The sequence below is a fragment of the Nicotiana tabacum genome, chromosome 12 (assembly GCF_000715075.1).
Source record: "Nicotiana tabacum cultivar K326 chromosome 12, ASM71507v2, whole genome shotgun sequence".
NCBI lineage: Eukaryota > Viridiplantae > Streptophyta > Magnoliopsida > Solanales > Solanaceae > Nicotiana > Nicotiana tabacum.
The window spans coordinates 100,652,040-100,724,128 of NC_134091.1; the positions used below are offsets into that span (position 1 = coordinate 100,652,040).

Genomic DNA, 72,089 nt, shown 5'->3' on the forward strand with positions numbered 1-72,089 from the left:
AATTGATAGACTTGAAGACTTCTACCTGAAGACATAGAGGGATTAAACATTTCAACTTGAAGACCGGCGAGCTTGAAAACCGAGAGACTTAAAGACTTGGAGGACTTGAATACTTCAAACTGAAGGCGTAACAGCCAAGACGAATTCAACTTGACTTGGCATTAAAAACTTCAACTTGAGATTTGGCCTTCTACCAAAAGACTACATCCATCCATCAGAGATGCCAATTTGCTATTGAGACTTTCCCCCATTGAACCATCAATATTTGATAAGGCACAAAGTTCAACGAAAGAATACATGTAAACCCATTTTTTAAGTTCCAATATTATGGATTATATTCCATCATGCTTCATTCGAGTAACGATCGGGGCAATATGTATCTTTTGAACTCATGCGAATGAACTTAAAATGAAACTCTAAGCTACCTACGTACCTCAGTAAAGAGGATCAAGTTATACTGTAGTTCAGAATGGGTGAGTTGTTTTTCTTTTCTTTTTTTAATGTTTTAGACCGCCTCTTTCGAGATTTTTAACCTAGCAGACTCTTTTTCTGGGTTGTACACAGTTTATACTCTTGCAGGCCAGGGGTAACATGAAGTTTGTGCTCTTACGTTAAGGAGCGTAGCAATTTACAATTTAAGCTCGTATTTTGAGGAGCCTTGCAACCTGAAGATTTTGCTCAAATTTGAAGAGCTTCATGACATGCAGTTTAGGTTCGTGCGTCCAGGAGTGTTGCAACTTGAAGATTTAGCTCAAATTTGAAGAGCTTTGCAACTTGAAGTCTTTGCTCGACTTTGAAGAGCTTTCGATTTGAGTCTTTGCTTGAATTTGAAGAGCGTTACAATTTGAAGACTTTGCTCAAATTTGAAGAACTTTAATTGCTCGAATTTGAAGAGCTTTGCAACTTGAACACTTTGCTTGAATTTGAATGGCTTTATAATTTGAAGACTTTGCACGAATTTGAGGAGCTTTACGTCTTAAAGATTTAGTTCAAATTTGGAGAGTTTCGTGGCATACAATATAGGCTCATGTGCCAAGAAGCATTATAACCTGCAGTTTAGGCTCGTCTGTTGAGGAGCATTATAACTTGCAGTTTAGGCTCGTGCATTTAGTAGCATCATAACTTGCAGTTTAGGCTCGTGCATTGAGGAGCATTACAACATGAATGGACTCTTCAGCTTCATCTTCGGATGAATACTTGCCCCCATTCTCAGCCTCCTCTGCTTCTATTTCATCATGAGGCTCAAAGCCAGGAAACCTTTGATCTCCACTTGTAGCCATACTCAATTCCATATCATGTGCACGAGTTGCTAGTTCTTCAAATGTTTTGAGCTTTATGTCTTGTATGATATAGCGAAGACTCCAGTGTATGCCTTGAATGCACATTTCGATGCCAAAAGTTTCGCTAAGGTGATCTTTGCAGTTGAGGCTTAATCTCCTCCGGCAGTTGATGAAGTCAATAACTAGCTCATCCTTTCCTTGATGAGTGTTTATAATTCGATCATGCTTACGATGCACCTTGTGCTATAGAAACGATTGAGAAACTCTTGCTCCAACTGCTCCCAACTATCGATAGAACAAGGTTCGAGATTTGTGTACCAATCGAATGCATTACCTTTGAGAGAACGAACAAACTATTTGACAAGATGATCACCATAAGTCCCGGTGTTGTTTCATGTCTCGACAAAATGCGCCACATGTTGCTTGGGATTTCCTTTTCCATCAAATTGTTGAAGCTTTGGAGGTTGATATCCAGCAGGAATCTTCAAGTTATCAATCCGTTGTGTGTATGACTTTGCATATGCGAGGGAAGATTTAATCGGAGGATCGATTTTATCTTCAATTGTCCCTATGATGAAGTCCTTCAATTGGTCAACATGAATTAGACCTTCTGAAGAAACTTGGATCTCTTTGACCACGATCGTTTGCCTCGCAGAGGATTCTCCCTCATCTTTATCTTCGGAAAGCTCCACAGGTACTTGGATTGATTTTGCTAATACTAAGCTCTCGATCTCACTTTGCTAACTTTCCGAAGCAAGTATCTCGATCCTCCATATACTTGATCAACTTCTCAAGTGCTTTGGTCAAATTTGCAAGTTGTTCTTCCATGGTTGAATTGATAGATCTTGTTCTTGAACTTTGAAAAGAAGAGATGAGAGGTAGAGATCGTCCCACTGGGCGTGCCAGAATTTGTAGACAATAAATTGCGTCGAGAAAATAAAGTCAAGAATGAAAAATATTGCAACAATCGTAGTATTTTATTTCAAATATTTGAGTGTTACAATCTCTATGGTTCCTCTGATTCTACTTTTCCAATATAAATTCAAGGGCCTTTGAGCTTTATCTTGATTTGTTCTTTGTTCTTGAGCTTGAACTTGATTTGTTCTTCGTTCTTGAGCTTGAACTTGATTACTTGAACTTGGACTTGATTGCTTGAAGCTTGAAACTTGTGGAGGAATTTGCAGTGTTTGATCCACGAGCTCTTTCTTGCTTCTTGTTATCACTTATGGTATCTTTTCTGGGTTATGAAGACCCCTATTTATAGTTGTGGGATGAAAGAGTTAGATAAGAACAAACTCTTTCCGACCAATCAAATCGAAATGTGACAAGGCCGTATTTGATTGGCCAGAACATGTCACTTGCACACGTGGTGTGATTTCATTGGCCCTTTAATTTGACTTGGAATGCCTTATCATTTTGACACGTGACACAATCCTATTGGCTCTTCCATTTGACTTGGCGTGCCACGTCATTTGACGCGTAGCACCAAACTGGGCCTCTAGGAAGATGACGTCTTGGGCTTAATAAAGTGGGCTCATCATTTGTAGCCCAATAAATGGACTAGCCCAATGGATTAAGACTTATTTATTTGATCCATATATATTGGACTTATAATTAATCCAATTATATTATCCCAATAAATTTATTTGAACTAATATATCTTGAATTTAAAATATAGTCCCAATTATTTTACGGATTTAATTCCAATAAAATTTATATGCCTACAACCACGATTTTATCCCAACCAAATGTGGGATAAACTCATCTCAAATTTAATCCCAGGATTAATATCCATTATCCCTCGTACCAAACGAGCCTTTAAGTTTATGGCAACTGGCTCATTGCACTATGATGTGTGGCCAAAATGCTATATTTTAAGTATATTACTCGCCTTACATGTTGTTAGTTTAGTGGTTAATTGTGCGATGTTTGAGCTAAATTATATTATTTTATGTGTAGGAGTATCGGAAGACAAAGATGAGTGAAGGTTGTACAAAAAGAGGACGAAAATGAAAGAAAAGAGCACAAAAATACTAAGTACCCAAATCGTGCTACAAGCCAAGCATAGCCAGCTCTATAGCTAGCTTGACCGTGCTATAGGCCAGGCGTAGCCAGCTCCGTAGCCAGGCTGACCGCGCTATAAGCCTGGCCTCGCGAGGTCTATAGCATGGTGATCAAAAGTACGGGAATTAAAAGACTCCTGCCCGAATTTGGACTCAAGGGCTTCAACCCTAGCTTATAAATACTCCATAAACATGTCTAAGGAGAGGAGATTCGACCAAAAAGAGGACGTTTTGAGAGGGGATTCAACCCAAGGAGGCAAGAACATGCTAGAAGCAAGGCGGTGAATTCTTCTACGAGTTTTTGACTTTCTTCTTCTTATTTCCATTATCGGTTATGAATTCTAGTATTGTGATTTTGCATACTATTATGAATAGCTAATTTGTTATCTAGGTTTTTAATGGAACCTTTTGTAGGATGAATTGTTATTAGGTTTTTATATAATTAAGCCATTGGATTTCTCTATTTGTTCAACTACGTGTTTATTGTTGTTGATTGAATGACCATCAATTGACTGTACCTATTTAGTTTTGTTGCTTGAGAGAGAGTATATATTTAGGTAGTTGTTGAACAACATCACTCCTAACATTTGTGAGAGATCAATACGGAGGATTTAAAGGCGAAATTAGAGATAATGAAATCTTAGTACGATCTCGGTGAGCAGTGAATTAGTGCCAGCTAGCGTAGTTCGAGAGAATATGTCTAGTAAATTGTGATAGTTGCTCGAGAGAGAGTTACGATACCCAAAGTACTCATGATCGGTAGATAATACTCAGGTGAAATTATAGAAGACGTAGGGGGAAGGATTCTAACAATTGGGAAAATCATAACTCTAGACCTCCTTAATCTTTTCTCCAACGCGTAGTATTTTTAGTTGGTAATCTACTACTTTAGTTTGTTAGTTAATTAGATATAATAATCTTAATATTTATAATTTAGAAATGGTTCAAACTTGTCTTTTTAGTAATAGTGAACAGTTGTAGCTAAACCTTAGTTCTCTGTGGAATTCAATTTCGGACTTTTAAACCGTATAATATTTACAGCAAGAGCTTATCCTTTTTTAGGATTAGAGTTGGGCGTGATCACACTAACTTCTTAAGTTCTTTATTAGGCATCAAACTGGAGGAGGCGAAGAAAATGGCAAATGAAATGATCATGCCTTTCTCTTCCCCAGCCCGTTGGTGTATATACGCGATTTATTTTCATGGCTATTTATTTTGAGTTGAGTTGAGTTGTCCAAATCCAAATCCCGTTTTACCAAGAGTTGTTCCCTCTTTAAATTTTTTGTCTCGACAAATTAAAGAACTTGTATTAAGTTTGGGATTGCAAGATTGTAACTATTGCTTCAATCAATTTTTTGATTCTGATCATCAATAAAGGCAAATCTCTTCTGTATCAAAAGAAATTGGCGGAGTAAAATAGGTTCTCTACTTGCATATTTGAAACTAATATTTGCATATAAAGACCCACTATTTTTATTTTATTTTATGAAACGAGTACATAAATTCTCATAAAACTTCATTAGTTTATGACCTTAAAGAAGGAAATTGCAATTTATCGAGTTTGAAGAGCTCTCTAGAAACAATAGAAAGATCTTATAGGATCAATAGCTATATATGGGCATAAAATGGCGAATCAGAATGAGATATTTTATTTTCCTTTTTCTGTTATTACTTTTAATTAATCTCCCTTACAAATATAACAATTAATTTTGCTATTGATTTGTAATTAAAGACTACTAGTCTTAGGATACGCGCGTTGCGCGTATACCCAACTTCAATAAGTAAACTTTTTATAAAAATCACATAAATAGTATATTAAAATTATATCTGAATTACAAAATAAAAGTTTAAACTTTTGAAATTGATGAATATTAGTCCAATATGAATAACTCAATAAATAAAGAGATACTGTCTCATAGAATTCATCAATCATCATTCTATATATTCAGCTTAAACTCATTGCCATCTCTATAATTTTATCATCTAATTAATTTCACAAGTTATCATCATTTTTAATTTCAGTAAGAACACATAGTATTTGAAGATTTAATAGTTTTAAATTTTTTTTTTTTTTTGAAAAGATATGTTCAAGTTCAGTTTTTTGTGTGTGGTAATAGACACAAACATGTTCAACTAACTAACAAAAGACATTCTATTTTTCTTTAATCAATAAGAACTACTATATGAATTGTTTCTAACAGATTAAAAAAGAATATATTACTAAAGCAAAAGTAGAATCCAGCAGCTACATTATGAACTATAAATTTTAGTTGATTTTAAAATCTTAAATATTAAGAGAATAATTAAAGGATAACTTTGTGTAGTGTAAAATCTATTTTCAAAAGGAATTTTTATATAAGTAGCCGGACGGATTCACTATTTACTTTTCCTACCCGGTAGACATATATTATATATTCGCTGGCTATTATTAGTTAAGCGGTTGAATGAGCGGCTATTTAGGTTAATTCTTCATCTTTTAAGTTGAAAAGCCTAGCAACATTAAATTTAGTTAAATATCTTATTAGACATACTTTTATCATAATTATTCAAAGATTTGTCAATAACATGAAAAAAAAAATCAAAATTTTGTTTGTTTGAAATTTGGGAGTAAAGATTGGTCCTACAACTCCTAGAAAATAAAATGAATAATTGACAATTTAGAGCCTACAAAATAACTAATGTCGAACCATTATATCACGAATTAGATGAAATAAAAAACTACAATTAGCAGCCAATGGATTAAAGAACTAAAAAGATGAAAAAAATAATTTATGAGCCACATTTAATAAAAAAATCTAACAAAAGATTGATTATAACTTTAAATTTATCAAATTAATGATAAAAATGTTATTTCACTACAGAATAAGAAACTAATCATGTAAAAGAAGCATAAATAACTTATAAAATGCTTAATTTTAGTTGAACTGAGAAGTCTTGTATGCCAAGAGTTTCACATATAATACACTAATTTTTAACATACTTAACATCACGTATTCTAAATAGCCAGCTTAAAAGTTTCACTTTTAATATAGTTTGCGTCACACAATTATTCAAATAAATAAAGGATTTATATTAGTAAAATTTTGCCTAATTTTACGTTCTTAAATATTAAGAGTTTCTACATTGATCAAATAAGGATTGACTTAATGGCCATAATTTTAGTTGACTTCAAACTCCTAAACTTTAGGAAAATAATAAAATGACTATCTTGTCTAGTTTGAAATCAAATTTTAAAGGGTAAAAAATGCGAACGATATTTCGGGTTTTCGTGCTTTTAATATAGTATATAGATAGATAGATAAATGGTGATTTACTTCCATGTTGCAGGCGCATTGTCGAAAATATAACATGATTCTAAAATTCTAATGCACTTATGAAGCTATAACTACATAAGGAAGTCATTAAAGTCTTGTCTATGATCTCTAGTCGCAAAATCTTTGCACTACAGGATATTATTTTAATTTGTGCTGAATTTTAGGAATGAAGTAAAATCACCTAATAAAAGTGCTTAGAATTTTTAGATGATACGATAGACTTGTACAATTATGACATAGTGTAATATTATGGGAAAACGTTAAATTATAAAAGATCTTTTTAAAATTCTATAGTTTTAGTACGAATTAATTTTTTATGCTTTTTATAGTCTTATTGAAGCGCGCATGTCTAGTACATTGAAGTTTAATAAAAGTTTCAAAAAAGGAAAACAAAACACTAGACGCAATTAAGACAATTAAAAGTGACCATAAATAGAAAATTCTCGAAAGAGATTTTGAGAGGAAAATACATAAACATACCTAAAGATATTCTTCCTTTTGTGTATTTCTTTGTCCTATATATTGGCTATAAGCGCCTCCATACTTGATAACAAAGTGAAGTTTATACAATAAATCGTCACACCACACAAGATGGAAAAGGCTTCAAGGAAGTTGCTCTGCTTAGTCACTTTCTGGCTTTTTGTAACTGGTTTGTCCTCTCAATCATGTGCATGAAACTTCATAATCTTTTTGAATTTGTGGTTATAAATATGTTGTTATTTACTATATTGTGTGTAATTATTTGCAGGGTTTCATTTAATGAGTGGAATTGCAGAGGCAAGAGGTTCAGGTTCAGCTCAAGGACCACCATCGTGTAATTTTAATACAGACTGCCAATCATGGTGCACTTTTTGGCGTGCTGGCTCTGGAGCTTGTATTAATAACTCGTGCAAATGCGTTATAGTACCCTGCTGCAGGAAGACAGAATACTCAAACACAACTGAAAAGAAAATAAACTAGCAAGAAGAAAAGCAATGCTATTTTAGTGGCTTTATATTGATAGATATATTTGCGCATTGTAATGAGATAGATTTCAATAGTTCTTTCTAGTTTAATAATATTATAGTTCTATCATGACTCTCTCTCTCTCCCTCTCCCCCTATAGAACACTCAAACTTAAAAACAATGTGACGGCACTTGTGTTTACACCAAACCAAATTAATGCATGGCATGCTTATATCTCTTGCTTAACCGTTGTTAAGTGATAGATGTTCTCATTTTAATTTGTAATTGTTTCGTTTAATTAAAACAAAAAAGAATTGAATCATTGACTTTCGGTAGAAACCAGTGATTATCACGTACAATATGAAAATAGAGGTGGACATGCAGTATGAATATTGGGTAGCCTCTAGGCTATAAATATTCAACAGCCACGAACCTCATTCCATATCGGATACAGCAATAGGTTCCAATTCTATCTCTGCTGTGATAGCTTCCGGGAATTGAAGTTTATTGTTAGTTATGTATAGTCCCACATTGGAATGGGAGTAATATGTACTTCGTAAAATATAGCTATAAATAAGACCTCTTGTATTATATTGAAAATCTAATATCAATAATATATTTTTTCCCGTGCTTTCTCACATGGTATCAGAGCATTAGTGAGAAAAGATCGTTGTGCGTCATTCCAGCGTTAACCGGGAAGAAAGAACTTAGTCATCGTGTAATTTTTCCAGTGACCTAAGGCCTGTCTACGTGAAAGCCACTTTCTGTCGGTGTTGCGCTAAAACCAACACCACCACGAGGTAGATCACCCTCCGACGACCAACCTCTGAAAATTTATCCGGCAGAAAAGCTGCCACGCGCCGGCAACAACAACTTTTCCGGCGAGGGTTCCGTCCACTTTCCGGCCATTTTTTCGCGAAACTTCTTCAGGACAGTCTGCTCTCCTCACAATTTCGAGCTTACCCATCTAATTCAAATCAAATTCCAACCACTTTTATATTTTTCCGGCGTGAACAGTGACCTTTCCGGCTATTTTTTGAAAATATTTCTTCAGGACAGCTTGCTCGCAAGGGAATTCCGAGTCTATCCATCCTGGTTACGACAAATTCCGACAACTTTACAATTTCCGGTGAGCTACAGTATTTTCCGATATGAACAGTGTTCCGACGTAAAATAGTTTTCTGTTTTCTGCTGTAAACAGTGTTTTTCCAGCTATTTCTTCAGTTTTCCCACAGGAGTTACTTATTTCCACTATTTCAAGTTAACCCTACTACTACAAATTGTAGCGACACGGAAACCGATACTTTGAATAGTCGGATGGTTTCTTTAAGAGATTATATTGAGTTCCTTCAGTACAAAGCATGTAAGCAGACATCTCCTGAGATAACTTCTGTTGTTCAAACAGGTAATAGCGTGACTTGTTTCTCCCAATCTTCATCCTCTGAGTTTTGGGCCATTGATTCAAGTGCATCAGATCATATTTCTGGTAACAAATCTCTTTTCACTACTATTTCGTAATCTAATATCAATAATATATTTTTTCCCGTGCTTTCTCACATGGTATCAGAGCATTAGTGAGAAAAGATCGTTGTGCGTCATTCCAGCGTTAACCGGGAAGAAAGAACTTAGTCATCGTGCAATTTTTCCAGTGACCTAAGGTCTGTCTACGTGAAAGTCACTTTCTGTCGGTGTTGCGCTAAAACCAATACCACCACGAGGTAGATCACCCTCCGACGACCAACCCCTGAAAATTTATCCGGCAGAAAAGCTGCCACGCGCCGGCAACAACAACTTTTCCTGCGAGGGTTCCGTCCACTTTCCGGCCATTTTTTCGCGAAACTTCTTCAGGACAGTCTGCTCTCCTCACAATTTCGAGCTTACCCATCTAATTCAAATCAAATTCCAACCACTTTTATATTTTTCCGGCGTGAACAGTGACCTTTCCGGCTATTTTTTGAAAATATTTCTTCAGGACAGCTTGCTCGCAAGGGAATTCCGAGTCTATCCATCCTGGTTACGACAAATTCCGACAACTTTACAATTTCCGGTGAGCTACAGTATTTTCCGATATGAACAGTGTTCCGACGTAAAATAGTTTTCTGTTTTCTGCTGTAAACAGTGTTTTCCCAGCTATTTCTTCAGTTTTCCCACAGGAGTTACTTATTTTCACTATTTCAAGTTAACCCTACTACTACAAATTATAATGACACGGAAACCGATACTTTGAATAGTCGGATGGTTTCTTTAAGAGATTATATTGAGTTCCTTCAGTACAAAGCATGTAAGCAGACATCTCCTGAGATAACTTCTGTTGTTCAAACAGGTAATAGCGTGACTTGTTTCTCCCAATCTTCATCCTCTGAGTTTTGGGTCATTGATTCAGGTGCATCAGATCATATTTCTGGTAACAAATCTCTTTTCACTACTATTTCGTATTCTCAATCTCTTCCAAGTGTCACAATGGCCAATGGGTCTCAAACCATGGCAACTGAAATAGGTCAAGCAAGCCCACTTCCTTCCTTACTTTTAGATTCAGTCTTTTATGTTCCCAATAGTCCTTTTAATCTCATAGTTGTTAGTCGCTTAGCCAAATCACTTAAATGTGCTGTTTTATTTCTTGACGATCATGTTTTTATACAGGAATGCAGTACAGGGCGGATCATTGGTACCAGGCGTGAATCAAACGGACTTTATTACCTTATCCTTGCTAAATCACATGGACTCACATCTTGTCTTCCTTCAACAACTTGTCCTGTTACTGATTCACCAGATTTATTACATAAACGGTAAGGACATCCCAGTTTGTCAAAACTTCAGAAAACAGTATCTGGTTTATCTCACTTGTCAGCTCTAGAGTGTGAGTCATGATGTTTGGGATCCTAGTCGGGTCAGTTTCACCTTGGGATTCTGCTACTTTGTCAGTTTCATTGATGATTATTCTAGGTGCACTTGGATATTTTTGATAAAAAAATCGATCTGAGCTATTTTCTATTTTCCAGACCTTCCACGCTGAAATTCAAAATCAATTTGGGATTTCTATTCGCACATTTCGTAGTGATAATGCCCGAGAGTATTTGTCTTCCCCATTTCAGCAGTTTATGAAATCTCATGGGATTATTGATCAAATATCTTGTCCGTACACATCTCAACAAAATGGGGTAGCTTAAAGAAAGAATAGACATTTTATTGAAACTGCTCGTACCCTACTCATACAATCTCATGCTCCGTTGCGTTTTTGGGGTGATGCAGTTCTTACATCTTGCTATCTTATTAATCGTATATCATCTTCAGCTATCCATAACCAAGTTCCATTCTCTATCATGTTTCCCCACTTACCTTTGTTCTCTCTTCCACCCCGTATCTTTGAAAGCACTTGTTTTGTCCATAACCTTACTCCAGGAACAGATAAGTTAGCTCCTTGTGCTCTTAAGTACGTATTTCTGGGTTACTCGAGAACACAAAAGGGGTATCGATGCTACTCTCCTGACCTCCAGCGGTACCTTATGTCCGTAAATGTTACTTTCTTTAAAACCCAATCATACTTCACAGGTTTAGGTCATCATTTAGATATTTCTGAGATACTACCAATTTCATCTTTTGGAGATTCAGTTACTATCTCCCATTACTATTCGAGGATCGAGGCCACCAGCAGATTGTTGGGTACACAGATGTTGATTGGGCAGGACCACCTTTTGATAGATGTTCTACGTCTGGATATTGTGTTCTAGTAGGAGGTAATTTTGTCTCGTGGAAGAGCAAGAAACAGAATGTAGTTGCTCGATCTAGCGCCGAAGCCGAATATCGGGCCATGGCTATGGCAACGTGTGAGTTAGTTTGGGTTAAGCAGTTGCTCAAGGAGTTAAAGTTCGAAGAAATCAACAAGATGGAACTGGTGTGTGATAACCAAGCTGCTCTTCATATTGCGTCAAATCCGGTGTTCCATGAGAGGACTAAACACATTGAGATCGACTGTCACTTTGTCAGAGAAAAAAATACTTTCAGGAGATATTGTTACAAAGATTGTAGAGTCGAATGATCAACTAGCAGATTTTCACTAAGTCTCTTACTAGTTCTCGTATTAGTTACATGTGCAACAAGCTCGATACATATGATGTGTATGCACTGTCTTGAGGGGAAGTATTAGTTATGTGTAGTCCCACATTGGAATGGGTGTAATATGTACTTTGTAGACTATAACTATAAATAGGACCTCTTGTGTTATATTGAGAATCTAATATCAATAATATTTTTTCTCTCGTGATTTCTCACATTTATTTTGCATTGCGATGCTAGTGTGTATATAGTATGAAAGCAAGAGGAGAAAATCAAACTTCAACTCAAACCGTAGTAGCCATCAAAGTGTTGGCCATCTAAATCTGCTTCTTCTTTCAAGTGAGGGAGTAATTTTGAAAATCAGCTTTAGTTATGATCTGACTTCAACTTCTCTCATAAACTCACTTATTGCACTGATCACAGGGAGAGGATTCTCAATATGTGCAGCATGACCAGAATATGGAATTTCAACTATTTCCGGAACGTTTGTGGTGTCCGTGCTCTGGCACATTGTGTCCCGCATATTTTGAGCGATCCTTCTAAACTTAGCATCTTTCTCTCCAACAATGAACTGAAGAGGTACTCTGCAGCTCTTCAGATCTTTCCATAATGGCCTGTTATACATGAAGATGACAATTAGAAAGCGGAACTAGGGAAAGGAAAAAGAATTAGAAGGAAGATGCATCAACCTGTTTTGGTATATAAGGGTAACAGATGAAGAAGTAACTCAGGTTACTGAACTACAATTATTGACTAGCTAAAGGATCACATCATAACATGCCCTCAACCAGAGAGCTACTTAGAATAGCAAAATATCTAAATGGCTTGAAAAATTCAAAATCTAAAGATGCCAAGTGTCTCTAAAGTTTTGATGCCAACTCGGAGAAATATGAACATTTCAATCAAATTGATTAGAACAGACAGGGAAAAAAGAAAAATAAAGTAAATTTAAAGCGACTGCCTTATCTATGGATTCCCAGCACTTCCTATTCCTTATGAAAAATTCTAGCAGAAGTAAATCACTTCTCATAAAACAGCAAACTTTGCACTTTTCCCGACTGGAGAAGCTTTGACCAATAACTAAGAACCATATAAACATGCTATTTCTACCGGATGCTCAACTACTAAAAGTAGCTGAAGAGCTGCTAATGTTTAGCACTTCAGGCCCTTAGCTCTTCATCTTTTAAAGAAGAAAGAAAATATGAGAATTCTAAGGTCGCATCATGGTTAAAAGCAGGGACTAACACTACTGAGTGCTTGAGCACCCATTGTTTCCGTTCTTGACAGTATATATTTGTATAGGAAATTAGTAATCTGATAACAAATAGATCGTGTGAGCACCCAATCTCCAAAATTGCTCAACGGTGCATTGGTTTGGATGGCAGGTGCAAGACGCTGCAAAGCTCTACAACGCAAGACCAATCTTGAAAATGAAATTTTTTTCCTTTCTATTCTATTTATTAGTTTTTCCTTTTTGAACTTTCTGTTTTCCTTTTTAACTTCTTCCTTGCTGAACCTCATATTCCCTATAATAGAACATGACTATTCTTCCATTCTTTTTTCTTGTTTGCGTTTTCTTTCCCTTTTATTTTTCCTTTCCCACCCGACCCAACTGCCCCAAAACATAACACAACTCCTCTCCTTTCACAACTACTTCAGGAATTCGTCGTCTTCTTCTCCCTCTTGATAGTAAGCAGTTGTTTAGAAGCTCGGCGCAAAGCAGTGGAGCACCCATGATCATAAAATCCTGGGTTCATCATTGTTTAAAAGGATAAAGAAGCAAATCTACAAAACAAATTGAAAAGACCAAAGATTTCTCATTAACTTACGGCTGTCTCCCAACACTCAGATCTGATAACACTCTCCCGAGAGTCTTTAAATCACAATGCTGCAATCGGCTCGCAAGTGTTTTAGTGAAATGTGGATGAGTTCTTAAACTGCAGGATATAAACATATTTAACATGTTAGCAATTGGTATTGCAAAAACATCTCATGCAGCGATGAGCAAGAGAAGATGCAAACTCCTATGAAGAGAATCTCATCAAATACCTATTCCATAGATCTCCAGAATACCAAACATCTAAAAAAGGCTCAAGGCCAGAAGAATCAAGAAAGCAGGCTGCAAAATCATCCTTGGCCCTACGGACTTTTCTTGCCTCTTCTTCTATCAATCCCGGACTTCCAGATATTATAACAGCTCCAGCAACCTTCTATCAAGCAAATTGCACAATTATATTAACTGAGAAATTTTTTTGCACATACCATAGAAAATAATTTTTATAGTATACCTTGTCATTGTATTTTAGAGCCATGTAGAGTGAAATCCTTGCTCCCATAGAATATCCAACAAGAATAACTTTTTGACACTGTAGACTGTCAAACAACTGCTGCAATATATTTGCAAAGGCCATAATTGACAACCTTGGTTCCTCTGAACCATAATCCTGGCCGAGCAACTTTGATCTTCCATGTCCAGGTAGGTCCACTGCAATGCATCTAGCTGAGCCTGATATAGCCTTCATAATAGAGATCCAATCCCCTCCAGTTCCAAGGAAGCCATGAAGAAACACTACTACATTACTCTGCATCGCTCAGATTATGCATAAAAGTATATTATTTGGTACTTCAAGTTTACAAGATGGGAAATAGAAAAATTCACCATGTTAAATGACTAGAGTACTTTACAACCATAATTGCTAGAAGTAAACTTGTAGTATATGCAACCAAGCAGGAAAAATAAGATAACACCTGGTACCCCGTTGTCAAACTTTTTTCTTTTTCCCAAAGCTAGGTTCAGCATATTGGATTGCAGGAAACTTCTTCAACTAGCTATTAGCAATACCAGAAAACATAAATTTGACTACTTACATCATCGTTCTTTCCAATCTCTTGCACGTTAAGGCAGACAGAGGTGCCTTCAAGATCAGCCACAAATTCATATGTATGAACTTCTCTGAAAGTACAATCGTGAACAACTGCATTTTGGTTGAATTGAAAATGCTGCAGGAGCTGTCCAGCATCAGTAACAGATGCCTCTACAGCACCATTGCAAGGATTACAGCCAATCACTAAAGGCTTTCTGCTAACATCTTCCCTAAGCCATTGATAAGTTCCAAGACCGTGGGCTGTGCAAGAGTTCTCTTCCTTGTTAAGCATTCTATTTGTATCTAACTTCAGCAGGTCAACATACCGTGAGAACTGAACCAGAGCTGACAAACCCAAGGAACTTTCAAATGTGGCACTGATAACAGCCATCTTTCCCTGCTGGTGGGCCCATCGTGCAAGCAATGCTGCATTTTCAAAACCCCCAACAACGCTTGGTTTGATAACCTGACATAATTCCGAAACTGCTTTTATTTGTAGTAACTAAGCAAAATCCAATTAACCTAGTTACAGTAACTGCAAAGCCTACTTTAATCAAGATCCCAATTTTGACAACAATTGGACTTTGCCTTTGAAACTTCTGCAGATGCCGCAATCGGGAAGTTCAATCCGTTATTGTCAGTTTTCACGCCAAACGATGATCTCTTTTAAATCGTAGATAGTGGATACAAGAGTAGGTATATAAGACAAAGCAGAGGATTCACTTCATTAAAAAGTAGATCGATTTTTTTTCATTCGTGAAGAGGTGCATAACTTGCCCAGATCTTCTTCCATATTGGTATGGAACAATAGTATCGTTGGGGTAGATACACAAATCACCTTAAATCTAAGAAGCCGAGTTGGTGGGTTGGTCCGGGTGAAGAGAAAAAAAAACGAATTGAACTAAAAATCTTTTCTGGAGATATCCATTTTCTTGGAGAGACAGATAAGATATCCCGACATACCAGCGTTTTGATACCACCAGGAACAGGAAAAAGAAATTTCAAGGAATCCCAAAAAGTGAAAATTTGGATCTGACTGTAGCTGTAGTCATGATTCTTATTTGTGATTTTTGTGTGGGGGTGGGGGCACCCTGCTTTCTGCCCTGTGCAAGTAAATGGGTTACAAAAAACTTGGAAGATTCACCTCATAGATTACTTTGCACCAACAAGATCGAAGTTTTGATGCAGATAATTATAAGATGGACTCATATATATACAAATCTATTAGGGAAGACTTCCTTTTTCTAATAAGTATCTAATAGGGAAGAATTCCGTTATTTTTTTAAGGGGAGCCTTGGCATAACTGGTAAAATTGCAGCCATGTGATCAAGAGGTCACGGGTTCGAGCCGTGGAAACAGCCTCTTGCAGAAATGCACGATAAGGCTGCGTACAATAGACTCTTGTGGTCCGGCCTTTCTCCGGACCCCGCGCATAGCGGGAGCTTAGCACCGGGCTGCTCTTTTTTTTTTTTTTTAATCTAATAGGGAAGGATTCTAAATATAATACCTATGTGCAACAATTAAAAACATGCCACATTCTATATAATGATAGACCATAATACTTTGTAGACTTACAAAAGCAACTATCATTGGGTGAGTGTACTTTGAGAGCACTTTAAGGTGATTTTTTCTAATACTGTTGATAGTTTCATCTAGAGCTACTGATAAGCCAGTCTCCTCGCAGAACTTGATTATATCATCTTCATCATTAACAGGCTCCTGTAATAACCAAAACTTAATATAAGTATCTAATATTATAGGAACTGAGAACTAATGTCAAAGAGATGAATACCTAACATTTAGGCAAACTATGTTGCCGAATTGTTAAACAGTAAAACAATGGCCAAGGGACAGAACACAAGCAATTTGCTCTTTTCCTAAACTATCATACCCTGAAATTAGGTATCCACTAAAATTGAACTTTTTGCAACTTAAAAATTAGAATGCTGCCTCTTAGTTACGGTAATTTAACTCCTCAGGATGTTACTTCTTGAACTTCTTTACAAGTCATGTCTCATTATTACTTTTTGCAACTATAATAATTTTAATTTTATATTCAAGACTAAAATCTCTTATTATACCTCTTCATTAGTGTAACATAGTAACTCTAAGTGATCACTTTATTGCTCTATTTGCATGGTGTAAAAACATAAAGTTCATAAAATTTGAGTGTTTTGATATGCAAGAAAAGCAACATATTTTGATGTAAGGACCACTATATGTTAGAGAATTTTGGCACGATATTAGTTTGAGTCCACAACATCAAAGGAAGGAAAGATCAATGGCTTCTGAAGAAGTACAGACGGGCAAAATTCGTATGATCTTTACTCTCTCCATCTTGAAAGTGTTCTTTGTGGTTCTGACCCTACTTAGATAAATAGGCATTACGTTCCTCAGCCGCTGGGGAAATTATGACTAGATTACAAACAATTAATAAGTGTTTTGGTGCATTACCTCAATATACTGCAGGCCACTATCTTTTACAGAAAGGCCAAATTTAACAGCTTCATCATAGTTCCAACTTCGATTTGCATCAGCACGCAGTTCAATCTCCCAACCAACTTTCTTCCTTATCTCCTTTATAATTGCAATGTCCACGGTGGGATCTGCTTGGCGTGCTACCTGCATGGAAGAAAAGTAGTTTTTAAACCTTTTCACAAATTGGAAGCATAAAGCTTTCTCTGAAAGTTATAATTACTATGAAGCTCCAGGTTTTGTAAATGATATACCAACCTTTAGCTTTATAGCAGTAAATCCTTCTTTGACAAGTGTTGTTGCAACAAGAGCCATTTCATTAGGACCACCATTAGACTCAAGAAGTGCACAAACTTTGACATCTAAAGACCTCCCAGTTGATTCTTCTGTTTGTTGACAGAGTACATTCAACAGACTTGAACCTTCTCTAGCTGCAATAGCATTGAGTACAGCCATCTCCAGGCCAAATCTCACACTTGGGAAGATTGAACTGGGCTAGAAATGAAGTGAAAACATAATTCACAAATAGTAAATTTGGAGATATACGGTGAGTAATATTTTATATCAACCTTATCAGCTGTAGCATTTCTAGTCATATCTACTACTATCCCTCAAAATAAAGATGCATCAACCTACCTGGATACCTAAGCTGTGCCACAACCAACGAGAAAATGAACCCTTCAGCAAAGGAAGGAAATGTTCTATAGTAACTCCTTCTACAACATGAATAAGGAACTGAAGCTGCTCTTCCACATCAAGTAGGTTTTCTTTGTGGATCTCAAGAGGTGCAACCTGTTTAAATATAGTAGATGATAACCACGAAATTTTTAGCTTTTCAGAGTTCTGTCTAGGAATTGGAGAGAGGAAGGCAAAGGGAGCAAGAGAGGGAGAGGGAGGGACAAAGCAATACATTGTCAATAACTTAAATGCATATTCTTGGATATTTGGTATATCAAGAAATTCCGGGTTACAAGTTGAAAATTGTATATGGTTTTCAATTTCTCACAAGTGAAAAAAGTACAACAAACAGCAAAATGCCATGCTTTAGTAAGTTTCAACTGAGAAACAGACTAAGTTGCCTACTACTTTAGATAAGAATCTTCAATCAATGTTTCTGGAGCAATATACAAGGAAAAGCTCATAAATTTAACATATCAGATTCTGTTAATTTTACCATATTTCACTCTCTCCTGACCTTAATTATGTATGGCAGATGAGTTGCCGATTAATGACTCACGAATTATGCCTGTTCTGATTAAATCATGTATTATTTGCATCTGTCTACAAAAGGAATGATCAACTGAGCCTTCAACTACAGAACAGCTGCACCGTCTAGCAAATATTCTTCTGTATCAATTGGAGTATCATAGTATGAAAAAGAAAAACTATCCTCAAGGAATGAAAGCAAGCATTAGCAGTCACCTTCAGCTAAATATATCTCACTTCATCGTGTCCTGTTGCAAGATGACCGGCTCTCACAGTTTTAGAGCAGCTAATTTATGACATGCTCAAGACATTGTTATTGACTTTGGATTGCATGAACCCCTGCTCTACGGTAAAAGCTGATCTAACTTCTATTAATTTGCATGTATGATATCAAAGGATTATTAGATAATAAGACTAATGATACTTATGATTTCATCAAAAAAGACTAATGATACTTATGAGATTACAATGCATCCAATATCTCTTGTAGAATCCCATCATGAGAAATTAATATTTAGAGGTCAATTTTTCCATGACCAACTTCATTAGATTGACACAAATCAATCATCCGTATGCAATGATAAATTCATATGCAAAGAAACAGTAAGATGATTTTACAATCCCCGACGGAAAAGCGTTCACTTAACAACAACGCAGGGAGAATTGAAAATAAGGACTTTGTCATCACCAACAACAATTCAAGGTTTCAACCTCAATTTTATACCATATATATCATGAGGTTTTACATTTAGTTATATGCACTCTAAGCAGGTATGTCCCTATCACAAAACCAAGCCAATGACTTATTGTCCCCTTTGGCCAACCCTCACATATTTGTCCCTTGGGCTACACCATCACCAAGTCTAATAGCGCAGGTACCATGTGAACTTGTGTTCTATCTTATATAGACATTTTTCTCTCCCTTTCAGATGTGGGGTTTGCCTAAGTTGTCATGGGTAGCCCTACTTAGGAAGCTCGTCAGCCTATATGTCTGCCAGTCCTTCTGGACAAGCCCTTATCAGCACGTCCTTTGTCAGAAGGCGTCACATATACCCCCTTTAGGAACTTAGCGTCCTCGCTGAGGTTTGCCGCACCATCATACAGGAGTCCGACTCTAATATTTTATGCATCATAGCCAAGCCCATGGCACGTATATTCTCTATGGCCTAGCAGAGCTCACAGATTTGTCCCTTGGGCTATGCCATCATTGAGTCCAAAAGTGCATGTACCATGTGAACTCCTGCTCTTTATATAACACTTTATTTTTCTCTCCCTTTTTGATGTGGGATTTGCCTATGATATGTGCAAGCCTTCTTCAGAAGCTTGCCGGTCATTCTTCTTGACCCGCCCTCAACAAGCTGCCCTCCATTAGGGGCATCACAATCACATAGATTCAGCTATATTATGTTTCTGATATGGGTGCAGTACAGGTACTTGCTTTTATTTCAATTTATTTTATTTTTTGCTAATGTTTTTAGTGTATTTAGGAGCTCCACTCAAAGTACTCATACATAATCAATATTGCTCTGTCAAAGCAAATAAAGTATCCATGTATCATAGCTAATCACTATATATGAATTTCTTTTTAAAACAAATGCTAGAACCATGCATCAAACAGCTGCTTCGTTGTTGGATTCTCTACCAAACATGTGCAGCCTCCCCAAGGAGGGTAAGTATCAAGAAATGGTGGTGAATTACCTCTCCATAACCAGTATTACCATCTTCAAGAAACAAACTTATTATGAAGCCTTCTCGGTGGTAGGTGGATATGTGACTTGCAGATGATGAAGTAGGAGGAGAGGACAGCTGAATTCTACCAGAAAACAGTATGAAAAGTCATGTCAATTTTTCAGGACTCCAGATAGAACTCTCTGTGCAGTATATAAATGCTAACCTATATTTTGAGTACTGCATTTTACCAACTTTGCTGGGTATCAACCCATCATTCATGGAATTCAAAACATGAAGTTTCGAAAGGCTGTTGAAAGCATGATCCACACCTTGCTGTAAAAAATTTCTCAACATACTGAAAGAGGAAAATGTCTTACCTGAGAATGTTTCATTAGTCAAATTAAAAAGCCATTGGATTTCAACATGGCTACCTATGAAAGGCAGCATTGGCATCAATGGTGCTATCAACCTCTATGACAAAATCTTCCTTGTCCATTTGAGATGCTAACAGAGCATCTTGCAGTTCCATTTTACTCTGTACTTTCAAATGCTTCACACTGCAAACGAAGTATAACAAATTAAGATGGAACCAAGTTTAGCTAATAACTATGGGCAGTGACAAGGCAATATCAACTCAAAACGAATATTTGTATCAAACTATTCGAAGAAACTTGTCTCAGTGTATTAAGACTAATTTCCTACTAAAGAATTAACATTTAAGAGAATGCATTGATAACTTTGGGATACAAAATACACATAATTATGGGTGTGAGATACAATCCACATTATAGTATGAAATGATATAACATGGCACCCTAACATGCTAACTAACTCTGTCATAATTTTACTATTCTTCCCGGAAACTCTTCTAGCAGTACCATATTTATTTCCGCTGACCATTCTGGTGGCATCATGCCTTTTTCTGATGACCGTAGTAATCATTTCGGCAAAACAGAGCCTCTTTATGGTGATTGTTTAACGGCACGTCTCTTTTGGATGACCATTCTAGTGGCATAACACCTCTTTTCTGGCAGCACCTGACCACTTTTTTCAATGAGTGTTTCACCGGCACGCTATCTTTTCCAGCCATTCTTAGGCAGAAACTTTTCCTCAAGATGCCTGCCACTAGAACTTTCTCATCGATATTTTGGTGATAATAACATCTTCCATTACTTTTTCAAGTAACCATTCCCTTGACTATTTAGTTTATATGCTTCAAACAAATTCATTTGGTTTTGGCACTGTCAGTTTGAGCTGGCACGTTAGAATGTTATGTGTTAGTGTTATAATGTTAAAGTTAGAATATTAGAAGAGAAGTACTTAAGTTGGATATTGTCCCATATTAGACAAAAATCATGTGTATCATGTTTGACAACTATAAATAGGGGTGTCCAGTATACATCAACATCTTCTTTCAATTTCAATAATTAATTTGTCACAACCTGGAATTCATGCATCCATCTTTACAGATGTACTATCGGTATTATATATGACATTTTTAAATACAAATTTTACTACAAAATGTTTGTACTCCATGGCTAAGGTTTAGCCAGCATCATGAAGGACGGACATGAGGAATAAAAAAGTGAAACTGTTGTCAATCTATTAGGAGAGAAGTTCCATCAAAAGTGTCCTGCAATGCCATAGAAGCTGTGAACTTAACAGGTTATTATAGGGTTGCTGCTTCAGTAGGAAGTTTTCTCTGTGAAGAATTATTCATATAAACATCTCAAGTCCATTGATTTGTAAATAAGAAAAGAAAAAAGTATCATAAGAAGGGGCAGATATCTTGATGCAACACTATTTTCAATGCTAGAAGCTTTAGAGCTGCATGCTTTCATTAAGCTTCCTCACACCCTAAGACACGTATTGGTTAGGGAAATCAAGTTGAAGTGGAGCAATAGGCTCCTCGTCACCCTTGAAAGGGGAATTGTGGCAGATATTTCAAAAGCAATGGATAATGGGGAAAGATATTATAGATATATTGATGCTCTAGAAGATAAAAATGGTAGGTCCCAAAATCCCAGTAGGAGAGAAGGGGAGTAGTTTGAGTGAATCATTAAATAAATGTGCTTAAGAAAGTTGAGTTACACACATGCCATACTCAAGAATGAAGCACTGGAAGGCATAAGGTTGGAACACCAAGATGGGACAACATACGCTGTGGAAGAGTAGTAACCACGGAAGATAGTAAGGAGAAAAGATTATTGTACAGGGAAAGACATGTCAAGGGTGTTTGTACATGTTGTCCACGATATTCTGGCACATTGTCTGATACCTCATAGGATAACTGGTATGCTTATCAGGAACGGATAGGTCAATGCTGGCAGCAGCAGTGAAAAAGTACAGGAAAGAAATGCAAACAGTATTACAATGGTAAATCATAAATTATCAGCAATGTACACAAATGCAAACATAAAAATAAAAATGCAGACACATCCTTTAAACATCTGACATTTCTTACCCATGTGCAATGCATAGGTTGTGAATTGAAACATCATGAGATGTGTAGAAATACTGGTCTAAAATGCTTCTTGCAGTCATATTTGCAAGAGGAAGAAGACTGAATATGGCGCCACCATGGTTGTTAACGACAACTATAGTCATGGGCTTCCGCAACATCCTTCAAACATGAAAATATTTGTATCATTTGGTGAATAGAACTTTATGTAATTTTCCATTCATAAAAAAGCAGACAGGATCTTTAACTTGATAACTTATCATCTGAATCATATGTTGTAATCGAAGTCAAAACCATATATAGCCCATCCGTCTACCCTGTGAAAAGTTCAAGCTTTATCTCATAGGATCTGTACTAGGACCAAAATTATCGAGTACCTACCGTAAAAAGCATTTGTTAAGAATGAATAGAGCAAAGTTATAAGTCATGAATACAGTATTTAAGGAGCACACATAAGTGGCAGGAAGTTGGGATTAAACTAACTATCCCAACAAGAATTCCAGCTAAGATATTGAAGAGCCAATCACTTTGAACTGTATTTTATAGGCAGGAACCCAACTACGAGGCAGAGGAGCAAAAACACAACAAATATGAAAGCAAAAAGTTATTTCAGCAGCAGCTATATTAACAACATATCCAGTGTATTCCAACAAATGGGGAGGGCAAGTGGGAGGAGGGTAGTATGTATGCAGACCTTATCCCTACCTTGTGAAGGTAGATAGGTTGTTTCTGGTAGACCCTCGACTCAATAAAAGTAAAATCACAGAAGTTATGACAAAGAACTACGGAAAGAGAAGCAGTAACAACCACCAGCAAAATAATATAACCGAAGCAAAAGAAACATCAGATAGTAATAGAGATCTAAAAATAGGGAATACGAGGATAACACTAGTACTACAACTATTGAAAAGAAGTACAGGTTTGAAAAAAGAATACGCTCGACTACTTACTAACCTACTACCTTAATCCTCGACCTCCACATCCTCCTATCTAGGGTCATGTACTCGATAAGCTAAAAATGTGTCATGTCCTACCTGATCACCTCTTCCCAATACTTCAGCCTACCTCTACCTCTCCTTGGACCCGTCATAGACAACCTCTCACACCCCTTGGGATATCCGCGCATCTCCTCTTCACATGCCCGAAACATCTCACCCTCGCTTCCCACATTTTGTTCACCACACGGGTCACTCCCACCCTGTCCCAAATATCTTTATTTCTAATCCTGTCCCTCCTATTATGCCCACGCATCTATCTCAGCATCCTCCTTTACGCTACTTTTATCTTTTGAATATCAGAGGTCTTGACATGCCAACACTCCACCTCATACAATATAATCGGTCTAACCACCACTCTGTAGAACTTACGTTTAAGTCTTGGCGGCACATTCTTGTCGCACAAGATGCCAGATGCGAACCTCCATTTCATCCACCCCGCTCCAATACGATGTGTGACATCATCATTAATCTCCCCATTACCTTGGATTATAAACCCAAGATACTTGAAACTTCCTCTATTGGGGATGGCTTGTGTATCCAGTCTCACTTCAATGTCGGCCTCCCGAGTCACGTCACTAAACTTGCACTCCAAATATTTTGTTTTAGTCTTGCTCAGCCTCAAACCTTTAGACTCCAGGGTCTGCCTCCAAACCTCCAGAGATCCAGCCTAGCTTTAACACCACGTCGCGTCTCGTCAATCAGTACTTTGTCATATGCAAATAACATGCACCAAGGTAGCTCCCCTTGAATGTATCGCGTCAACTCACCCATCAACAGAGCAGCAGCTAATACTAACGAGAGAGCAAAATAGAGAAAACTAGCAATGTAACACACACACACACACACACATATAAGAGAGAGAGAGAGAGCAATGTTTAATCATAAAACCAAATGGCAAATATAAAAAGCAAAAAATGGATTAACGGTAATGAAAAGAAAACTAAAAAGCCTAAGCAATAGTATTAGATAGTAATGTAAATAATATGAATTAGTCCTAATCCCACATAGAATAGGAGTATGATATGTATTGTATAAATAGGGCTCATTGTATTATAATTAAACAGAATATCAATAATAGATTTTTCTCCCGTGCATTCTCACATGGTATCAGAGCATTAGTGAGAAACTTAACGCTGTGCATCATTCCAGCGACTTCCGGGAAGAAAGACCTCGTCGCCGTGCAATTCTCCGGCGACTTAAGAGCTTGTCTGTAACAAAAATCACTTTATGTTGGTGTTGTTGAAAAACCAACACCACCACAAGACTTCTCAGGCTCAGGCGACCAAACCCTAGTCACCTCACAGGAAAATACATTCCCACGCGTCCTCACGTGCCGGAAAAGGGAGAAATTTACCGGCGAGATCTTACCCACATGTCGGTGCGTGAGGCCTGGTCCGGCCAGATTTTGAAAAGGTTTTTGTTGAACAGTCTGATCGCCTAGTAATTTCGAGCCTACCCATACCTTTTTCTTTTTATTTCAATCACTTTGAGATTTTTCCAGCAACTACACAGACTTTCCGGCGGCTACAGTGATTTTTCCGACGATGCTTCTTTTGGATACTCGGGAGATTATTCCGAGTCTTTTCATTCAAGTTTCATCAAATTCCGATAACCTTTTTTTTTTTCGGTGAGTGAACAGTGTTTTCTCAACAAAAAAAAAAGGGTGTTCTGATTTGGCATTCCAAGGTTAACGATACAACTTTTAATCAAGAATTTGAGAAATTGGTTGTAGAAAAATGGGATCAAATACTATGAATAGTTGGATGGTTTCTCTACCGGATTATATTGAGTTCCTTCAGTACAAAGCATTTAAACATACATATTCAGAGATAGCTTCTGTTGTTCAAACAAGTAATAGTGTGACTTGTGTCTCCCAATCTTCATCCTCCGAGTCTTGGGTCATTGATTCAGGTGCATCTGATCACATTTTTGGTAACAAATTTCTTTTTACTATTATTTCATGCTCTCAATCTCTTCCAACAGTCACAATGGCCAACGGGTCTCAAACAATGGCAACTGGAATAGGTCAAGCAAGTTCACTTCCTTCCTTACCTTTAGATTCAGTTCTTTATGTTCCCGGTAGTACAGGGCAGATCATTGGTATCAGACGTGAATCAGATGGACTTTATTACCTTATCCTTGCAAAATCACATGGACTCACGTCGTGTCTTCATTTAACTTGTCCTGTTACTGATTCACCAGATTTATTACGTAAACGGTTGGGACATCCCCGTTTGTCAAAACTTCAGAAAATGGTACCTGGTTTATCTCACTTTATCCACTCTAGAGTGTGAGTCATGTCAGCTCGGTAAGCATACCCGCTCTCATTTCCCTCAGTGTCTTGATAATCGAGTAGAGTCACCTTTTACTTTAGTCCATTCAGATGTTTGGGGTCCTAGTCGGGTCAAATCTACCTTGGGATTCTGTTACTTTGTCAGTTTCATTGATGATTATTCCAGGCGCACTTGGATATTTTTGATGAAAAATCGATCTGAGTTGTTTTCTATTTTCCAGACCTTCCACGCTGAAATTCAAAATCAATTTGGGGTTTCTATCTACACATTTCGTAGTGATAATGCTCTAGAGTATTTATCTTCCCTATTTCAGCAGTTTATGAACATTCATGGGATTATTCATCAAACATTTTGTCCGTATACATCCCAACAAAATGGGGCAGCTGAAAGCAAGAATAGACATCTTATTGAAATTGCTCGTACCCTACTCATACAATCTCGTGTTCCGTTGCGTTTTTGGGGATGCAGTTCTTACATCTTGCTATCTTATTAATCGTATGTCATCTTCAGCTATCCATAATCAAATTCCATTTTATGTCCTGTTTCCCCACTTACCTTTGTTCTCTCTTCCGCCTCGTGTCTTTAGGAGCACGTGTTTTGTTCATAACCTTACTCCAGGAAAAGATAAATTAGCTCCTCGTGCTCTTAAGTGTGTGTTTCTGGGTTACTCGAGAACGCAAAAAGGATATCGATGTTATTCTCCTGACCTCCAGCGGTACCTTATGTGTGTTGATGTTACCTTCTTTGAAATCAATCATACTTCACAGGTCCAGGTAATCACATAGATATTTCTGAGGTGCTACCAGTTTCATCTTTTGGAGATTCAGTCACTATCTCCCATTCATCTTCCTCTATAACTCCACTCCACCACCTACAGCTCCAGTTGCAGCTCCACCACCTATAGCTCCAGTTCCACCACCTAGTCCAGTTCAACCTTCTACAGTTCCACAACTCCTGACTTGTTATCGTCGTCCGCACCCAGCATCAGGCCCAGTTGATTCACGTCCTGCACCTGACCCTGCTAATACTACGGACTTGTCTCCTCTAAGTCAACCGATTGCACTACGGAAAGGTATACGGTCCACTCGTAATCTTAATCCCCATTATGTCGGTTTAAGTTACCATCGTCTGTCATCACCCCATTGTGCATTTGTATCATCTTTGTCCTCTGTTTCCATCTCTAAGTCTACAGGTGAAGCACTGTCTCATTCAGGGTAGCGATAGGCTATGATTGACGAGATGTCTGCTTTACATACGAGTAGTACTTGGGAGCTTGTTCCTCTTCCTTCGGGTAAATCGATTGTTGGTTGTCCTTGGGTGTATGCAGTCAAAGTTGGTCCAGATGGCCAGGTTGATCGACTTAAGGCTCGTCTTGTTTCCAAAGGGTATACTCAGATATTTGGGCTCGATTAAAGTGTTAATTTCTCTACCGTGGCTAAAATAGCATCAGTCCGCCTTTTTCTATCCATGGTAGTTGTTCGCCATTGGCCTCTCTATCAGTTGGACATTAAGAATGTTTTTCGTCACGGTGACCTTGAGGATGAGGTTTATAAGGAGCAACCACCTGTTTTTGTTGCTCAGGGAGAGTATAGTGGCCATGTATGTCGGTTGCGCCGGTCCCTCTATGGTCTAAAGCAGTCTCCTCGAGCCTGGTTTGGTAAGTTCAGCACAGTTATTCAGGAGTTTGGCATGACTCGTAGTGAAGCCGATCACTCTGTGTTTTATCGACATTCTGCTTCGAATCTCAGTATTTATCTGGTGATTTATGTTGATGATATTGTTATTACCGGCAATGATCAGGATGGTATTACTAAGTTGAAGCAACATCTCTTTCAGCACTTTCAGACTAAGGATCTAGGCAGATTAAAGTATTTTCTAGGTATTGAGGTCGCTCAGTCTAGCTCGGGTATTGTAATCTCACAACGGAAGTATGCCTTAGACGTTCTTGGGGAGATGTATCCGAATTCTAAACTTCTATCAGGACAGGGGGAGTCGCTTAGCGATCCTACAAGATATAGGCGGTTGGTTGGTAAATTAAATTACCTCACAGTTACTAGATCTGACATTTCCTTTCTTGTAAGTGTGGTAAGTCAGCTCCTGGATTCTCCCCGTGATAGTCATTGGGATGCAGTTGTCCGCATTATTCGATACATAAAATCAGCTCCACGCAAAGGATTATTGTTTGAAGATCAAGGCCATGAGCATATTGTTGGGCACTCAAATGCTGACTGGGCAGGATCACCTTCTGATAGACGTTCTATATCTGGATATTGTGTTTTAGTAGGAGGTAATCGTGTCTTGGAAGAGCAAGAAATAGAATGTGGTTACTCGGTCTAGTGCAGAAGCAGATCGAGCAATGGTTGTGGCAACATGTGAGCTAGTTTGGATCAAACATTTGCTTAATGAGTTGAAATTTGGTGAGATCAACAAGATGGAATCAAGATGCCCTTCATATTGCATCAAATCCGGTGTTCCATGAGAGAACTAAACACATTGAGATTGACTGTCACTTCGTCAGAGAAAAGATACTCTTAGGAGATATTGCTACAAAGTTTGTGAAGTCGAATGATCAGCTTGCAGACATTTTTACCAAGTCCCTTACTGGTCCTCGTATTAGTTACATATGTAACAAGCTCGGTACATATGATTTGTATGCACCGGCTTGGGGAGGAATGTTAGATAGTAATGTAAATAATATGAATTAGTCCTAGTCCCACATAGAATAGGAATATGTATTGTATAAATAGGGCTCATTGTATTATAATTAAACAGAATATCAATAATAGATTTTTCTCCCGTGCATTCTCACAAATAGTAATAGCATGAATTCTAAGCTCTTGCACACAAAGGAATGGTTTCATGAACATAGGTGGTTCTTATCAGATTTCCCATCAGGACTACTACGACTAGATCATCGCCGAGGCGCCCCTGAACATGCCAGGTTGGTTGAGAAACCCAAGGACAAAGCCAGGGACAGAGAAACAGGAAAGGATAGTTCCTGAGCTTACTGGTAATTCCACATCATAACTTCTCTTTCCCATGAAAATATATGCCCCAAATTGAATCAGCTCTAACAAAGCAGCACTTGAAGGATGTCAAAAATGGAAAGAGATAGGAAAAACAAAAATACTCACTGCTTTGTCAACAGGGATAGCCCATTTGTATCATGCAGGAAAGAAACATCTCCAACTACGCAAAGTACCTAAAAAGAAGCACAATGTTAAATTCCACACGCAATCATATGTGCATAACATACAAAACAACACAAGAAAATCTTTCCAAAACAAAGGTGAAACACAGAGAAAGGAAAATAATTACGCTTCACATTAATAATTTTGAAGATTGAAACTAAGTGATATTCTAATTGCTATAATCCTACAAGTTTCAGAAACTAATGGTTTCAGGAGCAGTCATTAAAAAAAAAAGGAAGAACAGTCTTTGCCAGTGGAGTGAGATATTCTAAAAGGGCAGCCCGGTGTACGAAGCATCTCGCGTTCATGCAGGGACCGGGAAAGGGTCGTACCGCATGGGAGTGGTGATGTAGGCAGCCTAGTCTGAAACAAGCGTGTTAGTGGATGATTCCACGGCTCGAACTCATGACCTATAGGTCACACAGAGACAACTTTACCATTCTCCAAGGCTACCCCTTCGGATTGAGATATTCAAACTTATGTTAATTTTCATTGGTGCCAGCCCATTATATCTTACATCACACCTCATCCAGCAAGGGAAAATATTTCCTCCAGGATTGTTCTCAGTACATCCCTTCTTGTCTATATTTTTATTAATGTGGTGCTTATGCTTTCCTGAGCCGAGGGTCTATTGGAAACAGCCTGTCTATCCTCACAAGGTAGGGGTAAGGTCTGCGTACACACTACCCTCCCCAGACCCCACGGTGTGGGATAATACTGGGTATGTTGTTGTTGTTGATTGTTCTCAGTACAAAATGCGAGGGAATAGATCAGCACAGGAATTGCAGAGAGGCGGTTTTTCTTTTGATCGATGAAGCGCAGAGAGAAGCAGTTAGGAGAAAGAAAGCAGAAACACCAACTTTAATGACCACATGCAGTAATGAAGGCAAAAGCTAACACAATGACAGTTCTCTTTACACCCAAAACATTCTCAGTAAGGAACATGAGTATTCTATAATTAGATTTCACTGAATGCAGTGATTTACATCATATACTGTTGTTCCCATTAAATATAACCTACTCACTCTTTTGTTGCATCCAACTGCAAAACCAACAGCTGTGCTGAGCAGACCATCAATACCACTAGCTCCTCTATTAGCGGCAACCTGAATCCAGTGGCATGGTAATCCTGAGCTGAATATGGCTGCATCCTGGGTACACTCTGCCGAGTTACATGCATACATGTCAGCATCACGTATTGGCATGCTGTTACCCAAAAATACAGCATACTCGCAGTGAATGGCTTCCAGAATCATTTGTGCAACATAAGGCTCAGTCAACGAGTACTCAGAATTTATTAGAGACGATATATCCCAGGCTGCCTATTAAACAGGATGGAAAGTCAAGAAAATACTCAAGGCTGTGACAAGAAAGAGTTATGAGGGCAGGACGAATATTAAACATAAGCAATATTCATGGTATAACAGGAACCAGAAACTATAATAATTGCTAGCCGGCCTAACAAGCAATAAACTTGCACTTCTCCCCCTCAAGATGCTTTTAAAAAATAATCATATCATAATTGAGGATTTTATGCAGCAAACATCATATTATTGCATTTTAATAAAATTCCAGGTAACACATAATAGGATGAAGTGTTATTGACTTATTTGCTCATAGCTTTGTCCGATGCTTTGCAATGCCATGCAGGCAATATGTAAAAATGTGAAATCTGGAAAATCAGATGCATTATTAACATTGATAAATAGGTAGATGTACATCTCTATGAAGATATTTTCATATTTGAAATCACATGTGCTTGCCCACGACCACAGACACTCACTCACACACGCAGAGCGAGAGAGAGAAATTCATGGAAATATGTCATCAATAGGAGAAATAGACATATGAAGATTCATGAATTGAAGTATGGAAGATGACGCAGAGTCAACAAAATTACATACCACAGTGTTCAATGCTCGTAGGAAACCTTTCCATTTGCTGCAAACATGTGGTGAACAAGCTGTAATCAAATAATCGGCAAACTGAGAAATTGCACACTGGATCCTATGCGTCACAATATGTGAAGGATCATGACGACTTGGATGATTGTCAACCATAATATATGAACAAGGAAAGCAGCTCTCTAGCAGTTGGGCAACACGCTTGCTTGTTATGCGACTTCCAATCTGTTATATGCACTAACTCAATTAAGTTCCTTGTTTAGCAATCAGTAACTAAACACATGTACCATGAAGCATAGTTTTATGTATTTCTAATCTAACAGAATATATTGCTCCTACTCGTTGAAATCTAGCTTTAGCAATACTACATTCATCTCTGGTGCATCTAGAAGCTTATGTAGGATATAGCCAAGCCGTTTTAGACGATATTCTCTCATTTTATTCTTTGTGAGCTACTTGGTGCGCACTATCAGTTGTGATCATCTCTAATCTCGTCCAATATCTTTTAGCTACATATCCATGTTAACACCCGCATAAAACACTCATCTTGTTGATATGATGGCATTAGATGTCCAACATTCAATTGCGCACATGTTGGTAGTTCTAACAACTATTTTATAAACTTGCCTTTAACTATTAAGTTCTTTCGATCGCATAGCACCCCATAGAACTCTTCTATTTCAGTCATCTTATTTCAATTCTAGATGAGACATCTTCATCTATCATACGATTCTCCTAGACAATAGTATAGATATCTTAATTGTGAGACACCACAATCTCGTCTAGTCTCACTTCTTCTTCCTTCTTCTTGTGATGGATAAATTTGCTGGTATATATTTTTACTTCTATTTATCCGAATTATAGAATGATTCTCCATGATTCCAACTTAGGTTAACTCTAGCTAGCTTCATCAATTAATATAATAAGGTCTGCAAATAGCATGCACCATGAAACCTCATATTGTATACTATTGGTTACTCACTCATAACAAAGAGAACCAGTTACCACTAAAGGAAAATTCCTGGTTCAAACCCACAGCTATACAAAATTCCACTCTATCTCCTCTAATGGTTCTCACACATGTTCTATTCATTTGTATATATATCCTTTAAGGCATTTATATTTGATATGAATTCATTTCTTCTCAAGGACGACAAGAGGACTTCTCTTTGCACCCTGGCATATGCTTTCTCTATACTAAAAAATATCATGTCGAAAGCCTTCTCTTCCTATGTACGTCCATTAATTTTCTTAGCAAAAAAATCACTCTTGTTGCAGATTTACTAGGCATAAACAAATAATATGCATGATCTTTCACTGTTTCAAAAACTTTCATCATATGACTCAATAAGTTTATTGCTGAGATAGTTGTACAACTTTAAATATATCATTTGTTCTTATATATCGAAAGCAACGAAGTCTTTCTTCACTCATTTGATTACACTATTGAACAGCTTAGTTAGCCATGCTAGTCCAACCAGAAGGTTCCACATCATTTTCAGTACCATTGTAGAAATTAAGACAAGACATCCGTCATTTAAAAAGGATAGACACTTTGAAAGATCGAAAATCAGTAATTTTGCAGGAACCAGGAAAAGAATTCTCCAATGAGTCATTCCTATTTCCAATCAAAAAATAAGTTGCTTCAACCTGCCCAGATTTTGTCGGATGGAACAGGCGGTATTTTTCCTATCCTACCATCTATATGTTTTTACATTGTTAGACACTGGCATGAAATGGAAAAAAAGTGAACCTAATGATCTCTCTGCGAAGGAGTCGAGAACCAGTGATAGAAACAGGTTCAACTCAAACATAATGCATACAGCTAGATCAAAAAACCTATCCAAGCATATACCTGGATTATCACATCAGCCTTCATCCAATCCCTGACGGAGTCTGAAAGCAGCATATGATCTAGATGATCGATAAATAGAATTCTATCTTCAAATTCAGGATATGGAACAAAATATTTCCTCAGTCGGAGACCTGATAGAATGTCAACTACAACAGGCCATGAAAGGTGTTTAGCAAGTAGCAGAGCAGCCCATATATCATCCTCCCGGTGAATAGCACCAAGCAATAAAAGGCCTCTATTTGCCTTTTCTATCACTTCCAGAGCTTCCGCCATAGGGGTACCATAATTGCATCTATAAGATTGTTGAACTTGGATATAGCTAGTAAAAGGTACACTAGTAGACATCCAAGAGTCTAACCCTCTCAAACAACTAGGGTTCCACGTTCTTGGACTATTTTCCAGCGGTTCTCGAAAGGGACAGTTGATATGAACTGGACCACTTGGTGAAGTGGTTGCAATATGAACAGCAGAGTCAATGGAGGTAAGTACCATCCTTGCAGAAATATCATCAGTGGGAGTAGTAAGATTGAAGAAGTGCCTCACAAATGGACCAAAATGATTGACCTGATTGATGGCTTGGTTTGCTCCAACATCATGCAGCTCCGGAGGACGGTCTGCCGTAAGTAACAGGAGCGGAACAAATTCTTGACTGGCTTCCACAACCTGTCCATTTCCGTGGAACAGTTAAACAAAGAAAAGACATCACGTAACTAAAATAAAATGTTTCCTTCAAGAAGAAAGGGAACCTCTAAAGAGGATTAAACTTTTGCTCAAACATAAGTGGATGATTGAAAGAGGAATTTAAATTGATGTATAACTAGGAAATAGAAATTTCTCAGGCTGAAATTAAATCTACCCTAGTGCAATATAATATCTAAACTGATACATGCATGTTGGCACAGATATAGTTCAAAGAAGTAGCATACTGGCTAACGGTTGCAGCAGGTATTAAACATCACGTCAATCAGGCTGGCCAGGTTATACAACTTAATTGCGGAATATAGAAATCAAAAATTAACTTTTGCATTTAACATGTAAATAAAGAGGAAACAGAATAGCTTTGTACACTGCTGGAATGAATATGAATATTACGTGTTAGTACTCACAGCAGGATGAAGATTTGAAACTGCTGTGCCTGATGATGTGATGACAACTGCAGGTTTATGAGAACTTCTGGCATAACCAACAGCATGAAATGCAAGTGAGCGCTCATCGATGCATGCAATACAACTTGTAGCAGGATGAGTAGAAGCAGCAATAGCAAGAGGAGATGACCGTGAGCCTGGAGCTACACAAAAATACTAGATGCGGAAGAATCAGATACTTGTATTTCAATTAAATCATATTTATAAAGTTGAAAATAGTCTCACCGTCAGACCAAGTCGAGTGCATTCTTCAATTAGTAGTGACGCCCACAAGATATTTATGTTTGCGCAATCTTGCAAGCGGCAACTAAATTGTGTGTTGTCATTCTGTTGATGCTGAAAACAAGTAATGATTCAGAGTAGTATCTCCAAAGTTTTCAATCGAACATGTTTAAAACAAATGAGAATACATTGTTTCATATAAAAAAGCAACTAGAATGAAAGCCACATTTTCTAGAGAAGGAAAGGAAAAATATTCCTAAAGCAAACATTCAGAATAATTCATGACAACTCTCGTGACGCTGAAAAAAGTAGAAAACATAAGATAATACCAGAAAAGCTCCATGAACATTATCTAGCCAAGGAACAACTAAAAATTAAAGAAGCAAGAGGCTCACTAATAATGGCTGACAACTAAAAGATAGAGCCTTTTGGGGTTTAAATAGTTTATCAGCAACGAGCATTTCGATGAGTCAAAGCTACCTCAACGAAGGACGAGCCGTTGGCCTTGAAATGAAAGGGACAAATACGGAAGTAACCAGAATGGGTAGAAGAGTGATACACAAGGACAATGGCAAATCATCTTACCTTCAAACTTGAAAATCACAAGATATAAAAGATGGAGGGTGCTGAAGATGCTTTCTTACTGGTAAAATTATTTGGTTCACCACAAGATTGAGAAAAATATTGAATCAAAAGATTCCAAAAGCTAGCTGTCTCGACAACTCAAAGCTAGCTGTCTTTTGTTCCTTTTGTTGTAAACCTGTTCCAAGGTTACCTTATCCAAGATATACTGGCACATGAACACTAAATCACCAAATTAGCTAAAAAGTAGCGGCAGCATCACACGTATCATGGACATTTATCTTCCAGAATCTTCATCCTTGAAGTTTATGTTTAGCCATCTTCTCTGAAATTCTCCCTCGGCCCAATAGTACTATGAAACTATTTATCATTATATGAATAAACAATACTTACCTAACCAGACAAGACAAGAACATTGTATTCTCCAAACATCTCGGCCATAAATCTAAAGAAACTCATCATTCCAAATCATTTCCAAGTTACTAAAAATGCATGCACATGAAACTCATATCAACAACATCTTTAGCACGGGAATAGAAACAGAGCATGCTGTGCAATTTTGTATTCATGCAAAAGGCTCTAACTCGTAATATTCATAGATTAGCATACCATGTTGTTGGAAATGGCTAAAGTGGGTGACATTCTGGCGAAGAACTGACTGGAATAGTATGAAGCATCTTTCTGCATGCAGCAAAGGCAATGAGAGAAAATAAGTTAATAAATGAATAAAGCATATCTCATCAGTGATAAGAACATTATTGTTTGTTCTCTTCTTTTGTCTATTTCAAACAAATATGGGGAAGAAAGATCATTTCTTGTTGCATGCAGAATAATTAATGACACTTCAACCACGAGATCATAAAAAGCATCCAAGGAAGTGTAATACCAGGATAAAGGGGATACCAGTTCCAAAGTGCATGGCCCAGGGTATTTCTCGAACAGTTTCTGAAGATTCGCATATACCTATAAAAGGAATTTTTCAGTGGTGTTTCAAAGCAAAAACATGAGTGGAAGTGTTAACACTCATTATCAACAGAGTCAAGTCCTACAATAACCATCAATCTCAGAATCTCTTGTTATCAAATTTAAAGTCTACAAGTACCAAGAATTTATCTAGAAGATGGAGAACAGTGCTTTATTGGAAAAGCTGTAAAACAGTGTTCAGGCTTGCTCTTTATCAAGGAAGAGTTTTCCAATGTGAAACTTTTTGGTGTGCTTGGGCTGAAATTTGGAATAAAGGGGAGCAGTGAGAGGAAAGCAAAAAGAAAGATTTTGCATTGTTTGACACAGGAGAAGTTGGAAGGCATTAGTTCAGGAAGTTATGTGGGTTCAGACTTCCCCTCATTTTTGCAAGCCTTCTAGAATAAGTTTTCCCTTTTCAACCCTTACAAAAGGGAAGTACAAAAATGAAATTGTTGCAATTTCTCAAATGGGGTCAAATGGGATACGGAAAATTGTCGGATCTCCCATCATTTCTACTCTCTCCCTTCAAGGCAACACCCTTTTGTCATAGTGCAACTTTAAAACATAGTATTACCATTTGAGCATCTTCTCCCTCCCTTTTATGGACTTCTCGAAGAGTCGCACCAATGTGATTGCTGCAGCATCTTTCTTCTTCAGAACAAAGGTTATGTTCAGCCTGAAGAAATTGAAACTCGGAATATCAGTTGCCCATGGCATGATGGCGTATAAAATGACAATTGTTGTTGTACTCTTAGGTTTTCGGAAAAGCAGATGTGACCAACATAATATTTATTGTTAACAACTCTCTATAACAAGAGCAATAGGGGTCAAATTTAAACAAATAGATTATTATATGGGCATATATCCTTATTATGATACCTCGTATACAACAAGAAAGGTTGTGATATCGCCAATATTATATGAACGTGAATGGCGGGCCTAAAAATCTAAAAATGCACTAGTAAGACGAATTTACAGAAATATAAAATTTGGACAAGATTAGATGATTACGTTAGAAAGAGAGTACACGTAGCACAAACAAAGGATAAAATGAGAGAAGGTTCCCTGATATGGTCTAGACATTTTTTAGGTAGACCTCCAAATGCACCAGTTCGTAGGTGTGACATTAGGATGACTGAAGTTCTAAAGAGGGACGAATTAGATCTAAAATCACATGTAGGGAAGTTAACTTAATAGACCTATAGCCTCTCAAAATCAATGCACATTTAGTTGAGAAGAGAACACAAGGGAAGCAAAGGATCCATATAGGCAATACCAACTAATAGGGATGGTGCACTTCGGGAAGGACATTGGAGTGGCACAGAGATGGCAATGACATCCCAGGGAAAAGGAAAACTCTCATGCTGCAGAATAACTCAAAGAATCACAGACATGGAAATAGAAGATTACCTGCAAAAGTGATGACTCATACGCTTGAAGAGCCTCCTCGAAGGTACAGATACAAGAATGCCATGCCACCATTGTAGATAAGATAGAAGCACCTTCAAACTCTTCTAGTTCAATCTACAGTGATAAATTTCTCAAATTAACAATGCCTTAATTTGATGAGAAACTAAAACTGAAGCACAAGAGTAAGTCCATCACATTATTCGAGATGTTTAGTTCAAAACATACGGAACATTTGAGAAAATTAGAGAAAATATTCGAGGCTAAACCATGGCCATGCAAAAAGACTCATTTTTACCTGGGGTATGAAGAAGTAGAATGATCCAACTTCGTGCTTCATGGAAGAAGATATTGTATCAAAACTTAGGTCCAAGAAGCCATAAGCCGCCACTGGTGTTGATTCAACAGCACAACATCTGCAAAAGTACCAGTGTAGTATTAGACTTGATTCTCTTATAGACATAAAACTCACTGTTCCTTCATGTGATTGTAGAAGTGTGGAACCAGGACATTTGTAATTCATCCTCTGTCTTAAGGGCTATCAGAATCACATGCAGTTTTCTGCTGATAGACAGAAAGACGAGATCAAACAGCAACCACGCACTTCATTGGGGATACAAGTCAAGAATTGATCCCTTACAATGATATTCAAAACCATTACCTAAGCACCTCAAAGTTAACATCACACAAATGTTGAATCAAAATTCTCATAATTCTGGAATTGCAACGACAATTTGGGAGCTTAAGCAAGTAAAATGCAATAACCACCTAACATGGAGAGTTGGATATCAATTACGACCTTTATATACAATTTAGATTCAATACGATGGCAAGAACTCCAAGTACTGCTCTCTCCTTTCTCTATCAATGTCTATCTCTTATGGCATTTCATCCAAAAAGGTAGTTTGTTAAAACAAAGAACAACTATGAAGGATACTACTTAATTTTTTCCTTATCAAAAAAAAAAAAGAACGACTATGAAGGATCATATTAATGTTGTGTTATGTGGGAAAAGCAAGCCTTTTATGCATGCCAGGATCATTGTTAACTCACTCTAGTTATGTTGTGTTCAATTCCTCGGAGCAAATGCAGGCCCACACTTATCCACAATGCTCAGATTATGGGATTCCCTTGGCCTCTATTCAATGCTCCATAGCGCTCACCATCTTGATAACAGAAAAAACTGCATATATAAGTATAATAAATGCTCTCCCATATCTAGGTGTAGTACATCTTTTCGCATTTATCCTGAAGACACTATTGTGTGCAATCTTCAGAGCAAATACAGGGTCACACTTATCCTTCATGCTAGATTACAATCACCCAGTAATTTCGTGTCTACAGTTATCCAGCAGCAGCATTTGCAAATCATCAATATTCCGTGTCTAAATTAATCCAACAGAAGCACTCCAAAATCATCTATTTCACTATTAAGCAACCTCATGTGTCAAACTACCTCCAATGAAGCTTCTTTTCAGAGAAAGAGATTCACCTTTAGGAAAGATCGTTGATGCTTTACTGTTGAGACAATATAAATCTTTGCCACCAACGCAGAGTTGACTGAGAGCATCCCATTTTCCCTGATAGAATTCGAAGCTTATAGCTTCAAAACGTTTATACAGTAAAACTGTTTCTTATCAATGAACATTTGAACTAGTCCAGGTCCCCACGGTTGAATCAATTATTACACAAAACAGTGTATAAGTTTCCAGAAATGGATGATTGGCTTCAATGCTTGTAGAGGAACATTCCTCTGACCAACATACTCTAATATCTCTTCCACCTAGTTTCTTGACAACCAGGAAAATTAAATTTCTCATATAGGGACATGTCTCCTCAATCTTCTATAGCTTATTCTCCTTATATATATTCCATACAAGAATTCCTCAAACAGAGAGGATATAATACCTTTCTCCATTAAAACTCCCATAAGTCTAATTCGACCGGAAGATGTACTTGTTATTGTCCATTATATTTCTTCAAAATTAATTTTATAATATCACCAACTCTTTTACTTCGTTTTTTTTTTTTTGATAACCGAGAAATCACTGAGGGCCAGTGTGGCATGGTTAGAAACTCGGCATATAATGGGCCCACCCCTCTGCCATTCTCCACTTAAATACCGTGTTTTATCTGCAACAGTGTTTGAACCCATAAAGTGCCCCTATATAGTATCACCAACTCTTTAAGGAACACATAACAAGATGGAACCTTGAGTTGCTCCGTTTCCACCAGTAATTGATTTTTATTTAGTTTAAGTTCATCAAGCTGGATTTATATAAAATTCATTCACTGGTAGGATGCAAACGGAACATAAAATAATCAATTATGTTAGAGGTGAAATTGAAGCAAGTGAAGGTGATCTAAAATTACCTTCCAAATTCACCGTACTCTTGAGAAGCAGAAAAGCCCTTAAAGTTGATTGCTGCACCAATTCCAAATATCCCACGAGTGTGACCCAATACAAGTGACTTAAATGTCTGGTTTTCCCTCTCCTTGGAAAGGAAAAATTGTGGAAATACCCCTGATGACTCGGGTTGACAGCAAAACCAATTCAAAGATTTTGTACTGGGAGGAACAGCAACCTGCATATCAGCAATCATCCTCACGCTAATCAAGAAAAAGGATACGCACTATAGAAAAAAAGTACATTGCAACATGAATGCACTCATTTAACAGTTGCCACGTTTGATTGCCAATATGTGGAATCAGTTCCAATCCTATGTGATCCCATGACGGTAAATGTTCCTAGCAAACTATGATCAACTGCTAGTTACAGATGCTGAAGTTTTATCAGATAAACATGCATATAATGCATCCATACACATTTTATAAAAAGTTTGATACGAACTCAGCTGATATGCATATTACATAAATCAGAAATTTAATATGTTCCTTTTCTTGTTGGACCATTTCTCGATTTTTGTGTGTCATCCTTGCACAATGGCTATGCTAATCTTCTCTACATTTCTCGATTTGGTTTGTAAAGCTCTATGATTACCATATATCATACAAACTATAAAGCAATAAGATCAGATTATCCCTCATATCTGTTTAAAGTTCCTTCATAGGTGCACATTGCATAAATTAAGGTGATTTTTTAAAATCTCTAGACAAAGTTGAATCGCATCAAATGAATATATACTAAGTAAATATAGGAGGCTTTTTATTTTCGAAGTAGTACCCGGAATCTAAACATGCCACTAGAACAACAAGGAGGCTTGGCCTTCAGCTCCTCGACAGCCTCCTTAATCTTTTCCAATCCTTGTTCTAAAGTCAATGCTGGAGACAAAGTGCGAGTAATGCAAGTCGAAACCAACAATGCAGCATCCTCTGCTTCCAACACTCTGTTTTCTTGCATTGAACAACGAACTACCTATTCACACATTTAAAAAATACCAAAAAAACTAATAAAACGAAGAAAAAGAAATCCATTAGAAAAAGGATTTACTGACTGTGTAAAGAATTTTTTTTTTACCCTATTAGTGAATTTGATAGTAGGTTATTTACCATTTTTACCATATTATCAATTAATGTTTATCAAGATATTAACTTATAATTGCCTAAAAATTGTAAATATTTTTTTACACCGTGCATAGAACTTAAACTCGAAAAGGGATTTAAGTTATATACACTTGCAGTGTAAAGACAAGTTTTTTACACTATGGGATCATTTGGTAGGGTGTATAAGAATAGTAATGAATATGGTGTATTAGTAATGTTGGGATTAGTAATGCTTGATTATTTATGGTGAGATTATTTCTTATCGACTATTTGGTTTGGAGTATTAAAAATAACATGCATTGCTATATATAAGAATAGTACTGAATAAGGTGTATATACACGGGTTGAAAAATACTACCAAACAAAGGCACTAATAATACCAAAGCTAATACATGAATTATTTTCCCTAATACATTCAACCAAACGACCCCTATAAGTGAATTTTAACCTTTGATAGCAAGTTACTTATAATTTTTACCAGATTATCATTAATATTTATCAAGAGATTTGCTTATACCTAATAAGTTATCAGTGACCTGATTGTATAATTTTTCTTTCTTTTTTTTTTATAAGGTAAAGGTTTTATTAGTTGTATAAATATTTTTACTGCACAGAACTAAACTCTAAGAAAACAATTACTGCAAAATTGTAAAACCTGAAAATTGAGGGTTTTAGGACGGCAATGCAGTGTGAAGCGCCGGGAAATGTGTATAGATAAATGGCTGTAATTGGTGAATTTGATGATTGTACGGCGATTTGGGAGAGATAGTGAACAAGGAAATGTATGAATTCCGGTTAAGCTGTGAGATTTCATTACCGCCCGTTAGAAAATCGTTTGAGATTTTTGAAAGTGAAGAGGATAAGGTGAGCAGTAAGAGAAGATAGAATTAGCCGTTTGGTAAATTTACAAGTAGTTTTGGGGGTCGAATTGGCGGGAGGCTTTTGATTTGGGCTTTATTGTTTGGGCTTTCTCTTAGCCCACTAACCTTCCCAAGAGGACTAATAATGGCTGATTTACGCAAATGTCCCTTTTGTAAGCCTCTGTTTAGATTTGTCCCTTTTTTAAAACTTGTGCAAAGATAGCCCTAGTAAAATTATTCCTTCCGAGAAATGTTATATTTGCGTCCAATATTTGCTAGTATAACTCTTAGTTTGCTCACAAAACATAGTCTGATGAGAAAATTTTAGATCGTGGTCTAATATTTTCTCATAAAATTTTCAATTTACTAAAAAGGATCTTTAGACCGTGATTTAAAAAGCCCATCAATTGCACAAAAAAAAAGAGCTATTTACTAAATAATTGATAATAAAAAAGGCAGTCGGTGAAAATTTCTGAATAATTAATCATTTACAAAGTCATCTTTGATTATTCTTTTCTTAAAGTTATAGGTGAACTAAGACTGACTGACATCAAGCTTCGGTTTTTTCAATATCCAGCTTAATTTAAAACAACCAAATATCATTTTTTAATGTTAAAAGGGACATCAAGGACACAAAAAATAGGTTGGTTTCTGAAGTATGAAGCAGAGTGTTGCTTGATTTGTAACAAATATTACAACCTGTTATATTAGTACTCTATTAGACATACACTAAATTTATGGAGCCATCTCCGTACACATTCCAATTACAGCTGGTCCTTTAATTTGTAATATCAAACCGCACATTATAATTAGTTTCTCCGTTACCGTCCCTACATTACTAATTCTTGTATTACAATCTTATCTCACGTTTGCATTCAGGGGCCTAGGCAGAATTTTTTTTAACCGGTGTCGATATTTAAGAAAGTGAATAAATAAACACATCTACGTTTTTTATTTAGTATCCTCACTAAAATAATTTCAAAATACCTCGTTTTTTATAAAGGCATCAAATAATTACTCAAAAGCTCATCGTTTACTTGATTTTGCAAATTGGTCTTAAGCAACTTCGATACACGAAAAAAAAACATGACAATTAACAATGGAACTAGCATCCTAGAAGTTAATATAAGTTAATGTTTTGGCATATAGGGTACGAAATTTTATAAGAGGCACTTGACCAAGCGAGCTGAGGAACGGATTTATACCCTCGACCTAAAAGAAGAAAAAGAGGCACTTGACCAGGCGAGCTGAGGAACTACTTGTTTTAGGCAATGTCATTTCTTTTTATATACGTTATGTTATTTTTGCACATTAATTACATTTACATATTTAGTAAAGTTTTCCGACGAAGCCAAGGTGCATCCGTCCCTGTTTGCATTATAACTCTTGTATTATTTATTACTAATAAATGCATAACTTGTCTGCCTGACAAATGACCCATAGATTTTGATGTTATTCATTAAGGAGTGCCAAAATTTCACAAATAGGATCACAAACAGCCATTTCTCTTACACGAGAATATTAATTAAATTTTTTGTCGTATCAACTTTAAATTATGTCTTTTTCCATACATTAGTTACTTAAATCACGAAGGCACTTTAATTAGGTAGGTTAGTAAATGCATTAAAATTTCGTGACCCTTAGAAGGACCGAAAGAGTATCCATTTTCTGGTGTCTCACCACGACTATACAATTTGTATAAATAATAATAAAAAAAAAAGGGGGGGCAGTAATTCATTTATGGATCAAGTTGTACACTACAACACATGTTGCTAATTAATAGGTTCACCAAAGCTTAAAAGGCTAGGGAGTATTTCTCATCATAAAGACGGGCGAGTCTTGTGGCATATGGAATTGTTGATATCTTGTAGACTTTAAGTTACATATGCATAAAGATTTTTATATTAGTAATATTATGTAAACGACGATAGCAAATTAGTTACACTATTTTTATCATATCAATTGCACGTATAACATTTACATATAATTACTTTATGACTGACCTAATTGTTTATATTAAATAGTTTTATACTATCTGTTAAATATAAGTTTCAATGATGAAAAATAACATATTACTATGGTGCAGTATCACGATGGATAAAATAAAGGACTCAAAAAGCTCTATCATTCAAGTATGGAAGAAGTAAAAGAATTAAGGAAAAGATCTGTCAACGGAAGAAAGTAAGGAAGAAGAATGATGGAAACTCCAGAAGCAAAGGAAAGGAAAAGTATCAAAGATTAGAGACAAAAAAGGAAGAAGTAGCGAAAATCCTAAAGAAGAATCAATCAATGATTTGATAGTAGATTGACGGAGGATATTATAGGAAGGTCCCAAATTAAAGAAAAACGAGATTGCGAAGCTCTGCACTGGAGATTCCTCTATCAAAGGCAGACCGTTAAAGTCCGGAATCAAGGGATCCAACTTTGATTACTCAAATAACAGAAAGTTCTGCTTAGCGGAAGAAAAGTCTATCAAGGCCACAAGTCAAGGAAAATCAACGGAAGCTTCACCTTATTCTTGGAAAGAATCAGTCAGCGATTCTTTCAAGGGTCAACTCCCTTGGTTCTGTAATCTCTCAAGATTCACGTCAATCAAGAGTAAAGAAGGCCTCACGAAGTATATATACATCTGTACCAGGCTTGAAGCAGACATACTTTGAACGAACCACTATCACTCTTTTTGTTCTACTCCAAACAAGCATTGTAGTTCTCTTTAGATCTGTTGTGTAATTAGTGAGAGAAGAAAAAGAGATAATTGTTGGTGAGGCATTGTATCAAGAAGAGAGAAGTGACATAGTGACTAAGCTGTTGGTGCAAAGCTACATCAACTCTCTTGTAATCGAGAAGCTTCAAATACTGAAAGAGAGCAACCTTGCAACCCAAGGGGACTGGACGTAGGATTCGCATTGAATCCGAACCAGTCTTTAATTCCTGCATTTACTTTCTGCATCTTATATTCTACTAGCACAACTGTTAGTTTATTGCATCTAGTTGACTAATTAAAAAACCAGTCAACTAACAGAGATTAAGTATTAAAAATATACAATTCACCCCCTCCCCCTCTTGTACTTTCAATTGGTATCAGAGCAGGTCTCACACTTTTTATCGTTTGCTTAACAGCTAGTGAGAAAAGATCATGTCAAACCAAGTAACAATTGGAGCACTCTTTCAAGAAGTTACATCGCAAGTAAGGCCACCATACTTCAATGGACAACATTTCTCCTACTGAAAAGTACGCCTGGAAATTTATGCAAAATCTTATGATGTCAAAGTATGGCATGCCATAAAAAAGGGGAACTATCCACTGCCAGTAGGAACTCAACCACCCGTAGATCCTGAAGATATAGATGAATATACATACGAGCAAATGACTGTTGTTCAAGTTAATGCTAAGGCACGAAACTTGCTCTATAATGCTATAAGTAGAGAAGAGTATGAGAAAATTTCAACTTGTGATACCGCCAAAGAAATATGGGACAAACTGGAAGTTACTTATGAAGGAACCAGTAAAGTGAAAGAAACTCGGATAAACATGTTGGTTCATGATTATGAACTCTTCTAGATGAAATAAGGGGAATCTATTGAGGAAATATTTGCAAGATTTAGCAAAATCATTGGCGATCTGAAAGCCTTTGGTAAACCCTACTCAAGTGATGATCAAGTTCGAAAAATCCTAAAGAGTTTGCCTACCACATGGCAGACAAAAGTAGTTGCACTCTAATCTCAAGATCTAAACAAACTTTTATATGATAAACTACGAGGAGATCTTATAGCATTTGAGGAAAACCATCTCAAGAAAACAAATCAGGAAGAAAAGAAGAAAATAGTTGCCTTCAAAACTACAACTGATGAGAAGATATAGAAATACAAAAAGGGTAAGGATGTCATCCAGACGAACTAGGCAATATAATGAACAAAACAAAAATGATGGGAAATGCTTTGAATGCGGAAGGTATGGCCATGTTCAAGCTGAATGCCCTAAACTTACAAGAAAAGTCTCCAGAGGATTCAACAAAAACAAATCTTTCGGAAGCTGGAGTGATGAAGACAGCTCAGAACATGAGGAAATAACAAACATGTGCTTCATGACTATTTTTAGAAAATAATAAGAACAAATATTCTGGCTGCTAGACTAATGAAGACACATCAAATGATGAAAGCAAATAAGATACATAAAACTATTTCATGGCACGAGGTGAAACAAGTGAGGTAAGATCCTATGACTGTGATAATGTAATGAATTGCAGGATATTCTTGATCTCATCCTAAAGGAGTCTCAAAAGATGTTGAATGAATTGAAAAGACTCAATAGGGAAAAGAAGCAGTGGGAACTTAAACTTGAAGTATGTGAAATCAGAAGAGATGTACTTCAAGATGAGGTTCAGGAATTGCAAATGCAACTGAATGGCATGCGCAAATCCACCAGTCACAACTCGGTTAAGTCTAACCAGGTGACTTACAAGTCAACTGAAAAAGAACCGGCTAGAACTGAGTCCACAAGTACTAACACAAGTGGTAGATCAAAAACTAGATCAACCACTGTGTGTCATTACTGTAACAAAGTTGGACAAAAATATTCCTTTTGTAGATTTCGTAAGTCTAATGTTTCAGGATAGATTTGGAAGCCCAAAAATATGACAAAAATCTGTTCAAAGAAGTTACAAAAATAAATGAAGGAAGTGTCAAATTTAGTGATGATTCAAAAGAAAAAATAGTTGGCACTGACACAGCTCCATTCAACAACAATTGTGATATTACTGAAGTATACCTTGTAGATGGACTCAACTATAATCTCTTGAATATAAGTCAGCTATGTTATTCAGGGTACGGAGTCAAATTCAAGAAAACAGTATGTGCCATTAAAGATAAGTCAGGTAAAACAATACTTCCAGGGAAAAGGTATGGAAATATTTATATTCTTTATGGCATTGAAAATTTAGATAGTCATATCTGTTTAGCATCCATATCTGATGATCCGTGGTTGTGGCATAAGAAACGTGGTCATGCAAACATGCATCTAATTGAGAAACTCTCCAAACATGATTTAGTTATTGGCCTTCCCAAACTCATTTTTTATAGAAATTATGTATATGATGCATGTCAGATTGGTAAATAAACTAGGAACTCTTAAAAAACAAAGACATTGGGTATACGACCAATCCTTTACAACTGCTTCATATGGACCTATTTGGACCCACTAGAACTGCTAACATTGGAGGTAAATGATATGCTTTTGTTATTGTTGATGACTACTCACATTTTACATGGTTGATTTTCCTATCTCATAAAGATGAAGCTTTGAAAAAATTTGAGATTTTCTGTAAAAGAGTTGAAAGAGAAAAAGGGTATCTCATCACATCCATCCAAAGTGACCATGGAGGAGAATTTAAAAGTAGAGCCTTTGAAAATTTCTGCAATGATCAAGGATATACCCACAATTTCTCAGCTCCAAAATCACCTCAACATAATGGAGTAGTTGAGCGAAAAAATCGAACTCTACAAGATATAGCCAGAACAATGATATTAGAACATTCCCTGCCAAATCACTTTTGGGCAGACGCAGTAAACACAACCTATCACATTCTCAACAGATGTCTTATAAGACCCATCTTGAAGAAAACTCCATATGAATTATGAAAAGGCAAACGGCCCAACATAGGTTACTTTCATCCATTTGGCAGTAAGTGCTTCATCCACAATAATAGTAAGGACAACCTTGGAAAATTTAATCCAAGGAGTGACGAAGGTATTTTTCTTGGTTACTCTATTAATAGTAGATCTTTTATAGTTTATAATAGACGTACTTTATCTGTAGAAGAATCAGTGCATGTCATATTTGATGAAAATAATACTACGACCGAGAAAGGAATTATTGCAGGTGATAAAGATATCAGCCAAGAAACATCACAGACAAGCAAGTCACAAAAGTCGATTGATAGCACCCGCAGTCACAAAGTCGACTAGTGAACCTGCCAGTAATCAACCTGAACCATAGAAGGAGTCAACTACTCCTACGTTTGGAACGCGTCCAAATGAGTGGAGAAGTGAACCAGAATACCCTCAAAAGTTTATCATAGGAGATTCAAGTTAAGGAATAAAAACTAGGGGAGCTCTTAAGAAGAAGGAAAATATAGCACTCATCTCTCAAATCGAACCAAAGAAAATTGAGGAAGCCTTAAAAGACTCCAGCTGTGTACAAGCCATGCAGGAGGAATTTGATCAATTCGATAAGATCAAGTTTAGGAACTATTACCTAAGCCTGCAAATGCTGTCATAGTTGGAACCAAATGGGTTTTCAGAAATAAGCTGAATGAAGATGGAAAAGTAGTGAGAAATAAAGCCAGATTAGTAGCTCAAGGCTACTCACAGCAAGAATGAGTCAACTATGATGAAACCTTTACTCTGGTAGCACGATTAGAGTCTATACGGATTCTTCTAGCATATGCATCTTTTAAAGGTTTTAGACTTTTCCAAATAGATGTCAAAAGCGCCTTCTTAAATGGCTTTATTGATGAAGAGGTGTATGTACAACAACCTCCTGGTTTTGAAGACCCACAATTTTCTTACCATGTGTATAAGTTGACTAAAACTCTATACGGACTCAAACAAGATCTTCGAGTCTAGTACGAAAGGCTTAGCTCATTTCTACTTGATCATGGTTTTACAAGAGGTAAAGTAAATACTACATTATTTATCAAAAGATCATTAGGAGGTAATCTTATTATCCAAGTCTATGTTGATAATATTATTTTTGGAAGTGCTAACCGTCTTTTGTGCAAGAAATTTGCTAATCTCATGCAAAGTGAGTTTGAAATGAGCATGATGGGAGAACTCGCGTTTTTTCTTAGACATCAAATTCAACACTCTGTGAAAGTAACTTTTATATGTTAGACCAAATATACAAAGGAATTGATTCAAAAGTTTGGCATGGGAAGTGCTAAAGCAATTGTTACACCAATGAGCCCATCAACAAGTCTTGACAAAGACGAAAAGGGAAATCCAGTGGATGAAACGAAATATCGTGGAATGATTGGCTCCTTACTTTATCTAATTGCTATTTGACCAGATATTATATTTAGTGTGTGTAAATGTGCCAGGTTTCAGACAGCTCATAAGGATTCGCACCTGACAGCAGTAAAGAGAATAACACGTTATCTCGTTAGAACTGTTTCATATGGACTGTGGTAGTGTGGTACCCACGATCTAACAATTTTAAACTTGAAGGTTTTTCAGATGTTTATCTTGCAGGTGATAAGGAAGATAGGAAAAGCACCAGTGGAACATGTCAATTACTGAGAAAGGCATTAATATCCTGGAACAGTAAGAAATAAGGATCAATTGTATTATCCACAACTGAGGCAGAGTATATTGTCATCGGACAATGTTGTGCACAATTACTAAGATTGTGTAAGGACCCGATTGGTCGTTTTTAGAAATTGCACTTTTCTCGGTAGTTTGGGGGAACGAGTAGCCCCCTATAACGTATTATGACTTGTGTGAATTGCCGGTGTTGGTTTTCAGGTGTTTCAGAACTTGTTTGGAAGAATGAATTTCATTGTTGAAGCTTTAAGTTGGAAGAGTTGACCAAGTTTGATTTTTTAGTATTCGACCTTGGATCGGAGTTTGGATGGTTCTATTAGGACCGGATGGTGATTTTGGACTCGGGTGTATGCCCGGATTTGCATAATTTTAGAAGGTTTCAGCACTAATTGGCGAAAGTTGGAATTTTGAAGGCTTGGAAATGTTCATAGGTTTGACCAAGGTTTGACTTTATTGATATCGGAGCCGGATTTCGATTCTGAAAGTTATAGTAGGCCCGATATTTCATTTATAACTTGTGTGCCAAATTTGAGATCAATCCGAGGTGTTTAGGCTTGTTCGCCGTTAGTTTTGAATTTTGAAAGTACATTAACTTCATTAAGTCGATTTGAGGTGAGATTTGTGATTTTGATGCTTTTAAGTGAGATTTGAAACATCTAGTAGGTCTGGGTTATGATTTGGAACTTGCCTGCAAAATTCAGGGTCGTTCGGAGTTGGTTTGATAGCATTCGGACAATTGGTTGTAATTTTAGAAGTTCTTGAGTTCTCCATTCAAATTTCATGCGTGTTGATGTCCGATTCATGGTTTCGGGGTGTTATTTTGGTGATTTGATGGCGCGAGCAAGTTCGCATGATGTTTCTAGACTTGTGTGGATGTTTGGCGTGGAGCCCCGAGGGCTCGGGTGAGTTTTGGGGTGGTTTCAGATCATTTTTAGGCCATTTTTAGTTGCTGGTTTTTGGATACAGGGGTGTACATTGCGATAGCGTAGATTTGGATGCGATAGCAAAGAGAAAAATAGGAAAAATGGAGTGGTGAATCGCGATCGCAGAAGACTTCACGCGATCGCATAGAAGAAAATCTCTGTTACACTAACCCGACTTTGGAAGCTTATAACTTGCAATCTACAAGGAATTTGGAGATGATCCAAAAATGAAAGTTGTAGCTCTTTGTGTCTAGTTTTCATAAAAATAAACCATTTATCATTTGAAGTTTTGTACAAAATGTTATGGCTAATACTCTATAGGCTGTCTGAGAAAAGTTGGGAAGGGTTAAATAGATATTTGTTCATCGCGATCGCATAGGAATATTGAGCATGATGAGTGGAAATGCGAGATAGTGAGATTGGGTACTCTGAGAGTGTGAGTACATGAGTTCATCACTGTATTGCATTGCATTAGACATGCATACTTGATATGTAGGCATAGAGAAGTATTTTTTTCATGCCATATGATAGTGGAATTTCTTATCTGTTGTTAAAGTTTTTGGAAAAAAATCATAGATTTCATACTTACTCATATTGTCACGCCCCATCCCCAGGGAGCGCGACTGGCGCTCAACCGAGTGAACCCGACCGAACAAGCATGTTAGATACTTTCTACCCAATTAACCCATGATCAAGAGAAGACGTGATTTCATTAATTATACAATAGGAGTCACATTCATACAATCCTAAATCATTTCATTAGCCATTGCGCTTTTAAGTCCCAAAACACACATTTCTTAAAGTTCAAGTGGAACAAGTGATCAAACACAACATGACTTGTTTAACATTCCCAACACACATATACAACCCACCTAGTGTCTACGGAGCCTCTAAAGATACAAAAGAAAGTAAGGATGGTGCCGGCAACAAGGCCCCGGCTATACCTCAAAAAGTGACCATAATATAAACAAGAGGTACAATACATAACCCCGGAATGAAATAGGGCTCACCGAATCCGCTGAGAAGAGGATGCAGCACTATCTGAGATCCGCACTGTCTGCTATGTAATCACCTGCATCCATTTAAAGATGCAGCGCCCCCGGCAAAAGGGACGTTAGTACCGTCGGCAAAAGGGGCGTTAGTACCTTCGAATAACACTAGTATGTAAAGCTAAACACTAACTCAATAGGGTGAATAATAATACAAGAGGAGCAGTCAAGAATTCAACAATGGATTCAAATAATATTAAAACAACAAGTTAAGAATCATATACGTTTTCAAGTCAATTTCCATATTATTAGGTTGGGTGATCTTTAGTACTGATATTCCATAAATCACAATGCCTCCGTATTCTTACACGGAGTCCGATCTCGACCCGATCGGCTAGGTCATCTCATTTGATACATTTCCATAATTACATTATAATTTCCAGCACAGTACCACCATGTGTGCGGCATGGCGTCCGATCATGGCCCGATCGGCTAGGCCATCTCATTTGAGACATCACCACAATTTCATTCACAATACCACCGTGTTCTTACACGGAGTCCGATCTCGGCCCGATCGGCTAGGCCATATCATTTGAGACGTTACCACAATTTCATTAGTCAATTATCTCACATCGTACTTCTTAACAGTTATAAAGTCATTCTTGGCACTTGGCCGTATTCCATAGTTCCAGACCCCTTTTCTACATTCAATATCATTATTAACAACAATAAGGCTTCCTATTCAAGATATTAGATTCACATATGAGCGATTTAGGAATCTTAGGCACATAGAGGCTTTTCATACAATTTGGCACAACAACCTTTATTTCGATCTTGACATGAAGTCTTAATATTTCTAACACATATTCCACATTTTTGAACACATCCTCAATAACAAGATAACATGATGAAGCATTTAGAATAAATATTGAACTTACATCCTTCAACACAAACACGTTAGAAATCGCCAATTCTATAATGATCAAGGGCTTACTCCAATTACATGATCACCGTGAGGTTCGATTCTAATAAGAAGGGGGTTTAGCCAACATATCTTAATTGAGCTCCTTGAAACTCTAAGATGTTCCGGAATATTAGCCACTTTAATTTATTTTAGCAATATAACAAAATTGAACCAAAATTAGGAAGATGAACATGGTTTTAGCTCATTTGAGCATATTATCAAACACTAGGTGTGCATCAATGTTTTAAGCCCCTCTTTGTGGAAGATTTCATCTTTTTCCAACCCATTGTCTATCATTTTTAGCTCGCAAACTTCCCACATACCTTAGGAACACATGCATGCAAAGTAAGCACTCCCATCCCCATGAATTACCTTACTAATGGCCCATTCTAGTTATATTTTGAAATTAAGAGTTTGGGTGATAGAATCTTACCTCTTAGGAAAAAGACCTAGGTGCCTCTCTTGATAATCTTCAAGATTTTAAGTGAGAATTGAAGAGAAATGTGATTAAGATCACTTCTCCCTCTAGGAACCTCTCTCTCACTCTAGAATTATCAGAAAATATGATCAAAATGGTACATGGGATGTGTTTTAACGAAATAGGGTCGGGTTTAAAAACCCCAAAAGTGAAGCTTCGGAACAAGGTCTGCGATCGCATATGTGATCGCATAATTGATATGCGAACCGTATATCGGTCGCATAATCAGTGACCAAAATAGCCAAAAACTTATCTGTGTCTGCGTTCACTATACGGCCCGCAGATCTGTACTGTGGTCGCATAATGAACCACAGAACAATTATGCGGTCGCATAGTCGATCGCAAAGTTTCATCCAAACTGGCCCAATTAACTGCCTCACTCTGCGGCCATTATGCGGTCCGCAAAGTGATTCTGCAGTCACATAATGGACCGCAGATATACATTTCACTGCCAAACATTTTCCTTTACTTTTCGGTGCATTGTTCAATCCAAAAAGTCCGAACCGCGGCGAGCAAGCTTACCGCGGAGAATTTCTATAATACACAACATGTAAAACCAATTCGACACCGCGAAACCTTTTTTTTTTTCTTTTGCAAAATTTTACGGGGCCTTACACATATTTTTGGTGATTTCGGCAAAAGATTTGAGTTTTACTGTTATACTTGAAGAGAAAATATTTATTTTCTGAAATTGTATACGAGCTGAGCATTTATTTATTGAGTTATTTCTTGTACCATCTTTATTATATTATTATGAACTGTTGCTGGTTAATGGAGTTGAACTCTGACCTTTGTCCCACCCCGACTTGTGTTCCAGCTCGTCACTACTTTTAACCTAAGGTTAGGTTTGTTACCTATTGAGTACATGGGGTCGGTTGTACTCATACTACACTTTTGCACCTTGCGTGCATACTTTGGACGCTGATGTTGTTGTGTATGACGGAAGCTAGCATTGAAAACGTACCTGCGTTCCAGTTACAACTGCCTCTTATTTATGGTAGCCCTAGACTTATGAAAATCTATTTATGTACATTCGGACAGATGATGTATTTATTTCATACTATCTTTGTAAACTTTAAATCTTAGAAGCTCATGATTTGTACTACTAGTCCTTGGGAATTTTTGTATAATAGTTTAGTTGTATTATCATTTTTTCTCTTAATAAATATCATTTGAACTGGTTTGTTGTTAACTGGGTTACCTAGTGGATTGGTTTAGGTTCCATCATGGCTAGATAGATTCTGGGTCGTGACAAGGTGGTATCAGAGCTATAGGTTCATAGGTTCTTCAAGTCATGAGCAAATGTCTACTAGAGTCTTGCGGATCGGTATGCTGACGTCCTTACTTATCTTCGAGAGGCTACAAGGCATTTATGATAAACTTCCCATATTTTTTTCCTTATCGTGCAACATTTATTCAGCATGAAACGTAACTCTTTGAATTCCCTCAACGCATACGTATGTGCGTGTGAGCGCTCGGTATCAGCTGTGCATCACCGGCTTGTGATTCCATGGATGAGGTGGGAGGTTTGATTTTGGTGCGCTGATGATGGGTCGGTCTGGAGGACTTGAGGCCAGGTTTTGACTGCAGCTTGAGCACGGGGATTTTGGTTGTGTGAGCATGTACTTTTGGACTTATATGTCCGGTAACATCCCTATGAGTTGCATTTGTGACTCGATGAGTGGCTGGATGGCTATATGATGAGCATGATACGACTACAAAATGTGTTCAGATGGTTTGATTGTGATGAGAATAGTTTTCTTGAGATGTAAAAAGGACTATTAGGTGCTAGATTGCTATCTAATGTGACGTATAGTCTCGAGTTATGAGTGTGTTGAAAGATTTTTCATGTTGATTAATTGTGGAACGAATTAGATTTTCTTATCTTGTTGTGAGTTCAGACTCAGTAAGATTTAGTGATGGCGTAGTAATCGTGGCTGCGAAAGGGTATAGCAAGATGCCAATTTGAGGCCAAGCAGGTGGGTTATCTCCTGCAGAGTAATCTACGGAGGTGTGATCCTTATAATGTTGTGTGAAGTGTTTCTTTTCTAACAACGGGGTATATGTGTTGAGATTTGAATTTGAATTTGGTTAAGAAAGTCGACCTGACCGTCACGTGGATGTACGCGAGCGTAGTAGATGATTTGAGGTACTATATGATTTGTGTTATGTGAGCTTATGAAGGATTTAGTTAAATCTCCCTGTGGTATTATGGTAGTAATAGAGTATTGGTATTACGAGTTATCAAGTGTTTTGATCTATGGCTTTTAGCCAAGTGGGGGTGTCTTCTATCACCGATTTGATTGCATGGTTATGTGTTGTACTGGTTTCGATTTGAGACATATTTATGAATCAGATATGACTAGAAGAGGTGGAGAGCGAGGATGACTCGAGTAAATGAATTTCTGGATACGGGTTATGTTACACTTTATGGGTATATGGAAATCATGGAATGAGTTGAGTTGTTATTCGTGACGGATGTAGTGTGCACGATGTATGAATTTGCTCGGTTGAGTTAAGGCAAAATTACTTCTTTGGGGTGTTGTTGTGCTAATTGAGCATAGGCAGTTCTACCCGTTTGGACGGTGCAATTGAGATTTTAATAGAGTGGATGACTCTCGAGAAAGTTCTAATGGATTCAAGATTTTTATGTAGCAGTTGTGAATTTTTTTCCGGATTCATATATGGATAGAATCTGAGATTTACATTGGATGGTGTCGGGACTTGCGGTATTTCTATATCATTATGGATTTTATATTTCAGTATCAGAAAGGTGAAGAAAACGACTTTAGATTCATAGAAGGTCTTTTCAGAGTGGGTGTCTCGGTTGTGGTACTTTTGGGGTGCTTAAGAGGGAATACAACGGCTTATGGGCCTTAGGGCGGCATGGTTTTATGCTAAGATCTTGTGGGGTGAGTTTTGGTTAATGATTGTGGTGTTCTAGCAAGGGAAGTGTCCATTTGAGGGTAATTCGGAAGGAACTCAGAGAAATAGGATAATTTGGTAATAACTTGGATCATCACGGTAATGGATATGATCGGTTCTTTGGGTACTTATGATGTGGTGAGCCTCTATAGGTGTTTCATGGCAATGATCTTGGGTTTTGGCGACCTACGTTACTTAGTTGAGTTAGAGGGATTCAGTTCTAATAGCTGAGTTATGTGCAAATGGATTTCAAAGTGTTCTCAATGGTTTCTACCACGGTTCGAGGTGTATATTTCCTGTTGGCATAAAGAGCGTATTGCGTGTTATGATTTTCTCCTGGATGAGATCAAATAAAAGGTTCATGGCTAATTGAATATGTAGTTTGCTTGTGACTCAGAGTTGATTATGAGATTCTCGTACTTTTCATATTCGTGATAGATGTAGTATGTTGTGTGGGATTAAGATTTGCATATGCAAGGTCACGACTTAGTTTTGAAAGGAAGAGGATGAATTCTTAGACAACATGGGCGGTTTCAGATGACTAGATGAATGATATTACTACTTGGTATTGCCTTAAGAGAGCGTACATTTCAGAAGGTGCACTGAGTGTTGACTTACAGATGCTTTATTGGTATTGCGGTACTCGCCTGGTTGATCGACTGTTGATATTCAGATTTTTGCTATGTGGCACGGAAGAATTATAGAAGTATTCCTCGTGGGATGATCGTGTATGATAGATGTGTTAGACATTCAGGCGGTGGAGTTGGGATCAGATATGGTGATTCGTATGTTCTACGGATTTGGAGACCAGGAGTTCTCAGAAGTAGATTGTTTCGTGGTTGTGGACAGTGAAGATATGGCCAAAGCTAGCCAGATGATAGTATATGTTATGGTTAGGTCATTGTGGACTTTCAGAGGATTATTTATCTATTTGTGGATGACCAAAGTTGATTTGTGGCCCATTGGTAGGCCCAACGAGGATGTGTATTCTACACCGGGTCGGATTGGTCGACTCCGTACTGTTATTGTTGGGGGATGTGCCATTCAGTTAGAGTGGATGTTATTCGTGCTCTAATATGATCTATGCGTTACTCCTCTACGCTACGAAGGGTTGTGATTTGTTGGTTATAAGCACACATGGTGTGGTTCTGTTTGGGTCTTGTAGCGGGATTTGAGCGAGATGGTTATTAGGGTGTCGAATGGTTGATTGCGCCTTGGTTATGTTCTCTCTGGACTGTGGTATATTGTGCTATTTGCTTCTCCGTGGTTATGGTCATACACTTCGTGTATTTGATGTCGAATTGCGTGTAGTTGCTGATTTTGAGCATGGTGTCTTGAGGTATTTCATATGGACCCGTGTTTGGATGGGGTCACGCAGTGCAACTGGGTTATGTCGGGATATGATCCTTTGTGTTAGATTTGTGTGTCTTGATTCTACTACACAAGATGGGTTTGTAGCTTTGCGGTTGTGGTGGTACTTGTTGAACTTGCGGGATGGTTCTCTCGTTCATTTGGGTTGTTGCTTATTGGGGCACGGATTGCGTGGATTGTGGTTTTAGGTTGTATTGATGTGGCATATCACTAGAGTGGTTGTGTGCTGAGATGAGGTCATCGGACCTAGAATGGGTGCTATCAGATTTGTTTGCGGTATATTTGGAAGGATAATGTCATTGATCGGCTTAGAAATTGGCTATAGTTCTTGTCTAAGGAGAGGGAGCTCCATGGCTTGTTGGTCTGATGAATGGTTGTGAGTTTCTACGTGTTTCTTTCATCATCGGCAGTGTACGAAGGTTTTAGAATGAGGTTTTGTTTCATATGAGGTTTATTACCGGTAATGAGATATTTTGAGCAGCCACCGTGATCGGAAAGTTTGCTACGAGTATGCGAGTTGTGTGGTATGTCATGTAATCATATCTTGGGTTATGGTTATGGCTTTATACAACTTCTTCAGACTTATACAGTATGTAGATGTGAGGTTCGTGTCTTGTAGGAAATTCCAGATGTTGGAAATTGGATTATGTGGTTTACGGGCTGAGGTTGAAGTAATGATCTTCAGTTATGTTGTGTTGTCGGGCCTATATGGAATAGGGTGACGTGGGATCACCCCCGGGTATGTGCATTGTAAGGTTACTCGGCGATTTGATGGCTTTGGAATGACTCTTGACACATTCGAGGACGAACGCATGTTTAAGTGGGGGAGAATGTAACGACCCGACCAGTCATTTTTAGCAATTACACTTTGCTCGGTAGTTTTGGGGCACGAGTAGCCCGGTATGACGTATTATGACTTGTGTGAATTGTCGGCGTTGATTTTAAGGTGTTTTGGAACTTGTTTGGAAGAATGAATTTCATTGTTGAAGCTTTAAGTTGGAAGAGTTGACCAAGGTTGATTTTTTAGTATTCGACCTTGGATCGGAGTTTTAATGATTCTGTTAGGTCCATATGGTTATTTTGGACTCGTGTGTATGCCCGTATTTGCATTTGGATAATTTTAGAAGGTTTCGTCACTAATTGGCGAAAGTTAAAAATTTGAAGGTTTGGAAATGTTCATAGGATTAACTTTATTGATATTGGGGTCGAATTTTGATTCTGGAAGTTATAGTAGGTCCATTATGTCATTTATGACTTGTGTGACAAATTTGAGATCAATCCGAGGTGTTTAGGCTTGTTCGCCGTTAGTTTTGAATTTTTGAAGTTCATTAAGTCGATTTGAGATGCGATTTGTGATTCTGATGTTGTTAAGTAAGATTTGAAACATCGAGTAGGTCTGCATTATGATTTGGAACATGCCTGCAAAATTCAGGGTCGTTCGGAGTTGGTTTGGTAGTATTCAGACACTTGGTTGTAATTCTAGAAGTTCTTGAGTTCTTCCTTCAAATTTCATGCGTGTTGATGTCCAATTCATAGTTTCAGATGTTATTTTGATGATTTGATCGCGCTAGCAAGTTCGCATGATATTTTTAGACTTGTGTGGATGTTTGGCGTGGATCCCCGAGGGCTCGGGTGAGTTTCAGACCATTTTTAGTTGCTGGTTTTTGGCTACATGGGTGTACATTGCGATAGCGTTGATTTGGACGCGATAGCGAAGAGAAAAATAGGAAAAATGGAGCGGTGAATCGCGATCTCGGAAGACTTCATGTGATCGTATAGAAGAAAATCTCTGCTGCACTGACTCGACTTTGGAAGCTTATAACTTGCAATCTATATGGAATTTGGAGATGATCCAAAAATGGAAGTTGTAGCCCATTGTGTCTAATTTTCAGAAAATCAAACCAGTTATCATTTGGAGTTTTGTACAAAACGTTATGTCTAATATACTACAGGTTATCTGAGAAGAGTTGGGAAGGGTTAAATGGAAGTTTGTTCATCACGATCGCGAGGAGATGGCTGCGATCGCATAGGGTAAAAATATTCCTGCAAAGTTTCGTAATCGCGATCGCGAAGGGTACTCATGGAGCAGTGTATAAAGTACTCTATTTCGAAGGTTTCAGACATTTTTGCATATTTTGAGCTATGGAGCTCGGATTGAGACGATTTTTGAAGCGATTTTCACCATATGGATTGCGCTAAGTGTTCTCCACTCATTTTTGATTATATTTCGTGATTCCATCTTCATTTTGGGAAATTGGATTATGAATTTTAAAGAGAAATTGAGGGTTTTAGCCTAAAGTTTTATGGTATGAGTTTTTGAGTTTTGAACATCGATTCGGAGTCGGATTTGAGTGAAACTGGTATGATTGGACTCGTAATTGAATGGGTTGTCGGATTTTATAAGTTTTATTGGGTTCCGAGTGGTGGGCCCGGGTTTGACTTTTTGGCCAATTTTAGGCTTTTGATTAAGGATTCGACCTTTATCATTTGAAATTGTTTCCTTGGGCATTAATTGATGTATTTGAGTTTCTTTTTTGCTAGTTACGAGCTGTTCGGAGGTCGGTGCGCGTGGGATGGCATTTTTGGAGCATCGCTTGGCTTGCTCGATATTGGATTTGACTTGTTCAAGGTAAGTAACACTTCTAAACTTGGAGCTGAGGGTATGAGCCCTGATTATACGTGTTATGTGATTTGTTTGGAGGTAACGTACATGCTAGGTAACGAGCGTGTGGGCGTTTACTTTAGAAATTGAGACTCGGTCGATTCTGTAGAGCTGTGTAGCCAATTGACTATTTTCCATGTATTTTTTATGTGTTAGAGAAACTGAGCTGTGACTCATGTTAGAAATCATGCGTAGGAAAATGCTGGTATTATTGGGACCAACTGAGGTCATTCCTACTTTTGAATTATATGTTTAAATTGTAATTTTATTCTTAGTCATGTTCATTCATTGCATATCATATCTCAGTCTCTGTTGCTACTTATTAATACATCATATCATCATTTTGGGCTAGTTTCATGACATTGTAAGCATGAGAGACTGGAGAGATTGATGACTGAGTGAGGCCGAGGGCCTAATTGTGAGTGATATTTATAGGATCGGGCTGCACGCCGCAGCATGTTTTATTGATTTATGCCTGGATTTGGCTTATTATAGCGCTTGGACTGAAGGAGCCCCTCCGGAGTCTGCACACCTACCATAAGCGTAGTTGATATTATATTGAGGGATTGATCTTCCCCGAGCATGGATCTTGCCTAATTATTTATACTGTGTGATGGATCTTCCCTGGGCATGGATCTTGCCTAATGATTTATATTGAGGGATGGATCTTCTCTGGGATGGATTAGCCCTATACAGTACTGAGTGACTGCATGTTAGTTTTCATATATATATATATATATATATATATATATATATATATATATATATTTGGGATGGATCTTCCCTGGGCCGGATTGGCCATATACAGTACTGAGTGACTGTATGTCAGTTATCATATATTTATATTTGGTCTGAATCTGCCTTGTACAGTGCCGAGTGACTGAGCGTGTGGAATATTGAGCGTGATGAGTGAAAATGCGATACAGTGAGATTGGGTACTCTGAGAGTGTGAGTACATGAGTTCATCACCATGCTGCATTGCATTAGACGTGCATACTTGATATGTGGGCATATAGAAGTATTTTTCTTCATGCCATCTGATAATGGAATTTCTTATATATTATTAAAGTTTTTGAGAAAAATCACAGATTTCAGACTAACTCATATTTTCGGTGATTTCGGCAAAATATTTGAGTTTAACTGTTATACTTGAAAAGAAAATGTTTATTTTCCGACATTGTATACGAGCTGAGCATTTATTTATTGACTTATTTCTTGTACCATCTTTATTATATTGTTATGAACTATTGCTGGTTATTGGAGTTGGACTCTGACCTTTGTCCCAGCTCGTCACTACTTTCAACTTAAGGTTAGGTTTGTTACTTATTAAGTACATGGGGTTGGTTGTACTCATACTACACTTCTGCACTTTACATGCAGATTTTGGACGCTGATGTTGCTGTGTATGACGGAAGCTAGCATTGAAGACGTACATGTATTCGAGTTACAGCTGCCTCTTGTTCATGGTAGCCCTAGACTTTTGAAAATCTATTTATGTACATTCGGACAGATGATGTATTTATTTCATACTAGCTTTGTAAACTCAATCTTAGAAGCTCATGATTTGTACTACTAGTCCTTGGGAATTCTTGTATAACAGTTCAATTGTATTATCATTTCTTCTCTTAATAAATATCATTTGAACTGGTTTGTTGTTAACTGGCTTACCTAGCGAGTTGGGTTAGGTGTCATCACGGCTAGATGGATTTTGGGTTGTGATAGTATATGCCTCTCGAAGAATCCTGTGCATCATTCTAGGGCTAAGCATATAGATATTAAGTATCATTTAATTAGAGATCATGTCATTAAGGGAGATATAGATTTATCATTTGTTTGCACCGTTGATCAACTAACAAGCATTTTTACTAAGCCTTTGCTTGAAGATAGATTATGCTTTCTAAGAGAACTACTTGGCATTATTTCGCATGATCATAAAAATTAGGACTTATGTGTTAATTCTAATTCTTATGTGACTAATGTTTTTGGTTTTCTTTTCTTCTATAAGTACGCATTAATTGAGCGCCTCCGATTTTCCTCTCTTTTCCCATCAATCGCGACTTTTAAGAAAGGAAAATCAATCATCATGTCCTTTCACTGACGCCCTTCCTATCCTGTACTCAACCATCAAATCCTTTTTTAACCCTTTGAATCAACTTTCCTCTTCTTCATTGTTCTTATCGCTCATAAACCCTTCTCCAAAAACCCTTCAATGGCAAAACACTCCAAGAATCCCTCTGCCTCCACCAACAATAGTACTCATTCCAAGAGAAAACCCTCTTTTCAGCCTCCAGAACAAGTAGACCTAGGGTCCGATCACTCTGAAGGGTTTGCCTCTTCTCAGGCAGAACCATCTGACCACACTCACCGAATAGGCAAAAAAGCTCTTGGAAAAAGACCCATGGAAGACCCCTCTTGAATCATTTACCCCCAAGAAATCCAAGGTAGATCTCTCGAGTTCTTTAGAGTTAGACCTCAATTTCTGGGATACTCCAAATTGAGGCTTGTTTGTTGCCCTAAAAAAAGCCCATTGCCCACGGTAGAATAATCGATGAAAGTGCGAGGGTGGGGGGTGGGGTGAATTGTGATTTTTCTTTTCTTTTTTGCAGTAGTCAACTAATTTGAGTTCTAGTCGACTGGACTTTTCAGGAATCGAATAAAAAAGATAAATTGCAGAAAGTAAAGGACACAATTTGTTTTTATACTGGTTCGGATTCAAAGTGAATCCTACGTCCAGTCCCCTTGGGTTTCAAGGGTGATCTCTTTCAAGTATGAAGTAGCTTAGTACAGATGCGTTGATGTTGTTATACACTAACAACTTTTGTCACTCATTCTTCTCTCTATAATTGATACAATGCCTCACCAGTGCTCTTATCTCTCTCTTCTCTTCTTTGTTACACAAGAAATCTAGAGCAGACTACAGTATTTTGTTTGAAGTAGAACAAAGAGATTGAAGTTGGTTTTATAAAAGTATATTAGCTTCAAGTCTGGAACATATGTATATATATACTTCTTGAGGCCTTTTTGACTTTGGAATAACGTGAATCTTGAGAGATTGCAAACCCAAGGGAGTTGATCCTTGAACGGAATCATAGATTGATTCTTTCCAAGAATAAAGTCAAGTTTCCGTTGATCTTCCTTGATTTGTGGTCTTGACAAGTGTTTCATTCACTAGACATATATTTTCGTAACTTGAGTGATTTGCGATAGATCCCTTGATTTCTGGCTTCAACAATCTCCAGTGTAGCCCTTTGCGATCTTGTTTCCCTTTGTTTTGGGACTTTTCTGTAATAGCTTCCGTCAATCATTTATTGAATCATTGATTTATTCTTCTTCAGTGTCTCTGCTGCTTTTTCCTTTTTCATCTCTAATTATTGATTCTTTCCTTTGCATTACTCCAGTAATAGTTGTTTCCTTAATCTATTCTTGAATGGTATTGCTTCTTGATTCCTTTATTTTATTCCTTGTGATCCTGCACCACATGTGATATATTATTTTTCATCATTGAAACTCATAATTAACAATCGACCTTGACGACATGGAGGCCCTTAATTGTAAGGTAAATGATCTGTTTGTTTTTCAAGGATGGTCGAATTTCCTCTCTTTACCCCCTCCTAAAGTTTGTGAACCTCTAGTGAGGATGTTCTATGCCAATCTCTGATCTAACAAGCCTGATAAGTTAGAATCCCTAGTTCTAGGAAGACACATTGTTCTTGATTGTGCCATGTTTGATTCAAATTTTTAGAGTAAGTGATATGGTTTTCCCATGCTTTTCAAAAATACCCGACCTGGAGACTTTGAAATTACTTTTGATCAAGCAAAGCGTTGTATAGTTGAGTGTCCCTCTGATTTCCTCCCTAACTAGTTAGGTCCCAATGATGTTAGTTTCAAAACCCGAGTTCTGGCCTACATTGTTGCAACTACTCTTCTTCCTCGCACTGGCTCTTTCTCCACTCTCTCTCTCTTAATAAGACACATTTCTTGTCTACTGTCTAGTAAGCAAGCTTAAGGTCAAACTGTCCTCATGGGTCATAAATATTATGGTTGAAAGTGCCGATGACTCCACCAGTCTACCTTATGGTATGATTATCACCCATCTCTTGGATGCCCACAACATCTCTATCTCGGAATACTCTTTTGTCTATGTCTCCAAATCCTATAACTCTAGAGCCTTTATCAGTATGGGGTATGCGTGTGTTAAGGGTTCTTGGTGAAGAAACATGAGGGAGAAATCAAGAATGTTTAGCCTGATTCTAAGGTCAAATCCTTTGGTTCCCATCATAGTATAAGTGATCTTGATCTTGTAAAAAAATTGAATGCTATTGACAACAAGCTGACCATCATCAAGGACCTTCTTGCTGCAACTCAATTAACTGTTGGGGACATTTATGCCATCTGCAAAGAGATAGGGTCCGATGTTTCGAAGATAAGGGTCAAAATTCTCAAGCTAGCAGAAAACGCAGTCAAAGCCTTCAAGGAAGTACATGACATAATTGATGGGGTGACAATTTCAGCAAATGCCAGCTTTGATCGTCTGAAGGAGGCAATTTACAACGCTCTCACTTATTTCTTGCTTCTATAGTTATGGATATTTCAGATAATTTTTTGTTGTTTTGGACTGGATAACCAGTCGTTGGATGTTTTCTTTATTTTTTCTAACTCTGCATGCTTATAATTGCCTATATTTGCTTATATTTGCCTAAATTGCTTGTCTCTGTTTATTTTATTCTATACATGTGTATATCCCCTATTTCCTGATCCCAAAAGGGGGAGAAAAAGTTAATTATATAGTGCAGGTCAAATAGCAGTACTTGTTGAGGGGGAGTCGACTGCAGCATTGACTACATCATATGAGGTTACAAGCGCAGCACAAACAGCGGTACCTTTTGAGGAGGAGTCGACTGCCACATCATGGAAGTCAAGTCGACTACATCAAAGCAAGCACCAACTCTAACAGGGAAGTAAACTGCTTTTATATGTAATTTTGTCATCATAAAAAAATGAGAGATTATTAAATATAAGTTTCAATGATGAAAAATAATATATTACTATGGTGCATGATCACGAGGGATAAAATAAAGGATTTAAGAAGCTCTATCATTCAAGTATAGAAGAAGTAAAAGAATTTAGAAAAAGATTTGTCAACAGAAGCAAGTAAGGAAGAAGAATGATGGAAACTCCAAAAGCAAAGGAAAGGAAAAGTATCAAAGATTAGAGACGAAAAAGGATGAAGTAGCGGAAATCCGAAAGAAGAATCAATCAATGATTTAATAGCAGATTGACGGAGGATATTATATAAAGGTCCCAAATTAAAGAAAAACGAGATTGCGAAACTTCGCACTGGAGATTTCTCTATCAAAGTCAGACTGTTAAAGCCTGGTATAAAGGGATCCAACTTTGATTACTCATATAACAGAAATATTTGCGTAGCGGAAGAAAAGTCTTTCAAGGCCACAAGTCAAGAAAAATCAACGGAAGCTTTACCTTATTCTTGGGAAGAATCAGTCTACGATTCCTTTCAAGGATCAACTCCCTTGGGTCTGTAATCTCTCAAGATTCACGTCAATCAAGAGTCAAGAAGGCCTCACGAAGTATATATATATCTGTACCAGGCTTGAAGCAGACATACTTTGAATGAACCACTATCACTCTTTTTGTTCTACTCCAAACAAGCATTGTAGTTCTCTTTAGATCTGATGTGTAATTAGTGAGAGAAGAAAAAGAGATAAACACTGGTGAGACATTGTATCAAGAAGAGAGAAGTGACATAGTGACTAAGTTGTTGGTGTAAAGCTACATCAACTCTCTTGTAATCGAGAAACTTCAAATTAAATACTAAAAGAGAGCACTCTTGCAACCCAAGGGGACTGGACGTAGGATTTACATTGAATCCTAACAAGTATAAAAATTATGGTATCTTTAATTCCTACACTTTATTTCTGCTTTACTTTAATTGTGTTCTTATCTTCAGTCGACTAATTGGTAAACTAGTCAACTACATATAGAATACAAAAAAAAAAATTGACAATTCACCCCCCCTTGTACTTTCACTATCAATATATATATATATATAGAACTTAACTGCCTATATTATTTGATCGATTTCTTCTCGCCCTAATAATAAAGAATGGCAAAAACGTCTTTTTTTCACTTCCCAAAATTTGCATGCTATTGTTAATGATATGAAACTGAACTTCTCAGTCCTCTATACTGAAGTAACGACACAATACCCAGCACTCAAATTCAAAAGCTAGATAATTATGAAAACCATCTTCTTCTTGTTTCGCTTTTATCTACTGTTTGTCCTTAATTACAAAAAAAACTAATGAGATTTAGCCCCATATTTAGAGCTGATTTGCTATTCATTCTATCGATAGTTAGTAATAAATAGTATTATCATGCATCAACAAAATAAAAGAAACAAAAAAGAGGTCATAAGATATGTTTGTCACTGCGGTTATTTATTATTATTAATTTTATTTTATTTTGCTTTTCTTTTGTGAGGAGGGAAAGAGATATCAGATTAAGCAAAATTGAGAAAGAAAGTCGTCATGTTAATTTTTTCAATTAATGGGGACGTCTGGTAGGGCAGAAGTGTCTCTAGATGCGATCAAAGGTGCACTCATTATCTGCTTTGAACTTTAGTTTTCATGGTTCTGCTTCTAATATGTGGCTTTTGTTCACCCGAACTAAAAGCCTTTATCGGGCCTTAAATAATAATAATAATAATAAAGTAAAAATATGTATTAATTATAGATAATTAACTAATAATAATCTAATAATCTATATAAAGACGTCATATATTTATTAAATAAGTATAAAATTAAGGGTGTTGTGCCAAATTTTATTGTTTAAACCCTGTGGAAGTTATATGCATTGGCAGTTGACAACTATCTTTATAAACGAAAAAAAAATGACGATAGTATATGTTATATATCCAATTTGCCAACATGAAAGAAGATGGATTTCTCTATCATGGAGAAGTCACATTCTAGAAATTATTTAGCCATATTTCTCCTCAATGATTACGTCCCATAATTTGTACAACCCCATTTGCTCCACAGTATTGAGGAAATTTACAGTTTATACTATATGTAATTACCAGATCTATTAGCAAGCCAATGAAATTCATGAAAGGTTTGATTGATTGCCTTTGTCGCTCTACAGATCAATTTATTGCCTCTGCCTGTAGTTTAGAGAAACACAAAAGTCGGTTGTAGTGCCATAAATACTCGAATTATATGGGTTGAACACATTGAATCTCTAGATAGCGGATGAATCTTGATGCTAAGTCATGTGTTACTAATTAGTTAAGGGAGAGATTGTTAGATATTCGGTCATAGTGCATTGAAATTTACAAACCTTTTAAAGTTTAGCCATTTTAGAATCAACTACGGACAAACAACTTTAAAATTAAAATTGCGGGCGGGCAGTTTTCAAATTCTATTTGAAGTTGGACTCTACCAAAAATTGAACCGCGGTTAAAACCACCAAAATAACTCCTTTTTTTTTTTTTTGTAGTGAGTGTAACTTTGGGTTTGAAATTTGAATAAAGTTCAAATTAAGACATAAGGTTTGAAGGTAAACACTTTGGTAGAGCCTAAATTTTAGACCTTATGTCTGAATTAGAATTTGTGTTGTTTGATATCAGTACAATCTTCATGTTTAAGCCGTACCTCTTTACATAAGACAATAAACTTAATGAAAGACTAAGGGTGTGTTTGGTATGAAGGAAAATGTTTTCCATGGAAAATGTTTTCCTAGAAAATATTTTCATGGAAAATGAGTGGTTTTATCACTTATTTTTCCTTGTTTGGTTGGTGAGTGGAAAATATTTTCTTTTCTAGTGTTTGGTTAGAGAGTAAAAAATATTTTCTAGTGTTTGGTTGAGAAAGAGTTTTGGAAAATATTTTCCCTTCTCTCAATAGGGAAAATATTTTCCTCCAATTGGAGGAAAATGAGTATGTGAGAAAAATATTTTGCTTCGTACCAAACACACCCTAAATAACTCTGATTTTTCAAAGAGGCTGGACGTAGGTGAAAGGGGGAAGTACACTATTTTACTTAGCTCCACCACTAAAACAAAAAGCTATATTAGTGACTTCACAAAGAAAAGCCCATAGACGGGGGAGGGGTGGAGAGAAATGATCATGCTATAGTTTGAAGAAGATTTTTCAGTGGGCACCAAAGCTTTTAAATGTTTGCCATGTACAATAGATTTTTAAAAAATCATTTGGACAAAATCCCTCAAATATCTTATGTTAATGCATGGAAATTTTGAGTTAGTGATGCATGAGGCAATGAAGTTACTAATGGAGACACCAAAAAGCTTTGTTTTTGACAAGTTTGTGTTTGTGCTGCCTTTTTTTCACTATGGTGTAAAGGTTCAAATATGGCAATTAGTGTTTGGAGCACTTTCCAAATGTCAAATATTTAATTTGAACTATATATGTATTAGTTGAGCTCGGTATACAAATTTTCTGTATCATTTGACTCTTTTAAAAATTTAATCACGAGAGTTTTAACATTTTCTTTATGCTAACCGTCTATCTATCGCATCCCACTTTCTTCATACATACTTGAGTATATGAATGTATAGTAGGGAGTATTTCATGTAAGTCCATCAAATATCTTTTAGTTACTTATAGTGACCTATTAACTTTTACTCTTAATATTGACTTAAACATCATATTAAGACTTGTCCTGTGAAATTATAAACTGAGCGTAAATGCACTTAAAATTTAGTTATTAAACAAAAGAATTATTTTTTCCTTTTATTAGTAATAATATAGTTTAACCTATTGTATTACATGACGAATACAAAGAGAGAGAGAGAGAAAGTAGTTCTATCTAAGACTATAGCTTGTCTAGAAAGGAAATGAAAAGTCAAATTTAAACATATGGAATCAAAGGCTGAGTTTTTTATTTTTTGAGTTTTAATTTGAATTCTAGAAAATGAGCTTATTAAATTCTGGATAAATTATTTATATCTATTGAGTTGATTTCTTACCATAAATATAAAATTTGAGCCTAAACTATTGAATTTTGCCGTACCCGTAAGTAAAATGTAACACCGCGCTTGTATAAAATCTTTATTACACCAGTATATTTAGTTGGGTTTTTTCTAACGGGTATGAATGAGAAATGGAAGAGGCACCTCTTGGATTGCACCTATTCATTTCACCCTTTCATTGTCTATAAATTTAGATGCTTGGCCTCATTTTTACGCACAGAAAAATCTGAAAGCTTCTCCTCTCTTCTCTACATTTTTGCACTATTATTTTTAAAAACTTACATATAAGTGTCAAGTGTGATTTACTCTGTTTGTCGAGTTCACTGAAATTCTGTAATTTCGATTGCCAGTATTACAAAATAGTTTTTACGTTCTATCCTGAGAGAAAGTAATCCATAACTTTGGACAACAGTGAGAGGATTAAATTTCTTAAGGATATACAAGTAACTTGTGGGCTCAAAAATTATTTTATGTTTTGTTTTATTGAACTAACATTTCTTTTCTTCTCTGATTATCTGGTTTAATTCGAACACAATTTACTATCAATCTCGAGAAACTTAACTATTTTTGGATAGCTGTTACAGAGGAGAACCAGAGCGAAAATCTTTTTCTGTGGTTAATGAACAAGCAGTATTATTGAAATGAGGCCGAGAGTTCCTGGCACATGGGGGCGGGTGGCATGATTGATTGAGAATTATGACACAGCCTATTTCTTAGAAAAGCGAGAATTAATGCGTTGTTGTTTCTCGTACACTTTTTTATTGCATTTTGCTGGAATATGATATGGCAAAGTTATACCAAATGTTGAGTGGCCGTGAAATTTGACAGCGATGATCTCGGCCACTCGGTCAAATAATAGAGCAAATTTATCTTGTTTTAGAATGTTCTGTTACAAAATAAATATGTTAAGCATATGAATTGTTTGAAGATTACCATAGTGATGCCACCTACTGCCATGTGTTGCTTTGGCATAATAAAATTACCAATTAGGAGGAAGGCATGTCATATAGTTGCCTTAAAGTAAGAATCATTGGTTGTAAACATTCCAGTAATTTGAAGACATGACAAATATGAAGGCATTGGGTAGGCGACAAGTTGTTATACTTTCTGTCAAGAATGAAAAATTTGGATCAATTAAAAATGTGGTGGCTACATTTTGGTGTTCGACGCAATCGTTGCTATCGATACGACGAGGATCACCAAATGGCATTTATACAGGGAGATATTTAGCCTATGTTCAAATGCGAGAAATTGATTCTCTCCAAATTTGACAAAACGGTGCGGCTGATCATCAAGTTTATTTTGATGAATCAGTAGATTCTATATAAACTTAGCAACCCTTATGTCAATGCGGTGAAGACTGCAGCCCGCAATGTAAAATATAAGTTGGCACAAAATCGGGTTTTATTTCCTTACTCTGCTTACTTTTGATTTTTGTCGCGACCCTAATTTCAAGATATGTAAAATATAAGTTGGCACAAAAAAATGTGCAGAAGTGTAGTATGAGTACACCACAACGGTACCTAATAAGTATCAAGCATAACCTCATATAGTAGTGACGAGGCTATGTAATACACCTACCGGGACATGTTAACAGAACAAAATATAATAACGAAAGTAATGAAAAACGGAGAAATGAATAATAACGAAGCAATTTAGTAACGTAAACTAATGATAGAATTGTAAGCATAAAGATAACCAGAAGGAAGCAATTAATGAGAACCACAAACAGTCTAATACGGACAAAACTGGTAAGACAAGGAAGAAATAAAAGCAACAAAATCTGTTCAACCAATAACTCTTTTCAATATGAAATGCACAACAAGAATCACGATCGAGGTATCGCCTCGCATTCATATTTCACAATTTCAATCACAATATTTTCTTATACCGTCGCATGAGCCTTACATTTAGATAGTTTTAAAAATATTTTTTTCGAAATAACTACACGCACTTTAGCCCACCTTATGCCGTCGCGTGGCTTCAAGTAATGCTCTTATTAGTAACACACACATAAATCTCACCTTGTATGAAGTATTAAAAGGGAAAACAGGGTGCAACTACATAAAACGCCCGATCGGGTCATTACAATTTCCTAACTTATGTGTTTTACAAATGTTAGGGTAAGATACAAATTATGTGATGATCTCAAAAATTATATTTTATTTGCATGCAGTAAAATCAATTAATTGGTATATTATTTGGTAGTATGCATGAAAATATATGAAAGAATATTTTCAAGGTATGTAAGATGTGAATTAAGCTTACTGTAATACTTGCAAATTATTGTGAGATCATAAAGATCATATTTTATATGGATATACATATGTTAGTTTGATAAAAATAACATGTCAAACTTTTGAAAAGTTTAGGGGTTACGATGATTTAGTTGGAAGGTCATTTGAAAAGAAAATTAAAGTACTTGTAATTTTCTACCCTTATTTGGATACTAAAATCTTCGTGATTTTTTACTCATGCTTTGAGATTAAAATATTTGTGATTTTCTACTTGTTTGTAGATTAAAAGTCCTCGTGGATTTTTACTCATTTATGGAAGATTAAAGTCTAAGTGACTCTCTACTCATTTTTGAGATTAAAATCTTAACGATTTTTTACTTTACTTTAATACTCGGTTTGAAGATTAAAAATTTTACCGTTTATTAGATCAAGTTATATCAGATATTACTCGGTTGAAAGATTAAAAACTTCACCGTATTAATTCTAATTGTGTCAGATTGGTTTAAAGATTTAAAACTTCACATTTTATTAATCCTGGCTCCTTCGTGACACAAACAACAGTTCTTGTTATTGGATCTTCAAAAGTAATAGGGGTGGCTAATATGAATTTTTTGAAGAAATATTTTTGAAATATGACATTATTCACCAAACATTTTCCTCTTACTTGCCACAATCTAATAAGATTGCGGAATTAAATAATAGAACGTTAAAGGAGATGATGAATGCCATGTTCTAGTTTACCATAGAACTTGTGGGGGAAAGCTATCCTTACAGCTAATCGAATACTCAATCGAGTACCCTACAGTAAAAACACAATCTATTCTATATAAAAAATGAAAAGGATGAAAATCCAACTTGAATTATTTCAAAGTTTGGGGGTATTTGGCAAAAGTATAAGTTCCTAAATCCAAAAAGGTAAAATTAGGATCGAAAATAGTTGATTGTGTTTTCGAAGAATATGCAATCAATAGTAAAGAATATCGTTTTTTGGTCGTTAAATTGGAAATTCCCGGCATTTATATTAATATAGTGATAGAATGAGATAATGTTGAATTCTTATATCCGTATAAAAAGGAATGTGAGTCGTCTTTCGAAAGATCTAAGCGACCTCGGGAAGAGACAAATGAAAATATACCTAATGAGGAGAATCCGACACGTAGTAAACGTCAAAGGATAACTACTTCCTTTGGATCAGATTTTCTGATATTCTTGTTGGAAAAATAAGCCTCAAACTTTGAACAAAGTTATGTCTTCCTCGGAAGCACAATTAAAGAAAGAGGCAGTCAATAGTGAGATATAATCCATATTAAATAACCATACTTGGGAGTTAGTTGATCATACTCTAGGGAACAAACCGTCGGGTTCCAAATCGATTTTCCAGAGGAAAATGAAAGATCATGGCACTATTGATAAGTATAAAGCTAGACTTGTTGTCAAATGGTATAGACAACGAGAAAGTCTTGACTATTTTGACACATACTCACTGTTTATGAGAATTACGTACATATGAATGTTAGTATCATTGGCTACAATATATAGTTGATAAGTTATGTGAGTATGGTTTTGATGATTTGTCAAACTTCATGGAAGAACATAATAGGAACCTGATACAATCAGTTCCCTTGTGCTCATTACAACATACTCTGTTGTCTATTTTTAATTCTTAAGAAATTCAGATAAGGGAACTGCAAAGAGAATAGATTGTATCAGGTCCTCAGGTCATCGAGCAAGTCAACTCTACAGTTGTTAAAGTTATTGCACTGTACTTGCAATAGTACAGTAGCACAACTGTAGTTTGCTAGAAATCGGAAATGCCCTTGTATCTTCTCTCATGATCTCACATATATAAACAACATGATACAATGTTTTGACCTAACACTTGCAAACCTAAAAACATATATTCTCTCAAGTGTGCAGCCGCCTCTGTTTTTCTCATATGCATTGAAGAACAAA

The 72,089-nt window shown here is 36.8% G+C and overlaps 1 protein-coding gene and 1 non-coding gene across 6 annotated transcripts; both read right to left on the reverse strand.

Annotated features, from left to right (window-relative positions):
• Positions 1 to 11,796: 11,796 nt before the first annotated feature.
• Positions 11,797 to 41,289, reverse strand: LOC107804357 (protein PHYLLO, chloroplastic). 5 transcript variants are annotated; one of them, XM_075226739.1, is made up of 27 exons: positions 41,053 to 41,289; positions 40,078 to 40,269; positions 39,267 to 39,478; positions 37,192 to 37,309; positions 36,897 to 37,010; positions 36,061 to 36,162; positions 35,427 to 35,486; positions 35,133 to 35,204; positions 33,945 to 34,055; positions 33,681 to 33,875; positions 32,575 to 33,237; positions 30,720 to 30,944; positions 29,841 to 30,137; positions 28,759 to 28,826; positions 22,336 to 22,494; positions 20,303 to 20,428; positions 20,095 to 20,226; positions 19,899 to 20,013; positions 17,631 to 17,786; positions 17,253 to 17,489; positions 16,974 to 17,141; positions 16,095 to 16,238; positions 14,524 to 14,985; positions 13,944 to 14,237; positions 13,705 to 13,862; positions 13,485 to 13,592; positions 11,797 to 12,269 (listed from the first exon to the last, which is right to left on the reverse strand). In XM_075226739.1, the coding sequence occupies exons 1-27, from the start codon at positions 41,209 to 41,211 to the stop codon at positions 12,026 to 12,028; spliced, it is 5,091 nt and encodes a 1,696-aa protein (XP_075082840.1). In that variant the 5' UTR covers positions 41,212 to 41,289; the 3' UTR covers positions 11,797 to 12,025. The 5 variants fall into 5 exon arrangements, with proteins under 5 accessions (XP_075082840.1, XP_075082839.1, XP_075082842.1 ...); XM_075226738.1 differs by having other exon boundaries at positions 13,705 to 13,865; XM_075226741.1 differs by having other exon boundaries at positions 13,705 to 13,865; positions 40,078 to 40,300; positions 41,053 to 41,270.
• Positions 39,792 to 39,894, reverse strand: LOC142167631 (U6 spliceosomal RNA). The gene has a single exon (XR_012697721.1). It is a non-coding gene; the product is annotated as a U6 spliceosomal RNA (small nuclear RNA).
• Positions 41,290 to 72,089: the final 30,800 nt, after the last annotated feature.

Coding starts and splice junctions, on each gene's coding strand:
- LOC107804357 (XM_075226738.1), bottom strand. CDS start 41,211: ATGAAATCTCACAGCTTAACCGGAATTCATACATTTCCTTGTTCACTA. Junction 40,270..41,052: donor CTAAAACCCTCAATTTTCAG/GTTTTACAATTT, acceptor ATGTGTGAATAG/GTAGTTCGTTGTTCAATGCA. Junction 39,479..40,077: donor GTGGCATGTTTAGATTCCGG/GTACTACTTCGA, acceptor GCTGATATGCAG/GTTGCTGTTCCTCCCAGTAC.